Consider the following 71,889-nt stretch of genomic DNA (forward strand, 5'->3'; position numbering starts at 1 on the left):
CTGCACTTTTATACAATGAAATAACTTAATCTTTCAAGCATGAAAGCATTTTTAATGCATTCAAGAGTAAAAACCCTAAATTTATTTTTACTGATCAATATCATGCAATTGCAAAGGCATTAGCTAAGGTGTGCATTTGGCATTTGCTTAAAAACCTAGTTTTTTTTACTATTCAGCTTATTTTTGCTACTATTCATGGGTTTCATTACACTTTTTGGGACTATTCATAAGTCCTATTGTACTATTTCAGCCACCTTTTAATTTTATCTGTAATACTTTTAGCAAAAAGTTTTCAGTTTCAACTAAATAAGTTGTTCCCAAACGAACTCTAAGATTCTTTGTTCATTAAATGACATAAAGAGATAATGGCTAAATGTTACATGAATATGACATCTACTTTAGTGATGCAAAGTACTCAACTTAGTGAAAGTTTGAACAAAGACTTAAAAATTACTTGCTATTATATTTGGATTGTCCATTTATTTTTTTTACAGTATTTTGAAAGTAGTAAAAGTGACATTAGGAATAGGAGATTGAGTATAATGTTAGGGAAAAATTACGTTTCTTGAGTTGGAAGAATTCAATTTCAAGAAATAACCTGGCATGTTTACATTTTTTTTTTTTTAAGTAAATATTCAATTTCAAAAGATAACTTGGAATGTTTACATTTTTTTTTTCAATTTAAATTTTCAACTGCTGAATTAGAATTTAACCCAAATGACTATTTGATATGTTTACAAATTTTTTAAAAATTGAAAATAAACTTTTCAAAATTTACTTATTAAAATAAAAGTCTTAGTATATTTTCATCTTATATGATTTGAAATGTACGGTACGGTGTCAATTGCATGATGATTCATCTCTTTCTTTTTCTTCTTCTTCTTTTTTTTTTTTATTTTTTTATTTTTTTTTATTTTTTTTATTTTTAAAATTTTTTAATAAAATTTATAGATAAAATAAATTTTCAATTTTGACATCCACACCATATTGATTTTTTTAATTATTTGACCAAAACACTAATTGGTTTTGGTGTTGTAAGTAGAACTTGAATATCAAGTCTCTCTTATTTGATGATAAAATACTTTATTAATTGAGCTAATTTGAATTTACAATAATTGTTATTCACTATTTACTATTAGAAAAAGACATTAATGGAATCATTTTTAGTGTAAATGAGATTCAAACCCTAATTCTTTGGACAAAAATAAGAGACTGAGAAAATCAGTAATATTTTTACCTCATAAAACAAATGTAGAAACTCATATCTAGTTAAGTCCCTAATAAATATGCATTAAAATTACTTATGAAATTGAACCAATGTCCATGATAGCATAGTAAAATCTAGATATAGTTCTTCAATGTACAATAATTTAAATTTTTTTATAATTAATTTCAATCACATAATTGTATTGAGTGACACAACAAATTATATTCGTGTTATATATTTGTAATAATTTTTTTTTTTGCTAATAATATTATTTATAAAAAAATTATTTTATCCAAATAAAAAAAAAGTTCCCTAAAAAAAATATAAGCAGGACAGTCGTTGCTCCGTTTAACAAGTAACAACTAACAGCAGACCAGAGTCCAGAGGCTGAGAAAATCATAAAACCTTAAAAGAGATCGATCAATCCTCCTGGTATGTACTGCAGTACCTCATCTCTTTCTTCTCGGATTTGGGGTTTTGCATTTGCTTCTGTGATAGTGATTAGTGACTCACCCACACATCCATTTTTGTTCAATATTTAGATGCTTTCACCATTAGTACACTTTTTATTTTCGATGTTCTCTTTAAAGTTTGATTCTTTTTGTGGGGTTTTGTCTGGGTTCTAGATGGGTTATGAAAGTTATCAAATTTGTCTAAAAGTAATAGCATAGGGAAAGTGCCGCTTAAGTGTTTGATGAAATTCCCCAAAGAAAGTGTAAAGATAAAAACATGGTTGTGGGTGGGTTATTCTGGAGCTACAATATGAGGTTTTTGGCTGCATTGATTTTAGCTTTTGGCGTGATTTTTGGGCTAATGAGCTTTAGCTCAAATGGCACTTCTTGGTTTGCAAGAGCAAGGTGGAGGGTGAGGTTGTGGGTTCAAGACCCACCTTGTGTTTGTGTAAATTACTAATGAAAAATACTTGTACTTTTTCCTATTTGATTTGGTTTAGCAGTGAGAAAATGTTATAGGAGTTTCATTTGACCTAGCCTTATTTCCTTTTTTGTGTTATGGTTTCCTTATGAATTTGGTTTTGAGCCCTATATAAAGATGTAGATTTGGTATAGGTTTCTTTATTGTTGTATAAAATTCTCAAGTTCTTCTTTGGATGCTAATCATCCTCGAAGTGATTATTAGGAGGCCTTACCCTGTTGAGTTGGTCACTCTCATATTTTATTATTTTTAAAATTTATTCAAAATGAAGGGTTTGTGTCAGGGAACTAGTGGTGCAAATACTTGTTGTAGAACAAGGTAGGTTTTTAGGGCTCTTTTAATCTGATACCAAAAAAAAAAAAAAAAAAGGAGTTCTATGAACTGTCAGATTTTATTTGATAATGGCCTGTGTCAATAGGCTTCATCTTGCTTTTCATATGTCCTTTAGTTGTGTGTTTCTGTTTTATTTATGACAATAATTGTTGATGACTAAGAAACACGATTGTTTGGGTTAAATTTTTGGGCTGTTAGAAATATATACATTAATATGTGCTGCTGACCTTGCAGCTTGAACCTCTCCCCCCCTAACCCCCAAGCACTTCATGCATGGGGAGGTACCATCCCACTGACAAGGGTGGGGGGTATGATTGTTTGGGTTAAATATTGGGAAGCAAATTTAATTAAATGGAATTTTTACTCTTGTTTAATTAGTTTTGGAGTGGGTCTTTTGATTTTATACATTGCTTGGAACCTGAGGACCTGATAACATCCTGGTTTGCATTAGTGGCCCAAAATTCAAGCGGTTGATATATTGAGTTTGGTACCCATTATATGTCATATGGACTTAGGATAAACATGAAGAATAGCCTAATCCTCCATATCGCATATTGGTTTCATAACTGTAGGACTTGGCTCTTGGACCATGGTGATTGTTTTAGGCAGTTATTTCTGTAGTGTGATGATATGTAACCCTTAATTTTGGTTAGGACTGGGAAAACTTTGACCAGTTGGTAATTATGTGTAATGTGTATACAGAAACATATTCCGCCTAAAGTTTACTTAGAAAAAATGAAAATGAAAAATGGTAACATATTGCATTCCTAACTAGTTTCTGACCTGATTTGTCTAGATAACTTGATTTGGTAGCTTGCGTAGTTATGGAAGCGGAATGATTGATGCATACCCTGAAGTGGACTTTTTTGTGCCATTCTTGAATTTGTTTGAAAACCTGAGTCATGCATGAACATGAACATAAGCATGCTTGTAAATGTCATTGTTTAATTTCATTTTTCTGCAAATTTTTATATAATTGTAGGATTTTTCCATCCTGGACTAATGTTTGAAATTGTGTTTATTAGGCACTGCATTGGTTTCTTTCTCTTGTTGCCCATGCACAGTTATTTATCAGGAAATGTATATAGTTTATCTTGACACCTTTTTTTTTTTTTTTTAATTTAATTTTTTATTTTTGAGAAGAATCTTGACACCAATTGTAAATCTGCCATATTCATTTTCTCTTTTCCGTTTCTTTTGGAATTTAAGGAACATGCAACTTGCTTAATTGTATTTGATTCTATGACAAACTGATTAAATAAATAAAAAAAGAAAACAGAAAGTTAAAGAGCATTGACATGTATCTCAATTTTAATCTTCACATTTAAATTTTAATAGGTTTAGTCCAACTTCATGTCTAATTGTATTTGTACGGTCATAGAGAGGGGAAGTGGAAATTAGAAGAAAAATCTCTTTACTTTTGAATAAATGTATCAAAGTGATAATTCACTTGATGGAATCTATCAAATAAATTTGTGCAATTAATATCATTTGCCTAGATTAATTTGTAGTGTCCTTGTTAACATCCAACTCAAAATTATCAAATTAATGGGCAGTTTAGGTGGTGGGTGCTGTAATCCGTCACAATTAACCGATTTGTGCACATTAATTTGTAGATCCATCATCCATCCTGCCCTATCCCACTAGTTTAAAACGTGGGTGCACAATGCTCATTGCAAATTGATCTCATATTAGTGTGTTTATTACAAAACATTATAGATCAGGGTGGACATTGCAACTGATCATAGTATAGGTTCGAGATCTACTAGTGACATCATAATTTCTAGCTACAATTATCCCCTAATTTAATATTTATATGTTTTCTTTCATGTTTGTACTTGAGATTTTCTGTTTTTTTGATGAAATATCCTGATTATATATGTCATGCATGGATTTTAACATTCTCTTTTCCTATTCTTGTTCAGAAACTAAGATCGTGTAGCGGAAAGCATGGCCAAGCATCATCCAGATTTGATTATGTGCCGGAAGCAGCCAGGAATTGCTATTGGACGACTTTGTGAAAAATGTGATGGAAAGTGTGTAATATGTGATTCCTATGTGCGCCCTTGCACACTTGTTCGGGTTTGTGATGAATGCAACTATGGATCCTTTCAAGGTCGCTGTGTTATTTGTGGAGGAGTGGGTATTTCTGATGCCTACTATTGCAAAGAGTGTACACAGCAGGAGAAAGATAGGGATGGATGTCCAAAAATTGTCAATTTAGGGAGTGCCAAAACAGATCTATTCTATGAACGTAAGAAATATGGTTTTAAGAAAAGATGATGAGAATTGGATGGACATATGTGTACTGCTATTAAACTGCTTTTTATGTTCTCAGTTTGAGATGAAGAATCTTGATATTTCGGGATTATGAGCATAGTATAGACACATATGTAGGCTTTTACATTGCTTTTATTATGCTTAAGCATTGCTGAAGACGGCAGATTTGAAATGCTGGAGCTATTTTAAAGTATTGAGTTTGTTTTCGTAGATACTACTGAGTTTTCACTTGTTATTTACAAAAGCTTCTGTGAGAACTACTATGATTGTTTTCTGTTGTGTACATGAGCTGTCACATCTCAATTTATTGACATCTTGATGTTGAAATTAGATTCCAGATCAGAGTGGGTAGATCTTATAGGAAGTTTAACTTTTATTTGAGAGGTTAGACTAACCTAACCCTTAATTTGATTCTCTCTTTTTGATATTATTTTGTCCATTATGTTTTGTGCATTAATCTCAAGTTAGTGATCTGGTTTTATGTACTAGATTTAATGTCAAGTATCTTGGGGCAGTGGCCATATATGGTGTGATCTTTGTGTGAGTGAAAATGCAAGTACTTCAGAAACTATTAGGATGTGTATCTCAGTTAATCAAGTTGCTGTAGTAGTAAATTCTTCTTGAAAGGAACCTGCCATGTTTAATGGTGTGGTTTTCCTAAGCCATTACAATAGCTTGGAAGAGTAAGCTCCCTTAAGCTTGGTTGGGCTCATAATGGCTCCTTGATTGGGCAGGCCTAGGCCCCATACCTAGCACAAATGATGACATTTGATATTGCAATGCACTATCCTACGCTTGAAAATGTGCTTCATATGCACATGGATGTGGATGCTCCTTTGCCAGTAATTTGAGTACCTTGCCTAATGCTACCTCTTTCCAGACGAGAGTATTTCTTCCTTCTTCAATGCAGTGTACAAAAGCGGTTGTCTTAGATTTTGTTTGTGTAAAATAAATTACCAAATACATAGAATCACACAAAATCACCCTCAACACATCAGGTACTTCATCAATGTGCTAAGTTTTTACAAAATGATATAGTAACATCTAAAAATAAATGACCACTGTACAATATGCAAATCATTTCCCCCCTTATTTTATTCCTCTCTCTCTCTCTCTCATCCACAAAATTCTTTTCGGCTAGCAATGGAGGAAATAGGACTCTGCATCATGCAAGGCTACGGGGTTCCAACAATGTGACTGGGGAGATTATGGAGGTGGCGTTGGGGTGGGTGTGAGTTTGCAAATCAATTGGAAAGTTGGGTGTGAGTTTGCAAATTGATTTGGCTGTGATTGATGGGTTTTGTGGAAGGTTGTTGTGTCGAGAGTGGTGGCACTGGCCATTTGCGTGGGTTGTTGAGTGTTTTTTTGGGTGGTGGTTGGGCTTTGTGGTGCAGTGGCTATGGTGGTTGGGTTTTGTGTGAAAATTTCTAGGTATTTGAGCAGTGGTTGGGTTTTTGTGAGGGTGGTCGCTATTGGGTTTGGTGTTTTTATTTTTATTATTTTTAATTTTAATGGATAGAAGTTGCTGACTTGCTGCTGGATTTTGGAATTGGGTAGGTAAAAAAAATATTATTTTAATTAGCGGTATTGCAAAGGAAAAAAAAGAAAAAGAGATGTCGGATGTGTTTAAAAAGTTACCTATAAAAAAATGATTTGCTAAAAAGTGGGTAGTTAAAATAAATAATGAAATTTTTGGTGATGTAAAATAGATTTATTTATTTCTTTTGCACGTTGGGGGTTAAAGTTAAACACACTTATCCATTGGTATTGAACAGAGAAAAAAAAGTCTCTCATGCAACCCAAACCTCAATACACTTTAATGGCCAATTTGGAGGGAGGGAGAGTAGAGTTCCAACTAGATAAAATTACAATGCAGCATTACAGTGAGCTACTCATTTGATGATGAGATTAAATAGCACACCATTGTTTAACTATTCAAACTAGATTAAATTACAGACCATGTTCTCCACTCCAACCTGACACACTAACCAAGTTCTCTTCTTGCACCAAACTTCTGAAATTATCTAAAGCCATGTCTATCCAAAGTCTGAAATGAGCACTTTGAGTTAAAACTGAGATCCTTTACCTTCCTACTGGATTTTATAGGACTTGGAAGGCCTTTTGAGCTTGGATATCTGCTAGAAACCACTAGTCTTGCCAATCCTACCCCCACTTGGCACTTCAGTAGTAATAAAGGATATGAGTTTATTCTTATATGGTGAAGAGCTTTCAGAGCATGTATCAAAATTCATGGGCCTTATTTTTCACGAGCTCATTGATCTTGCCTTTTCCTTTGCAGATTTAGTTGCATTCATGTAAGCTGGAACAACAGGAGAGCTTGACAAAGAATTATGATCTCCCAAAGAGCATGGTCTCCTATAATGAATTGATACTCTGGGAACAAATGTTGGAGAATTCAATCCTTCCAACTTACTCTGTCCCTCAACATTTCTTAGCTTAAGTTGCCTTCTTTCATAGTCCTCTCTTTGTCTTCGATTTGAAGTCAAAGCCGAGTCCAAATCTTCAAGTTCTCTACTTAGGGTAATTTGTGTATTTACCCATTGATCCAACCAATGCCTTCATCTTCCACTTACTAAGTTTTGATCCATATCTGCTGACTACTGAAAATATTTTCAGTTGAAAACATCAGTAGTTGAACCAGAATTTGAGAAATATATAATCATAAGATCATAAAGCAAAAGGACCCTACCAGATGGATAAACCACTACTCCTTTATCCGTTCTCTCTTAAGCATGGTCTCTTTCCTACTCATAAACAATGCAACTGACTCTTCCTTTGACAAAACACTGTCATCCCACCTTCTTTGATTCCTTGTGTCTATCTGAAAATCATAACATTTTGCCATCCATAACTTAGAGACAAAGTAAGTTAAAATACTATAATGTAAAATGGTTAATTAGACAGGCAGAAGACTAATGTTCCTGAAAGAGATAAATGAGAAACAGGTTTTTATGGGAGTTGTGTTGTTCACAATAGAATAAGCCAATTCTTGCAGCATCACATACCCTTGTTATCTTGTCTTTCCAATTCTGCGATTGTTCACTTCCATCATAATTCTAAGTGCCTTCCACCATTCCAAATATTCTTGCGCAGCCTTGTGACTGAATAATTACAGTGGACTGGAAGAACTTTAGGGTAGTTATAGTTTGGCATCATACTGCTCTGCCTCACAATTCCCTTCTAAGTCCACAAAGTTTTCCTTGCCTGCAAAACTCTCACAAATATTTTCATAATTATACAATCTGTGAGAACTTAAAAAACAGGTCTAATTTGTGTCCCCCCCCCCCCCCTGCTATTATTAGAGTAAAAAGTAGACATAAATTTTCTGTCAATACCAAATTCCTGATATATGTTTTCTTCTATCCGGCAGAACTATATCATATACATAGTTTCCAACACATGTCAATTACCAGAGAAAAAATAAAATTTGAGAAAGGAGATATGAGATAGAGAGACCTTCTTTAAACTCACAAGGTAACCCTGAAAGGCAGACTGAATTCTAGTGGCAGCAAATTCATGGATTTCTCTCACACAGTGATGGTTGGACTGAGGGGCTTCACCTTGAACTCTAATGACTGAAAACTCTTCCACTTCATTTACACATTGATGGTTATGTTGAGGGGTGAACTGGACAACCGCAACAGCAATTAGAGCAGTCGTAACAGCTGCTTCAGCAGCAGCAGTGGTGGCATGGGCCACAGCAAGAGCATGCTTGATCTGCTCTTCCCCAGCCTCACCAAGAGTTCTTTCATTTAATGATGACGGTGAAGTGAGCGAGGCTAATCTTTTGATCTTAAGCCCTCCAAAAATCCTGATAATTGTTCTAGCAGTGAGGAACAGAATCAAAGACCAAAACTGAACAAGTAAGCAAATTAATTTACCATTTCTTGTTTAGAGTTTGTCTCTCTTATAATGAACCTCTGCACTATGTTGAACCAGCTCTTCTTCTTAGCCATTGGAGAACCAATAAATTACATTGGTCTAAGAAGGTTCTGATTGATTCTGCAACTTCGCTGGTAGGGTGGTTTCTGGTAGTACATACATGCATCAGTTCAGAAAAAGAAGTTAAAAACCAATACCAATACAGAATACTATTGATTAGTACTTATCAAAAAGAATACTATTGATTAGTAATGGAGCAGATTAGTCAGTGAACTTGATGACAATTGACTCGTAAACTTTTACTCCTTGTAAGATTTGAAAACTGGATTCTAAGAAGAATAAGGTAGAACCTCAACGCCACTTTGCAAAAGCAATTCTCTAGTTTCTCAAATTGCCAAAAAATTAATGCTTTGGAAATTGTACATTAGTACATCTTTGTAGAATGTGAATGATATTTAATAATTTCTTACCAATCTGCAATATCATCTATTAATGGTATTCAGCAAATCAAACAAGATTCACCACATCAAGAAATTTATTTTCTCTTCGACATGGATGCTAAGTCAGAGTGAAAGCCTTAAATTCTGGTCAAGAAGAGGACTAGTCTGCATAAAAGAGGAAGCTGTAGAATTGGCATGCTAACAAGCATTAGTGAGGATTTTCCTGGGATTTGATCAACCCAGCGTTTAGAAAATCACTAATGCCACTCAGCAATGTCTTCCTAACTGCTCAAATCCTTCGAACTAGGTGTTTTGCATTGCACAATAATGGCTGCAATCCTCAGAGCGACTAGTAGGTACAACTGCAGCTACCACACCTTTAATAAGTGCATGGATTGAGCTTTCACGAATTGTCGGAGAAAGTACTACGGATTTACTTTTAGCCAACCAACTTTAACAGTGCATCACAATTTGGTTCCTCATTTGATCTTTGCAAACAAAGCTTGCACCAAGCAAGCAACTCTTCCTTTTGTAGTAACTTCTACTAAGATCCAAAATTTGGTTCCCTGTTTGATTTTAAATTCAACAAATCGTTTCCAATTGTAGACAGGGGGTTTAAAGCTACATTTAGGGAATGATTCCCAGTCATTGCTTTGTGACAGATCATGACCACATGCCTGCCGTAATTAAGAGCTTGAGAAACATCGGCAGCCTTTCCTTCGAGCATGGCTCTATAAAACTGCATTCCAAATAGCCCAAGGAGTGGCTGCAATTACAACAATAATAGAATAAGAAAAATCAGTATCCAAAGAGCATCTCTCCACCCAAATAGGAGCCAATTAGTACCATAAAATGAGCTCCAGGGGGAGCACTTTAAGATAGATTTCTAACCAGTTAAAAAAATATATATTGCAGAGAATATGAATCAATAATGCATGCAATATAAGAAGTTAAAATGAAATAACTATTGCTATTCATTTATTTAATAATAAAAATTTTAACATTTAAATGAAATTCTGATATTTATGAAATACCTGCCATCTGCAGCACAGGTGAAATGAGAAACAGATTTTTTTTATGGGAGTTGTGTTGTTCAAAATAGAGTAAGCCAGTTCTTGCTGCATTACATACCCTTGTCATATTGTCTTTCCAATTCTGCGATTGTTCACTTCCAACATAATTCCAAGTGCCTTCCACCATTCCAAATATTCTTGTGCAGCCTTGTGACTGAATAATTACAATGGACTGCAAGAGCTTTAGGGTAGTTATGGTTTGGCATCTTACAGCTCTGCCTCATAATTCCTTTTCCCCGCAAAGCTTTCCTTGCCTGCAAAACTCTCCCACATATTTTCATCAAAATTATATAATCTGTGAGAACTTTAAAAAAATAGGTCTAATTTGTGTGTGTGTTTTTTTTTCTCCTGCTATTATTAGAGTTAAAAGTTGACATAAATTTGCTGTCAGTACCAAATTCTGATATATGTTTTCTTCTAACAGGTAGAACAATATCATATACATAGTTTCCATCAAGTATCAATTAGCGGATAATAAATAAAATTTGAGGAAGGAGATATGAGATAGAGAGACCTACTTTAAACACAAAAGGTAACCCCAAAAGGCAGACTGAATTCTAATGGCAGCAAATTCATGGATTCTCTCACACATTGATAGTTGGACTGAGGGGCTTCACCTTGAACTCTAATGACTGAACCTTCCACTTCATTTACACATTGATGGTTATATTGAGGGGTGCTGGTGAACCAGACAATCTCAGCAGCAACTAGAGCAGTTGTAACAGCTGCTTCAGCAGCAGCAATGTTGGCATGGGCCACAGCAAGAGCATGCTTGATCTGCTCTTCCTCAGCCTCACCTAGATTTCTTTCATTTAATGATGATGGTGCAGTGAGCGAGGCTAACCTTTTGATCTTAAGCCCTCCAAAAATCCATTTCCTTCTCCTATCCTGATAGTTGTTCTAGCAGTGAGAAACAGAATCAAAGACCAAAACTGCACAAATAAGCAAATTACTTTACCATTTCTTGTTTTGAGTTTGTCTCTCTTATAAAGAACCTCTTCACTATGTTGAACCAGCTCTTCTTCTTGGTCATTGGAGAACCAATAAATTACATTGGTCTAAGAAGGTTCTGATTGATTCTGCAACTTTGCTGGTAGGGTGGTTTCTGGTACTACATACATGCATCAGTTCAGAAAAAGAAGTTAAAAGACCAATACCAATACAGAATACTATTGATTAGTAATGGAGCAGATTAGCCAGTGAACTAAATGACAATTGACTTGTAAACTTTTACTCCATGTATAAGAATTGAAAACTGGATGCTAAGAAGAATAAGTTAGAGCCTCAAAACCATTTTGCAGAAGCAATTGTCTAGTTTCTCAAATTGCCAAGAAATTATTACTTTGGAAATAGTACATTAGTACATCTTTGTAGAATGTGAATAAAATTAAAGAATTTCTTACCAACCTGCAATATCATCTATTAGTGGTATTCAGCAAATCAAACAAGATTCACCACATCAAGAAATTCATTTTCTCTTCAACATGGATGCTAAGTCAGAGAGAAAGCCTTAAATTCTGGTCAAGAAGAGGACCAGGCCGCATAAAAGAGGAAGCTGTAGAATTGGCCAGCTAACAAGCGTTAGTGAGGATTTGCCTGGGATTTGATCAACCCAGAGTTTAGAAAATCATGAACGCTGCTCAGCAATGTCTTCCTTAACTGCTTAATCTCCGAACCTGGTGTTTTTCATTGCACAACAAAGGCTGCAAACCTCAGAGCTACTAGTAGGTACAACTGCAGCTACCACACCTTTAATAAGTGCATGGGTTGAACTTTCATGAATTATCTGAGAAAGTACAATGGATTTCTTTTTAGCCAACCAACTATAACAGTGTACCACAATTTGGTTCCTCATTTGATCTTTGCAAACAAAGCTTGCACCTGGCGAGCAACTCTCCCTTTTTGTACTAACTTCTACTAAGATCTGAAATTTGGTTCCCAATTTGATCTTAGATTCAACAAATCATTTGCAATTATAGATAGGAGGTTTAAAGCAACATTTAGGGAATGAGTCCCAGCCATTGCTTCTTGACAGATCATGATCTTGTGCTTGCAGTAATTAAGAGCTTGAGTAGCATCAATAGTCTTCCCTTGAGTAGCAGTAATTAAGAGCTTGGCTCTATAATACTGCATTTCCAAATAGCCCAAAGAGTGGCTGCTATTACAACAATAATAGAATAAGAAAGATCAGTATCCAAAGAGCATCTCTCCATCCAAATAGGAGCCAATTAGTACCGTAAAATGACCTCCCAAGGGAGCACTTTAGGACAGATTTCTAAACAGTTAAAAAAATGAATTGCAGAGAATATGAATCAATAATGCATGCAATACAAGAAGTTAAAAAGAAATAAATATTGCTTTTCATTTATTTAATAATAAATTTTTTACATTTAAATGAAATTTTGATATTTATGAAATACCTGCCATCTGGAGCGCAGGTGACAATGCTTTGATCAATCTATGCAAGGAACAATATTTGTTTTGAAATGACATTTTGTGCACATCTACTGATCATCATGTCGCAGAACACAATATGTAGCCTGCAATCATCAAATCACAGCTGATAGCCAACCCAATAACTCAAATAAATTATTATGTATAAGAGGCATTAATGAGGTGAAATTTCAAACACGATACAATACCTCTTTTAGGCATTTTATCATACAGCTGCGTGTCCGAGCATATATGGTTTGCATAATTTAACTATAAGAGATATTGATGAGGTAAAAAAATTGAACATATGGTAACCAAAATTTAACATACCTCCACGTTTTGAAATTCCAATAGAAGGTTTATTAGTTCCAAAGCTAGTCTCTGTTGCAACAATGCAAGAATTAGCTTGGGTTAGGTTTTGAATTATTGAAATCGTATTGTATTTTAAATGCAAACACAGAGTATTTTCTTGTATTCAGCTTTGGACATGTAAATACGTAATGAACAATGTTATGAAACCAATTAAATATCTAAACTTTTTTCCTCTTTGTTTATTGCTGCTCCTCCTTCTCTAATGAAGTGGTCAAGATCAACATAAGTTATGAAATAGTCTAGATCATTTATATCATACTAATATTAGGTGGGTACACCTTTTAAGGAAACAAAAATACTAATGGACTCAAAGTTATGAAATACCTGCCATTTGCAGCATAGGTGACAATGCTTTGATCAATCTATGCAAGGCACGCCAAATGTTTAAAAGGACATTCTGCACAAGCATAGTACTAAAAGGGCATCCTGCCATTCTCTGCACATTTTCTGATAACCTGCAATCATCAAATCACAGCTGATAGCCAAGCAAATAATTTAAACAAATTACAAAGTGTATGAGATATTGATGAGGTAATAAAATTTCAAACACTATAAAATATCTCTTTTAGGCATTTTATCGAATAGCTGCCTGCCCAAGCATAAAGTGTTCACATAATTCAAATAAATTACAAACTATTTGACTCTAAAATTTCAGAGTGCCAGAAGTTCAATTGTTAAAAGAGGAAAATAATTAAATTTAACTTACCTCCGTGTTTTGAAATTCCAATATAACGTTTAGCGGTTCAAAAGCTAGTCTCTGCTGCAACACTACAAGAATTAGCCTGGGTTAGGTTTGAATCATTAAAATTGTATTGTTCATATACAAACATAGAGGATTTTGTTGTATTCTGCTTTTGATGTCAACAATGTAATGAGAAATATTATGAAACCAAATAATGCTGTACCTGGAAGGAAGGAGTAACTATTATGAGTAAATATTGCTCTTTGTTTTACAATTTTTTTATTGCTGCTCCTCCTCCACCTCATAGACAGACCTCCTGTCAATCTGAACGCAAGGGACGTTGGCTATCTTGGACCACTCTCGCCCGCCTTTCTTGCAGTGTTGTTTCAGCAATGGACACTCCATAATATAAAGTTGCAGAAACGAGGGAGGTAGGCCCTTCTCTGGGAGGGATGCGAGTTTAGGGCAATTTACGATGTACAAATGTTCAAGGGCAGAGAGATTTTGAAAGCCCAAAGAAGATAGAATTACTATATTTGGAATGCTTTGAATCGTTAGCTTGGTAAGAGAGGAAGGAAGCGTCATCGTCAGCTTCCCATCTTGCTCATCTGGAAACGACTGCCAATCTGGAATTCCACCATCAATACCGAGTGATGTAAGAGAGGTTAGTCTGTGCAATCCCCACACAGTTACTTGCTTACAGATATTCTCCCGGCCAAATGAGAGTGATGTTAGACTGGTGGGGTAACCCTCTTCTGGAAAGTATATGACGCTTGGACAATTGCCGATATGAAGAGAATTGAGGTTCGGCATGCAATTGGGCCAGGCCTCCAGTTTCTCACAGTGGTAGATCGAAAGCTCTCTCAAGCTGGTGGGGAGTAACCCTCCATCTGGGAAGGAAACAAAACTAGGGCACTCACATATCCATATCTTATTGAGGTGGCAGAGTTTGTGTAGGCCCACCGGTAAGGATTTCAACTTTGCACAATTTCTGATTTCAAGATTTTCAAGAGACGCATTGTTGGGTAAGTTGTTCGCTATTGACTCCATCTTTGGACAGCTCCGTACATAAAGGTATTTAAGAGCTGTAGGTAACTCGTTTTTTGATGATAAGGATGTGAGCTCTATGCATGACCAAATCTGAAGGCGTTTAAGCGTGGTAGGTAGGTCGCCACTTGATGATAAGCATTTTAGAGATGGACAGCCCTCAATAACCAAGTCCTCAAGAAGAGAAGAAGAATTAGAAGAAGCCTCTCCCTCATCTGCCAAAAACTGCAAATTCTCACAATATCTTATATTTAGCTTTTTCAAATTTTGAGGCAACTGACCTCTTGAAATCAACGTCAAAGAATTACAACTACTAATGCTTGCCTTTTCCAAACATGTACAATTAGAGATTGACAAGGATTTCAAACCACTACAACCCTCAATATTTAGTGTCCTTAAAGTAGATGTCAAGCTGATGTTGACAAGGCTTGAGCAACCTCTTATATCCAGCGTTATAAGGGATTTGAATTCATCCTGCCACAAAGATGTTAGCTCCTTACAATTATCTATCTTTAGATTTTCCACCTTAGCTAACCCATGCATGAACTCCTCCGTCAAGCTTTTCACATATGGAATAGAAAGAATAGTTGACTTTGGAAAGCATAACTCATCTGTACTTCTGCTCACCACCCCTTTACATCCTAAAATTTCTAATGCATGTAGCTTTGGGAAGTTTGGAATTGAAACATCCAATTGCTCACATCCATTAACAGAAATTTTTTCCAATAATGGGACATGGTGAGGCAATTTTCCTTCCAATTTAGGGCATTCCTGAATAGAAAGCTCACGCAACCGAGGGAATTCTTCGTACTCAACTTTGCATGGAATCCAATCTTTCCATTCTTGCATATCCTTAAAGCAAAGTGTCTCTAAGGATTGGAAAGGCTTTGGGCAATCTTCCCCATAAAACTCAAGACCAATGATTTCCACTGCAGACAATCCTACGAGGGCAAGGTCTCTCAAGGATGGTAATTGTCCAATTGCAGGTAAGGATGTGCATTTCCTGCACCTCTCAATCCTTAGAAGCACCATATTAGAAAATGATGGATGTCCAAACCAAGTTGGGAATTTTGCACCAGCATAGCCATCAATTGAAATTTCTTTCACCGTTGTCGAAGGTTGTAGCATGTCAAGAATATCTAGACTGGCTCTTTGATCAAGCTCGGACTCCCATTTCATCACTAATACATTTAAATTCTTCTTACCAAGTAAGTTGGCCCGACTTGCATCCTCGACATCAAGCACGTTCTCCAAGTGTGAAATGCAAAGTGTTCCCTTAAGAGACTCCAAGTTCATCAAGTCTCCTATCTTAGATCCAGTATCTTTCCCCACAACAAAATTAGACAATGTTTGTAGGTTTTTTAATTCTTTTATTCCCACTGGCATCTCTTTGATTAAACGGGCCCCTTTAATATCAAGATGCCGAAGATCGACTAGATTCCCAATTTTCTCCGGTAACTTTATGAGATAGCGACAACCTTTCAATAGCAATGTTTGCAAATTGTATAAAGAACATGTTGATTCTGGTAAACTTCTAATCAAAGTTTGAGAAAGATTGAGGTATCTTAGATGTTTCAAATCACCGATTGAACTTGGTAACTCAAAAATTTGATATCCAGATAAAGATAATACCCTTAAACATCTAAACTGTGGCAACAGACAACTAAAAACATAATTTGTTAAGTAGCTTGGGTACTTTCTTTGTAGCGCTAGGAAGGTCCGTAAACGCATATCTTTTGTCAAGCCTTTAAATTTTGTGATGCCATCATATTCACAATGAGCGTAGGAGAAATGGCGTACCTTTGTAGAAATCTTGGGTTGCGTATTACCACCTGATTTGTCTTCCAACCAATAGCACAAATGTCCCGCTGCCCATTGAGCTAAATCATTGATTAAGTCGTGCATGACAAAGAGTGATTTATTCCTACTTGATTGTTGAAAAAGTGATCGCTTATATAAATCACGAAAATACTCAACACCAAGATCTTCCACTGGCTTATGCTTTTCTGATTCTTGAACCAAACCTTCCGCCATCCATAACAAGACTAGTTCTTGTTCCTCAAATTCATAATCTTTTGGGAATAGTGAACAATAGGCAAAACATCTCTTTAAATGTGAAGGGAGATATAGATAGCTCAATCTAAGGGTTGGAAGAACATCACTATTTTCTTCAGACATATCCCATATCTTGTTATTGAGCACATTTTTCCACTCATCACAGTGTATGGTACGTAATAGGCCTCCAAGAGCTTTTGCTGCCAAAGGCAATCCTTGACACCTTTCCAAAATTTTTGGACCAAATTCTTGAAGTTCTGGATTTGCACTAAAATCTGTTGTCCCCAATGTGTTTTGGATAAATACAATCAAGCAAGCATCATCTGACAACTTGTTCAACTTGTAAGCTTGAGTTGTGCCCATTATTGATGAAACACGATCATTCCGAGTTGTGATGATAATCTTACTCCCTGGAGCCCCAAATTCAAACGGACAACGTAGTCTAGTCCAATCATTATAGTTTTCATTCCATACATCATCCAAAACGAGCAAGAACTTTTGGTTTGATAATTTGTCCTTCAATTTGCGTTGTAGTAAATCTAAATTATTATCGTTGCAGGATTCAAAAGTGACAGATTGTAGAATTTCTCTTGTCACCTTTACAATATCAAAATCTTCAGAAACACAACCCCATGCTTTCACATCAAAATAATTGCTCACCTCATCATCATTGTAAACTAGTTGGGCAAGAGTTGTCTTACCCATTCCCCCCATACCATGTATGGGAATCACAGAGAGTGGAGGATTACTCGATTCACCACTCAACAACAAATTGACAATAGCCTTTTTATCTTCTACTCTGCCATGAGTATGACCTTCATTCACCAAAGAAGTCGTGGGCACCCTTGGTCTTGTTGCTCCAGTTCTTCTCAGGCCTGTATTTTCTCTCAATTCCAGATCATTCTTCTGTGTCACAATTTCTTGCAACCTTGAATTGATTTCTTTAATCTTGGACCGCATGTTGACATCGAACATGATAGAACTTGGATTCAAACCCACACAACAAGCAGGGATGAACTTTCGTACCTTACTTGTGCTGGGTTCTTCTGCATTCAACTTACGTCGCAAAGCTTCAGTAGCAAACTCGTCCAAGATGTCGTCCACATCATAAGCCAAGTCTTCCAGCTCATCCAGCCAGATCTTCACCAACTTGCTTGTCATCTGCTTATCCTCTGCATCATCCAGAACTGCACGGATTTTCAGCAACGTTGTCTTCCACTTCTTGAGGTCAGCATGAACTTGCTCTTGCTTAAAGATCATCAACAAATCAGAGGAGCTTAACTTGTCAAACAGCACCTCAAAGAAAACTGATAGAGCAGCCTCTACAATTACTGACATGATTCACTTGTGGGAAATGAAATGAAGTAAACAAAGAGACAATCCTCAGAAAATGGGTTAGGAGTGAAGAGATTAACTTTGTTATGTGAAAGTTCAAGAACTCTGGTATGGTTACATAAAGAGTAAAGGGCGTCAACCTTGACTGCTTTATTGATAGGAAGGAATCAAATACATAAAGGAAGATAAAGCAGACCACGCCAAAAATGAGGATGATTGCATTATTGGTAGCTTTATTAAGTGCTCAACACTTATGGAATCAGCTTTATATGTTGGTAGCATATTCTGAAAGATGATTTGGGCCCAACTCCCTCTGGTCCGGTCCACCAAGTGGGTCTTCTTCTACAAAGTTTGGGCCTCCTTTGTTTTCTTTTTGTTGCAGAGGGTTTGAGGTGTCAATGTTAGAAGGGTTTTGTTGGGGTGTTTGTGTGTACTGAAGAATCAATTAGTTCTATCTCCAGCACAATTCTGAAGAGGCTTACTTTGTTCTACTGCTTTATTAGTATTCACAAATAGTATTAGTGCTCAAGACTTTTGAAATGCAACCATGATTAATGCCACCTTTTGGAATCAGATAAACTGATAAAGTGATTAAGTTGATTAATATGTTGGTAGGAAGTTCTTCTAAAAAAATAGTCTGTAATACATAAACTTAGTGTATTATTGATAAATTTGATATGTGTTAATTCCATCACTAGCTTCGTTTATATATACACAAGGAAGCATCACTAAAAATGGCTAAACAAGACTAACCAACTAGTTTGATATAATTCTAAAATATTTGATTAGGTCCGTTAGATTAAATAATTGAATTCACCATTTTATAACATCTTAACTTTTGAGATAATAGATAATTTATTGAGGTCAAGCTTCATTATGTGCACAGTCTAGTGGAAATTATGGAATAGTAAAAAAATAAGGTAGTAAAAGGTTTGGTATAATGTTGAAATATTTGATTAGATTTGTTAGATTACATGATTGAATTCACCATTTTCTAGCATCTTAAACTTTAAGACAATCGAAAATTTATCAAGGTCAAGGCTCCATTAAGTGCAAAGTCTAGTGGAAATTATGGAATAGTAAAAAAATTAAGGGAATAAAAGGTTTGGTATAATGCCCTCCCTGAAAAGGAGGTGTCCAGCCACACCTTCTAGTACAGCAACCATGTTATGACTTTCACTCCAATCACTAACCCTGCCTCCAAATATTTCAATGGCTGTTTTGTTTCTCCATTTTCTAGTGTCCTAAACAACTGGCTTAAAATAGAATCGAAAAGTCACATCTATGGATAAAACCTTAATTTTAATGCCAGTTAGCATAGAATTTGCTCAATTATAGTTGTGATAGGAAAAGAGACTATCTGTGTGTCAATCAATTGTGTAGCATTACTGTAAGCTACTCATTTAATAATGAGATGAAATAGCATCCCATTATTAACTATTTAAACTCTATTAAATTACAGACTATGTTCTCCACTCCAACCTAACACACTAACCAAGATCTCTTCTTAAACCAAACATCTGAAATTATCTGAAGCCACCATGTCTATCCCAAATCTGCAATGAGCACTCTGAGTTAAAGCTGAGATCCTTTACCATCTGTCTGGATTTTATAGGACTTGGAAGGCCTTTCAAGTTAGGAGATCTTTGTTGGTAACCATTAGTCTTGCCAATCCTGCCACCACTTGGCACTTCAGTAGCAATAGAGGATATGAGAGACAACTTATTCTTATATGGTGAATAGCTTTCAGAGCATGTATCGAAATTCCTGAGCCGTGTTTTTGGTGAGCTCATTGATCTTGCTTTTGCCTTTGCAGATTCAGTTGCAGCCATGTAAGTTGGAACAGGAGAGCTTGACAAAGTATTATGGTCTCCCAATGAGCATTGCCTCCTATGATGAATTGATCTTTTGGGAACAAATATTGGAGAATCCAATCCCTCAAAATTATTCTGTCCCTTAACATTTCTTAGCTTAAGTTGTCTTCTTCCACAGTCATCTGTTTGTCTTGGATTTGAAGTCAAAACTGAGTCCAAATCTTCAAGTTCTCTACTTTTAGTAATTTGTGTGTCTACCCATTGGTCCAACCAGTATCTCCATCTTCCGTTTACCTTGTTTCGATCTGTTTCTGCCGACTTCTGAATAATTTTTCAGTTGAAAGTATCAGTAATTGAACCAAAACTTGCAAAATATATAATTAGAAGATTATAGAACAAAAGGAGCTTACCCGATGGCTAAACCAGTATTCCTTTATTCGTTCTCTCTTATTTATGGCCTCTTTCTTACTCATAAATAATGCATCTGCCTCTTCCTTTGACAATACACTATCATTCCACCTTCTTTGATTGTTTGTGTCTATCTGAAGATCATAACATTTTGCCACCCAAATGTTAAAGACAGAATAATTCTTATGCTATTAATTAGACCAGCAGAAGACTAATGTTATAGAAAGAGAGGAATGGGATACAGATTTTTCTTTTTCATCAGAGTTATGTTGTTCACATTAGAATGAGTCAGTTCTTTCTGCATTCCATACCCTTGTTATCTTGTCTTTCCAATTCTGCAATTCTTTATTTTCATCATAATTCCAAGTGCCTTCCAACGTTCCAAATCTTCTTGTGCTGGCCTGTGACTGAATATTTACAATAGACTGCAAGCACTTTAGGGTAGTTATAGCTTGGCGTCTTACAGCTCTGCCTCGAATAATAGCTTGGAGTTTCACAATTCCCCTCAATGCCCGTAAGGCTTTCCTTGCCTGCAAAACCCTCCCACATATGTTGATTAAAACTATGCAATCTGTGAGAACTAAAATGAAAAAAAAGGTCTAATTTGTGTCCATACCAAATTCCTGATATATGTTCTCTTTTATCAGGCATTACTTTATCACATACAAAGTGTCAGAAATTTGTAAATTTGCAGAGAATAAATAAAAGTTGAGAAAGGAGATATGAGATAGAGAGTGCTTGTTTAAACTCACAAGGTAACCCCGAAAGGCAGACTGAATTCTAGTAGCTGCAAATTCAAGGATTTCTCTCTCGCATTGATGGTTGGACTGAGTTGCTTCACCTTGAACTCTAATGTCTGAAAACTCTTTCAATTCATGTTCACATTGATAGTCAGATTGAAGGTTGCCAGTGAACTCAACAACCTCAACAGCAACTTGAGCGGCTGTAACAGCCACTTCATCAGCAGAAGTGGAGGCATGGGCCTTGATCTGCTCTTCTTCTGCCTCACCTATACTTCTTTCATTTAAGGATGATGGTGCAGTGAGTGAGGCTAACCTTTTGATCTTAAGCCCTCCAAAAATCCATTTCCTTCTTCTATCCTGATAATAGTTCTAGCAGTGAGAAACAGAATCAAAGACCAAAACTGAACAAAGAAGCAAGTCATTTTACCTTTGCTGGCTTTGAGTTTGTCTCTCTAATAAAGAACCTCTTCACTATATTGAACCAGCTCTTCTTCTTAGCCATTGGGGAACCAATAAATCACATTGGTCTAAGAAGGTTTTAATTGATTCTGCTACTGTGCTTGTACGGTCTCTGGTAGTACTTATATGCATCAGTTTCGAAAAAGAAGTTAAAATACCAATAACAATACAGAATACTATTGATTAGTAATGGAGCAGATTAGTCTGTGAACAAATTTAATTGACATGTAAACTTTTACTCCAAGTGAGATTTGAAACTGGATGCTAAGAAAAATATAAAAGTTTGAACCTTAATACCATTTTGCAGAAGCATTTGTCTAGTTTCTCAAATTGCCAAGAAATTAATGTTATGGCAATTGTACATTAGTACTTGGAAGAGTCAATAGAATACTTATTTGTAGAATGTGAATGAAATTTACAATAGTTTCTTACCAATCTGCAGAATCCTCTATTATATCGATAGTCAGCAAATCAAACAAGATTCACCACATCAAGAAATATAGTTTCCCTTCAACATGGATACTATTTTCATGAAATATAGAGAGAGTGAGAGAGCCTTGAATTCTGATCAATCATTGTTTATAATATCAAATTACGGAAAAGGAAATGCTGAGGAGAATTTTCTTGGAAAACAGATATCACAAACACCCAAAAGTTTGTAAACTTTATCAGTTGAAATGAATTAATTTTGGTATATGTGTGTTTCATGCTCATCCAATCATTCAAATTTTTCATGATGAATTTCTTCTGTTCAATATGTGGGCCTCTAATTAAGCAATGCTTGAAAAAGGCAGTGCCACTTTGTAGTCATGGAAGGAGCCTTCACATGAATAATGAGAAATTCTTTTCAGCTTCATGGGTCCTCACCTCTTTTTCCTATTTCCAATTATCTCAACTGTAACAGACATGTTCGTATGTATGTTGGGAGTGAAATCACATCACTGCCCTTCACTTATTGCTACTTTTGAGGATATGGCAAGCATTGCCAGCCCATCATGTGTGATGGGTATTCACTCTTGCTACATATCATCAAAGTTACTCATTTGGTGTGCCACATTCTTGATTTTTCTCATTATTTAATCTGCTATACTTGATTCATTTTTGTTGATCATTCTGATGTGAATACACAAACACAATAAAAGGTCATGTGAATGTCTGTAACCAATGTATGCTAGGATAAGCTAGCTGCCTAGTTGGTCCTTATCAGTACCAATTTGCTAACAGCTATACCTTTGATTTTGTTTGCAATAGGCAGTGAAATCAAATGAATAAGTGTTTATGTAAAGAAATATAGAATGCTCGTAATACCTTATGAGTAATGCTAGGGACACACAAATTTACACAATATTTTTTTACTACTAGTATTGAGTAACATGGAAAGCGTGATTGAAGCAACATATATTTCACACATATCCACTACTAAAACCGCTTTTATTAGCACTAATCACAACATGTCATCTCAGCAATTGTGAATAAAATCGTGAAAATTTTTGTGTCTTTAGACTTATTGATAACTTATAAGTACTAGAAGACTATTACACACACATAATGACATAAACACGGCTATAATTGGGGGAAGTAGGAGAGACACAATGTGCAAGAGCTGGAGAGAATGTGAGGAAGAAAACAAAGCAGCCTTGGGTTGCAATAACTGAAGACAGCTGTTAAAGGGCCCTAAGAGATGAGTAGTCATAATACATTCTCCACTTTTGAATAGGAATAAAGATAATCATAATACCCTCTCATGACTTTCTGGAACACACAAAAAAAAGTCTCTTTCTAAGAATTAAACTAAGCTTCTACCGTGTCTTGATCTTGATAATTAGTCTTATTGAGGATCAAAAACTTTGTCGTTGTCATTGCCATCTTCTTGATTTACTTAAATTTACTTCTACTAAGTAAATACCCCCCCCCCCCCCCCCCGCGGAAAAAAAAAGAAAAAAGAAAAAGCATGTTCTTTTGCTTACTATTCCAGAACATGTAATTAGTAGAGTACATCATGAACGTATTTAGCAATCAGGTAAATGCATGTAATTTGATATAATTAATCAATTTGGATAATTGGTTAATTAACTAAGGTCAATATATAATCCAACAGTTTAAAAATTGAAGACTAGCAGCTTACAATCCATACATAATTTAGAAGTGAAAATACGAGTATTTGTTGCGATTGAGAGCTGAGTTTATAACGGATACAAGAAGCATGTGAACAAAAAGAGCTAAGTTTTCTTTTCTCCTAATAAAAAATAATAAGAAAAATTCATAACCAATAGACAAAGAGTTTCTCCATTTGTACCATCTTCTATTTCAAAAATGCTCACCCGATTTTCGTTGGGTCTCAGGAAATACAATAGAAAGAGAAATTTCTATAAATTTTTTGAGCAATGCTTAACAAAGCACGCAACAAAATATTTATATAGGCATGGGCGAGAACAATTTTTGTTGTTGACATGTTCTTGTTAGCGAGGGTGTCCAGCCAATCCCTTGATGTTGGTGGGGTCCATTTCACAACTAGTTGATATATTATATACATTTAAAAAAAAAAAAAAAAGTTTAGGTGATATATCAGGGTTAAGGCAAGCTGCAAACTCCAAAGAGGATTTACATTGGACTTATAAATTGCCTACCAAGGAGTATTACTAGCAGCGAAACTCTACTAGCAAGATCAACCAAGTAGCATTCCTCGTCAATGTCGACACCACTCGAAGGCCATGGCTCACCCAAGTGGCAAGGAAGGGCGCAAATAGGCGCGGCGATTGTGCGGGGTAGAGTGATGATGCTCGCTTGGTATGTTGGCAAAGGGGGCCAAAGGCCCCAAACCCACATAATGTTTTGCATCTAAGGCCACAAGCACGCCCACATGGTCCATAGCGGCAATGCGGAGGCCATGAGGCTCGCGTGGGACATGAAGACAGCTTCGAGGTCCTGCCGACGCCCTGCCTCTCATGGCAAGCAGCCAAGGCCAAGGCATGCTACCAATGTCAAGACAGCCTCTCATGGCAAGCCGCCAAGGCCAAGGCATGCTGCCAAGGTCAACGCAGCCCCCCATAAGCATGCTGCTAAAGATAGGGCACGGAGCCAAGGCCAATGCAGTCTCCATGGGCAAGCAGCCAAGGCCAAGGCATGCAGCCGAGGCCAAGGTAGCTTCTCTTTGCAACAAACCTAGGCCTTTTGGGCGAAGCGTTCGAGCCTTACCAACTGAACCAATACATGTTAATATTATGGAAAATGACTCTTACACATATTAACACACAAAAACTTACACACACATGTTTTAAATTGAAATCACCACTATTTGATAAACACACCCCTAATATTATAACCACATCATAGTCACTATCACTCACTAAATTATTTAATTTCAATGCAAGCCAAGTGAGAGAATGCAAGATTATCTTTATTAGGATATTTAACGTGGCTCATATAGAGATTATCCTAATTTTTTTTATTAGTATATATTTAGATTTATTTTGTTTCATAATAATAAGAGTGATAGATAAAACTCATAATATTAAGAGTCTTTTTTTTTTGGTTTGATAAGCATAGTAGGAGTCTATTTGTGAACAGGTTTTTAGTGAAATTTTATTCATTGAACAATCACTTAAAAATAACCATCAATAAAACTCTTTTATGGAAGGACTTTATAAAGGAAACCACCGTTGAATTGAATGGGTTCCTAGTCTAACCTTACAAAGAAGCCCATTAAAGAGGTTTTCAAGGTGTAGGCCATAGACTAGAAGCATTTTTTTTTGGGTGAGAATCCTATAAGCATTTCTTCTAATAAAGTAATCTGCAGTGGGTTTTTCTCTATAAATTACTTGAATAACAATGGCAAAATGTATGCTTTATTTCTTTGACTGTTTTATATTTGTCACAAAAGTTACTACTAATTTTACCACAAAGGTTTATGTACGTTAAATATCTCTAGATTTTCCTCCGATTTAGGGCTACAACATGGCAAACATACATTTATAGGAATTAAAATAGCTCAATTGGTAAAGTTTTTTTATGGCTAAATAAGATATCTGAGATTCAATCCCTACCTACACCAAAATTTGATTGATATCTTAGTTTGATGATAAAAATTACAATCATCAAAAGCGAACGTTATAGGTTGAAACTCTATAAATAAAAAATAAAAAAATTATCGACTTAACACTAGATGCTTTTTTCAGGCACTTAAAATTTGGTGGGGATCTCAATTATGTTGAGAATAAGAAACAATTCAGCCCAATGAAATTCTATCTACTAACACCGAAGATGGCATCTATCATCTATGTGAAACTTCATCGACACAAAGGACACAACTTGTGGAAAGGTAAACACAAGAAAGAAAGAAAGAAAAGGTTTAATACTAGGCAAAGCTATAAAGACTAAGTGACAAATTTTCCCAAATTAAATGCGAGTCCTGTGGCTGATTTGTTCACTCAACTATCAAATACAACACCTTATAAAGGCATATAAAACAAGTCAAATAAAACACCTAAACTTGGTAGCCTGTGGGTATGACTTAAATTGCCAAAAGACAAGCTATTGGCTATTGCATGTATTGTTCTTTCACATATCAAATCACATGTAGCCATAGTTGTATAAACAACAATAACAACCTTGTCTCCTTCCTAAAAACTGTGGCATCTAGTTAATTACATGATTAAATTCATTATTTTCTAACCGTTAACCTTTTAGGATAATTGATAATTATGGTGGGCCAAGTGTATTAGTTTTTGTCATTCTATCATATTTAAAGCCATAATCTCTTTCATCTCTTTAATTAATATGCTCTTTTTTATTACTTTCATTAATGTTATTTTAAGCTTTTTCTCCCTTTTGTTCATTAGCTTGACTTTAAATCAATTGTACATTACTCTTGAAACCCATGCAATGAAGAAACAAAAACACACACGTGCGAAGGACACTTCAATTAGGTTCTCTGGCCTGAAGCTAAGGTTAGTGATGAATTTTGCATGTAGAAAGAATTTTTGTTTTGAAGGATATATAGGAAGCATCAAATTTGAAAAAAGAAATACAGATAACTATTTTTTTTTTTTCTCCTCTTCCTTCTCTTATTATGTCCTCACTTTGAACTTTCAAACAAAATTTTTGAAAAACAATAGACACAAAAACATGTGTATTAGGGTGATTGACATTAAGTTCATCTACAATGGAGATTAATTAAATTTTATTACAGAAGAGTGTAAAGATCTCATGCACTGTTCATACAAACTCACTCATACTGATCTGTTGAAAGATTTATTGGGAAAATGGTATGCATCCATGAGCAAAAGACCACATCTCTGGAAAAGAAAATAATAAAAAAAAAGAAAAAAGAAGAAAAAGAAAAAGAAAAAAGAAGAAGATAAACTGATAAACTATTTGGAAAAGTGTTTAGAGCCACAAGCAAGTCTACAAATGAGAAGTTGATGACACCCTCAGGAAGCTTCACCAAGGCAAGCTTTACTTCCCTTCTCTCAAGGTTTGAATCCCCCAACTACCAACCCCTATTCTATTCTTATTATTAATTCAGATTGAATTTGCAAATGGTTTTATTCGTTTGCCTCCCTGTTTGAGAAAATTGTCCATTTTTCCATTGATATGGCACATAAATTAAATTGCGCTAGAATTTATATTTCAGAACCACATTTTCTTCCCTTGTTTATTCTTATAAAAATCGACATGGCACTAAAAAAATGCTAGGGATTAAATTAACACAATTAAAAAGTTATTGATCAAATTAAAATATCGCGTAAAGAACAAAGACTAATTTTGTAATTTATCCTAAAATAAAATAATATAATAAATAGTATATCTCAAGCCTTCTTGCTCACTCAAGTGAACCTAGACTAATTTTGTAACTTATCCTAAAAATAAAATAATCTAATAAATAGTATATCTCAAGCCTTCTTGTTCACTTAAGTAAACCTCCACATTACCTTTTTTTTCATCCAACATTTATGGGTAAAACTATTTTTTTGACACAAACCTAAAAATATAAAAACTAAAATAAAATATTTTATAAGATATTAAACATTTGGAAGATGGAATAGAACTTATAAAAGTGTATAATTAAACCAAAAAAGAAACATTAATATTAGTAATTATAGCTTTTATATATAAAAAAGTAACGATAGTATTAAAAAGAGTAATATTGCACAAATCATAGTATGGCAGCTCATCAAAATGAGGAATTCTACTGATGTCAATATTGCAAAATAAGTTTTTGCTTATTGTTATTAATTATTTAAAAAAAATATATATAGTACTAGAAAAAAAACTATATATATAGAGTAATGGCTAAAATGCAAAACTCACCCTCTATGTTTCACTAGAATTCATTTAAGTCATTTAACTTTGTTTTCATTCATTTTAGTTCTTTAACTTTCTAGTTTATTCAATTAAAGCTTTTTTATTGACTTTTGTTATATGTTGTGGTTAATTTTTCAATTTTTAAAATTTTTCTTCAAGTTTTTTAAATTAAAAAAATTTAATTATTGGTTGAAAAATATTTTCTAGATTTTATTTTTCAAAAAATTTTAAGAAAAAGTTAATGGAAATGCCTTAATTAAATAAATCAAAAACTTAGAAGATTGAAATTAATGAAAACAAAATTAGAGAACTGAAATGAATTTTGGAGAAATTTAGAGGATAAATTTTACACTTTAACCTATAATATACTATTAGAAAATAATATTGCACCAATCATATATGACAGCTTATCAAAATAAGAAGTTCTATTGGTGTCAAATTTGCAAAATAAATTTTTGCTTATTGTTATTAATTTTTTTTATAAAAATATAGTACCAGGTAAAACTAATATTTTTTAGCATTGCCTCGACACACTGGATTGTTGCCAAAAAGCTAAGAGGGTGTTTGATACATGTGTTTGAAAATATATGTAGAAATACGTGTGAGTGAAAAAATATATGGAAATGTATGCAATGTTATTTAAAAACTGAAAATGTGTATTTGAGTGGGTATACCAAACATTTCCTAAAAGTGAGTGTTTTGAGCTTTTTGCAGCTCTTTCATTGTTTTCCATGCTTTTTAAAAAAAAAAAATTATTTCAATTCTCTATTATTTTATTGCGTTTGCAAGTTGGGTTTTCTGAAAGTTTGGTTCTTTGTACAATATGCATTTGTTTTGTGTGGAAATTTGGTTGTTTTTGTACAATACGTTTGGGCTGGTTGGAGTGCTTAGGTGCTGAGAGAAGTGGGTTTTAATTTTGAGGCATTGGGATAGGATGATTTGTGTGTGGGTGTTATATAAGTTGGCACGCGTGCTAGGTGTCTGTCAAAATGCTTGAATGGGTATTAACATGCCCGTCATGATCGCAAATCTAAATTATGGGTTTTTATCATCATAGTTGTGGTATAAAGAGCAAAGGTTATGATTCTGTAGAGTTTAGATTATAAGATAGTTGTGGTATAAAGAGCAAAGGTTATGATTCTGTAGGGTTTAGATTATAAGATAGTTGGAGTGGATTGGTAAAGTTCACCACCTTGAAGATGTTTGGATTATTGGCTTATTTTATGTAATGATTATTTTAGTATGTTAGGATATCCTAAATCTTTTAGAAAAAAAAAAATGCTTTTATTTTTATTTTTATGGTTTTATTGCTTCTATTGTCATTTTTGTAATTGTAATTGTTATTATTACTAACTCGTTTGTTTGGTTTTATTGGCAGTTTAATAACATTTCTAAAAGGGATGTTATCTTGGCTGGTATAACAAATCATTGACCTTGGCATGGTGAAGTAATTTATTAACCCCATTGAACTCGAGTCTGATCTAACAAATTATTGATCATCTTTTTTAAACATAGCCCAATATCATCCCATGGATGTGTTTCCCTAAGGAATATTTTGATAATGCAAACTTTAGGTGATGATTGATGTGAATTTGATCTGTGTTTGAAAGATACTTTTTTTTTTCAATTTTCTGAAGTTATGTAAAATGATTTCTCTCTTTCCTCTATATTTGCTCCTTGATATCCCCTTACTGTGATCACCCATTTGGAAGTACATCATAAATCTAGCATAGATTGAAATATGATACCCTTTCAAATGCTTATGATTTATTTCTGTTTTGAAATTTGAATTCGGATTCAGCTTGAATGCGTTTCTCTTAAATTTGTTCAACAAGCTGCACAGTCTCCTCTGTAAACTTATTTGAGTTATATAGGAATGTGTTATTGAATTTGTTAATTTTAATATAAATAAGGTTAATATGCAAAACTGACTCTCTAAGTTTCTTCATATTTCATTTTAGTCCTTTAACTTTGCTTTTGTTCATTTTAGTTCTTTAACTTTTAAGTTTATTCAATTAAAGCTTTTCCATCAACTTTTGTTATATGTTGTGATTAATTTTTCAATTTTTTATATTTTTCTTTAAAAATTTTAAATTAAAAATTTAAATTAATGATTGAAAAGTATTTTCCTTATTTTTTTTCAAAAAATTTTAACAAAATTTGATGGAAGGACCTTAATTGAATAAATTTGAAACTTAGAGGATAGAAATGAACAGACGCAAAGCTAGAGAATTGAAATGAAATTTGAAGAAACTTATAGGATCAGTTTTGCATTTTAGCCTATAAATAATTTTTGTTGGATTGTTTGAGCTTCTATCATTACTTTATAAATTTTGTCTTTTTTTTTTTTTTTTTGATATAAAAGCTATCATTATTATTCAAACACCAGAAACAATTACAGAGTCCTAGATGAGAGCTTATAGGGTCAATTTTGCATTTTAGCCTATAAATAATTAGCTTGTAACTTCATGCATATGCATGAATATATTTAAAGATATATAATAAGATGCATAATATAATTCTTATAAATATAATTTAAATACTATTCATAGTCATTTTTTTATTTTATTGAGTCTTTAAAAAATTTTGTAAGGATATTATTAGGTATAAAATGTAAATTGTTCATTTTTTTAAAAATTATTGTGAAGCAATTTTTTTTTTTTTTTTTACGATGCATTTATTCTAGACTTTTTGGATTTTGTACTTAATAATTCACTTGAATGAATGTTTATGATGTGATTTCACATTTGATTCTAAAATTAAGAAATAAATCTCTTTAAGAATAAATAATTTATGACACATGACGCAAAATTAGAACTATAATTTGAAATTTTAATTTGAGTTTCTCTCAGTTTCACCTACTATTAGATATATAGATTGTAATTGGATTGTTTGAGCTTCCATCATTACTTTATAAATTTGGTCTTTCTTTTATTTGTTTTTTTTTTTATATAAAAGCTGTCATTATTATTCAAACACCAAAAACAATTATAGAGTCCTAGATGAGAGCTTGTTTAATCCAACAAGGTGTCTATAAATTTGGTCTTATTATTTGTTTATATGTTGATTCAAACATTTCATCTTAGTTTTTTTTTTTTTTTGCTGAGACATTTTGTCTTAGTTTTAATTTGCAGTCTATTTAATTTTATGATTCATAACGTAACAACTAACCAGTTTAAGAAAGTTATATCTTGGATATTTCTAAACCATGTAGAACTTATACTTAACAAAACTTATGTCTTTAATTACCATGCATCCTTGGTGCGGTGGTCACTCTATAATTATAAGTGCTTGTGGGAGCAAGGGCCGAGTAAATCTCTAAGAGGGTACTTCACATACATTTACACTTAGGTTATAGTAGAATTTCTATAATTTTTATCTTGTATAATATTAACAGTCCTTTTTTTTTTTGGTTTGATAAGCATATTAGGAGTCTATTTGTGAATAGGTTTTTAGTGAAATTTTATTCATTGAACAATCACTTAAAAATAACCATCAACAAAACTCTTTTATGGAAGGACTTTATAAAGGAAACCACCGTTAAATTGAATGGGTTCCTAGTCTAACCTTACAAAGAAGCCCATTAAAGAGGTTTTCAAGGTGTAGGTCATAGACTAGAAGCATTTTTTTTTTTTTTTTGGGGTGAGAATCCTATAAGCATTTCTTCTAATAAAGTAATCTGCAGTGGGTTTTTCTCTATAAATTACTTGAATAACAATGGTAAAATGTATGCTTTATTTCTTTGGCTGTTTTTAAATTTGCCACAAAAGTTACTACTAATTTTACTACAAAGGTTTATGTACGTTAAATATCTCTATATTTTCCTCCGATTTAGGGCTACAACATGGCAAACATACATTTATAGGAATTAAAATAGCTCAATTGGTAAAGTTTTTTATGACTGAATAAGATATTTGAGATTCAATTCCTACCTACACCAAAATTCGATTGATGGCTTGGTTTGATAATAAAAATTACAATCATAAAAAACGAACGTCATAGGTAGAAACTCTATAAAAAAAAAAATTTATCAACTTAACACTAGATGCTTTTTTCAAGCACTTAAAAATTTGGTGGGGATCTCAATTATATTGAGAATAAGAAACAATTCAGCCCAATGAAATTCTATCTACTAACACTGAAGATGGCATCTATCATCTATGTGAAACTTCATCGACACAAAGGACACAACTTGTGGAAAGGAAAACACAAGAAAGAAAGAAAAAAAAAAGGTTTAATAATAGTACCTACTAGGCAAAGCTATAAAGACTAAGGGTACGTTTGGTACACTGAATGCGAATTACGATAAGAATTGTAATCTTTATTACTAGGAATAAAATATGTTGTAATGTAATAACTAAACCTATTCATTAGTTTGGTTGTGAGTTATAACATTAAAATGAAACTTAACATTTATTTTAGGAAATTTCTTACTCATACAATTATATCTCCTTAAAAATTTTTATTTTTAAATTTAAGAGAGATATGTGTTATTTTTATGATTTTTTATTTTTATAATTGTTAGATATATATGGAAAGTTTGTTTATTTGAAATATATTAAGTTTTGAAATTATTGCACTTACTAAGGAATAGCTAATACAACCTTTTAAAGAGGAATAGTTATTCCTCATTTTGAAGAATAGCTATTCATAAGGAATGATTATTTCTTGTAATAAAAACATAACCAAACTAAAGAATAACAAAACCATAGGAATAATTATTACATTACAACGCTTATTACAGTCTACCAAACATACCCTAAGTGACAAATCTTTCCAAATTAAATGCAAGTCCTGTGGCTGATTTGTTCACTCGACTATCAAATACAACACCTTATAAAGGCATATAAAACAAGTCAAATAAAACACCTAAACTTGGTAACCTGTGGGCATGACTTAAATTGCCAAAAGACAAGCTATTGGCTATTGCATGTGTTGTTCTTTCACATATCAAATCACATGTAGCCACAGTTGTATAAACAACAATAACAATCTTGTCTCCTTCCTAAAAACTTTAGCATCTAGTTAAGTAAATGATTAAATTCATTATTTTCTAATCGTTTAAACTTTTAAAATAATTGATAATTATGGTGGGCCAAGTGTATTAGTTTTTGTCATTCTATCATATTTAAAGCCATAATCTTTTTCATCTCTTTAATTAATATGCTCTTTTTTATTACTTTCATTAATGTTATTTTAAGCTTTTTCTCCCTTTTGTTCATTAGCTTGACTTTAAATCAACTGTACATTACTCTTGAAACCCATGCAATGAAGAAACAAAAGCACACACACGTGCGAAGGACACTTCAAATTAGGTTCTCTGGCCTGAAGCTAAGGTAAGTGATGAATTTTGCATGTGGAAAGAATTTTTGTTTTGAAGGATATATAGGAAGCATCAAATTTCAAAAAAGTAATACAGATAACTACTTATTTTTTTTCTCCTCTTCCCTCTCTTATTATGTCCTCACTTTGAACTTTCAAACAAAATTTTTGAAAAACAATAGACACAAAAACATATGGATTTAAGTGATTGACATTAAGTTCATCTACAATGGAGATGAATTAAATTTTCTTTCAGAAAAGTGTAAAGATCTCATGCACTGTTCATGCAAACTCACTGATACTGATCTGGTGAAAGATTTATTGGGAAAATGGTATGCATCCATGAGCAAAAGACCACATCTCTGAAAAAAAAAAAAATAAGAAAAAGAAAAAAAGAAGAAGATAAACTGATAAACTATTTGGAGAAGTGTTTAGAGCCACAAGCAAGTCTACAAATGAGAAGTTGATGACACCCTCAGGAAGCTTCACCAAGGCAAGCTTTACTACCCTTCTCTCAAGGTTTGAATCCTCCAACTACCAACCCCTATTCTATTCTTATTATTAAGCCAGATTGAATTGGAAAATGGTTTTATTCGTTTGCCTTCCTGTTTGAGAAAATTATCCATTCTTCCATTGATATGGCACTTAAATTAAATTTTGCTAGATTTTATAGTTCAGAACCACATTTTCTTCCCTCATTTATCCATATAAAAATTGACAAGGCACTAAAAAATATTAGGGATTAAATTAACAAAATTAAAAGATTACAGATCAAATTGAAATATCACGTAAATGACAAAGAATAATTTTGTAATTTATCCTAAAATAAAATAATCTAATAAATAGTATATCTCAAGCCTTCTTGCTCACTCAAGCAAACCTCCATATTACCTTTTTTCATCCAACATTTAAGGGTAAAAACTATTTTTTTGAAACAAACTTTAAAATATAAAAACTAAAATAAAATATTTTAAAAGATATTAAATATTTGGAAGATGGAATAGAACTTATAAAAGTGTATAATTAAACCAAAAAAGAAACACTAATATTAGTTGTAAGGTTTGAATTTGGATTTGACCCAATATAGGATTGGGTTTTAGCCCAATGAGTCCAAACAATGAATTTGTAGAGCGTGGGTGAAAGAATTTGTAGAGCGTGTGATCACCTATTTGTAAGTACATCATAAATCTAGTATAGATTAAAATATGATACCTTTTTATATGCTTATGATTTATTTCTGTTTTGAGTTCGGATTCAGCTTGAATGCGTTTTACTCTTAAATTTGTTCAACAAGCTACACAGTCTCCTCTATAAACTTATTTGAGTTATATAGGAATGTGTTCTTGAATTTGTTAATTTTAATATAAATAAAGCTAAATTGCAAAACTGACCCTCTAAGTTTCTTCATATTTCATTTTAGTCCTCTAACTTTGCTTTTGTTCATTTCAGTTCTTTAACTTTCAAGTTTATTCAATTAAGACTTTTCGATCAACTTTTGTTATATGTTGTGGTTAATTTTTAAATTTTTTAGATTTTTCTTCAACAATTTTAAATTAAAAAATTAAATTAATGATTGAAAAATATTTTCCAGATTTTTTTTTGTTTAAGATGGAAAGACCTTAATTGAATAAATTTGAAATTTAGAGGACAGAAATGAACGGGAGCAAAGCTAAAGGATTGAAATGAAATTTGAAGAAACTTATAAGGTCAGTTTTGCATTTTAGCCTATAAATAATTTTTGTTGGATTGTTTGAGCTTTCATCATTACTTTATAAATTTGGTCTTATTATTTGTTTATCTGTTGATTCAAACATTTCATCTTAGTTTAGTTTAGTTTTTTTTTTTTTTTTTTTTGCTGAGACATTTCATCTTAGTTTTAATTTGCAGTCTAATTTAATTTTATGATTCATCATGTAACAACTAACTAGTCTAAGAAAGTTATATCTTAGATATTTCTAAACCATGTAGAACTTTTACTTAACAAAACTTACGTCTTTAATCACCATGCACCTTAAATGTGGTGGTCACTCCACAATTATAAGTGCTTGTGGGGATAAGGGCCGAGCAAGTATCTAAAAGGAAGCTATACACATATACATTTAAATTAGGTTAAAGTAGAATTTCTATAATTTCTATCTTGTATAAAGAAATGAATAATAATATTAACATATAAGAATGTGTTTATATCATATTATATTATGTATTACCTAACAAAGCTTATGTCTTAGATGAGATGATTGAATTACAAATTTTCTAGTTCAAAATTTGATTTAACTTTGGTTTTGTTCCCTTTAAACATTTTCTAGGAGCTTAAAAATTGTGCTTTCCAGCGGGCAAGTCCATCACACTTGCCGCCATGAGCGAAGATGCATCATCATACCCTCCAATCAAGCCGACCAACTTCGATCTAATCCTCCTCGGCACAGGCCTACCAAAATCCATGATTGTCGTCGCCTCCGCCAACAGCAAAACCGTCCTCCACCTCGACCCCAACCCATTCTATGGCTCCAACTACACCTCCCTCTCCCTCCAAGACCTCTCCTCTTTCCTCATTTCCCATTCTACCCCTCCTCCCTCCCCCATCTGACGGCCACGATTTCATCCCCGCAGCTCCCATCGCCCATCCTCTCTTTTCCCACGTCAAAATTTTCCTCTTTTGCCCCCGACGCCCTCGGCGAAGAACATTCCAGAAAATTCAACGTCGACTTGTGGGGACCTAGGGTTTTGTTCTGCGTCGATAAATCAACAGATCTGATACTAAAATCTGGAGCTAACAAGTACATAGAGTTCAAGGGCATTGATGCAAGCTTCTATAAATTTTTGAGCAATGCTTAACAAAGCACACAACAAAATATTTATATAGGCATGGGCGAGCACGATTTTTGTTGTTGACATGTTATTGTTAGCGAGGGTGTCCAGCCAATCCCTTGATGTTGGTGGGGTCCATTTCACAACTAGTTGATATATTATATACATTTAAAAAAAAAAAAAAGGTTTAGGTGATAGGAGGCTACCCTATATCAGGGCTAAAGCAAGCCGCAAGCCTAAAAGAGGATTTACATTGGACTTATAGATTGCCTACCAAGGAGGATTACTAGCAGCGAAACAATACTAGCAAGATCAACCAGGTAGCATTCCTCGTCAATGTTGACACCGCCTAGAGGCCATAACTCACCCAAGGGGCAAGGAAGGGCGCAGACAAGTGCGGCGATTGTGCGGGGTAAAGTGATGATGCTCGCTTGGTACGTTGGCAAAGGAGGCCAAAGGCCCTAAACCCACATAATGTTTTGCATTCGAGGCCACAAGCACTCCCACGTGGTCCACAGCGGCAACGTGGAAGCCATGAGGCATGCGTGGGACATGAGAACAACTTCGAGGTCCTACCGACGCCTTGCCTCTCATGGCAAGCAGCCGAGGCCAAGGCACCCTGCCAATGCCAAGGCAGCCTCTCATGGCAAGCCGCCAAGGCCAAGGCACGTTGCCAAGGTCAAGGTAGCCTCCATAGGCATGCTGCTAAAGTTAGGGCACGCAACCAAGACCAATGCAGCCTCCATGGGCAAGCAGCCAAGGCCAAGGCACGCAACCAAGGCCAAGATAGCTTCTCATTGCAACGACCTTAGGCTTTTTGGGCGAAGCGTTCGAGCCTCACCAACTGAACCAATACATGTTAATATTATGGAAAATGACTCTTACACATATTAACACACACAAACTTACACACACATGTTTTAAACTGAAACACCACTATTTGATAAACACACCTCTAATATTATAACCACATCATAGTCACTATCACTCACTAAATTATTTATTTTAATGCAGGCCAAGTGAGAGAATGTAAGATTATCTTTATTAGGATATTTAACATGGCTCATATAGAGATTATCCTAATTTTTTTTCATTAGTATATATTTAAATTTATTTTGTTTCATAATAATAAGAGTGATAGATAAAACTCATAATATTAAGAGTCTTGTTTTTTTTTTTTTTTTGGTTTGATAAGCATATTAGGAGTTTATTTGTGAACAAGTTTTTAGTGAAATTTTATTCATTGAACAGTCACTTAAAAATAACCATCAATATAACTCTTTTATGGAAGGACTTTATAAAGGAAATCACCGTTAAATTAAATGGGTTCCTAGTCTAACCTTACAAAGAAGCCCATTAAAGAGGTTTTCAAGGTGTGGGCCATAGACTAGAAGCATTTTTTTTTTTTTTTTTTTGGGTGAGAATCCTATAAGCATTTCTTCTAATAAAGTAATATGCAGTTGGTTTTTCTCTATAAATTACTTGAATAACAATGGCAAAATGTATGCTTTATTTCTTTGACTGTTTTAATAAATTACTTGAATAACAATGGCAAAATGTATGCTTTATTTCTTTGACTATTTTAAATTTGTCACAAAAGTTACTACTAATTTTACCACAAAGGTTTATGTACGTTAAATATCTCTATATTTTCCTCTAATTTAGGGCCACAACATGGCAAACATACATTTAAAGGAATTAAAATAGCTCAATTGGTAAAGTTTTTTATGGTTGAATAAGATATCTGGGATTCAATCCCTACCTACACCAAAATTTAATTGATGTCTTGGTTTGATGATAAAAATTACAATCATCAAAATGGCAAAATGTATGCTTTATTTCTTTGACTATTTTAAATTTGTCACAAAAGTTACTACTAATTTTACCACAAAGGTTTATGTACGTTAAATATCTCTATATTTTCCTCTAATTTAGGGCCACAACATGGCAAACATACATTTAAAGGAATTAAAATAGCTCAATTGGTAAAGTTTTTTATGGTTGAATAAGATATCTGGGATTCAATCCCTACCTACACCAAAATTTAATTGATGTCTTGGTTTGATGATAAAAATTACAATCATCAAAATGGCAAAATGTATGCTTTATTTCTTTGACTATTTTAAATTTGTCACAAAAGTTACTACTAATTTTACCACAAAGGTTTATGTACGTTAAATATCTCTATATTTTCCTCCGATTTAGGGCTACAACATGACAAACATACATTTAAAGGAATTAAAATAGTTCAATTGGTAAAGTTTTTTATGGTTGAATAAGATATCTGAGATTCAATCCTTACCTACACCAAAATTTGATTGATGTCTTGGTTTGATGATAAAAATTACAATCATCAAAAGCGGACATCATAGGTTGAAACCCTATAAAAAAAAAATTACAACACTAGATGCTTTTTTCAGGCACTTAAAAATTTGGTGGGGATCTCAATTATGTTGAGAATAAGAAACAATTCAGCCCAATGAAATTCTATCTACTAACACGGAAGATGGCATCCATCATCTATGTGAAACTTCATCGACACAAAGGACACAACTTGTGGAAAGGTAAAACACAAGAAAGAAGGAAAGAAAAGGCTTAATAATAGTACCTACCAGGCAAAGCTATAAAGACTTAAGTGACAAATCTTTCCAAATTAAATGCAAGTCCTGTTGCTGATTGGTTCACTCAACTATCAAATAAAACACCTTATTAAGGCATATAAAACAAGTCAAATAAAACACCTAAACTTGGTAGCCTGTGGGCATGACTTAAATTGCCAAAAGACAAGTTATTGGCTATTGCATGTATTGTTCTTTCACGTATCAAATCACATGTAGCCACAGTTGTATAAACAACAATAACAATCTTGTCTCCTTCCTAAAAACTTTGGCATCTAGTTAATTAAATGATTAAATTCATTATTTTCTAATCGTTTAAGCTTTTAAGATAATTGATAATTATGATGGGCTATGTGTATTAGTTTTTGTCATTCTATCATATTTAAAGCCATAATCTCTTTCATCTCTTTAATTAATATGCTCTTTTTTTATTACTTTCATTAATGTTATTTTAAGCTTTTTCTCCCTTTTGTTCATTAGCTTGACTTTAAATCAACTGTACATTACTCTTGAAACCCCATGCAATGAAGAAACAAAAACACACACACACGTGCGAAGGACACTTCAAATTAGGTTCTCTGGCCTGAAGCTAAGGTTAGTGATGTATTTTGCATGTAGAAAGAATTTTTGTTTTGAAGGATATATAGGAAGCATCAAATTTCAAAAAAGAAATACAGATAACTTTTTTTTTTTTTCTCCTCTTCCTTCTCTTATTATGTCCTCACTTTGAACTTTTAAACAAAATTTTTGAAAAACAATAGACACAAAAACATATGGATTTAAGTGATTGACATTAAGTTTATCTACAATGGAGATTAATTAAATTTTATTACAGAAAAGTGTAAAGATCTCATGCACTGTTCATACAAACTCACTCATACTGATCTGGTGAAAGATTTATTGGGAAACTGGTATGCATCCATGAGCAAAAGACCACATCTCTGAAAAAAAAAAAAAAAAAAAAAAAAAAGAAAAAAGAATAAGAAAAGGAAAAAGATAAAAAATGAAGAAGATAAACTGATAAACTATTTGGAAAAGTGTTTAGAGCCACAAGCAAGTCTACAAATGAGAAGTCGATGACACCCTCAGGAAGCTTCACCAAGGCAAGCTTTACTACCCTTCTCTCAAGGTTTGAATCCTCCAACTACCAACCCCTATTCTATTCTTATTATTAAGTCAGAATGAATTTGAAAATGGTTTTATTCGTTTGCCTTCCTGTTTGAGAAAATTATCCATTCTTCCATTGATATGGCACATAAATTAAATTGTGCTAGATTTTATAGTTCAGAACCACATTTTCTTCCCTCGTTTATTCATATAAAAATTAACATGGCACTAAAAAATATTAGGGATTAAATTAACACTATTAAAAGGTTACAGATCAAATTAAAATATCACGTAAATGATAAAGACTAATTTTGTTATTTATCTTAAAATAAAATAATCTAATAAATAGTATATCTCATGCCTTCTTGCTCACTCAAGCAAACCTCCACATTACCTTTTTTTTCATCCAACATTTAAGGGTAAAAACTTTTTTTTTGACACAAACTTAAAAATATAAAAACTAAAATAATATATTTTAAAAGATATTAAACATTTGGAAGATGGAATAGAACTTATAAAAGTGTATAATAAAACCAAAAAAGAAACACTAATATTAGTAATTATAGCTTTTATATATAAAAAAACTAACGATAGTTTTAAAAAAAGTAATATTGCACAAATCATAGTATGGCAGCTCATCAAATTGAGAAATTCTACTGATGTCAATATTGCAAAATAAGTTTTTGCTTATTGTTATTAATTATTATTATTTTTTAAATATAGTACTAAAAAAAACTATATATAATAATTGCTAAAATGCAAAACTCACCCTCCATGTTTCACCAGAATTCATTTAAGTCATTTAACTTTGATTTCATTCATTTTAGTTCTTTAACTTTCTAATTCATTTAATTAAGACTTTTCCATTGACTTTTGTTATATGTTATGGTTAATTTTTCCATTTTTAAAATTTTTCTTCAAGTTTTTTAAATTAAAAAAAAGTAATTACTGATTGAAAAATATTTTCTAAATTTTGTTTTTCAAAATTTTTTTAAGAAAAGTTAACAGAAATGACTTATTTGAATAAATCTGAAATTTAGAAAACTGAAATGAATGCAAACAAAATTAGAGAAATGAAATGAATTTTGGAGAAATTTAGAGGATAGATTTTACACTTTAACCTATAATATAATATTAGAAAATAATATTGCACCAATCATATATGACAATTTAACAAAATGAGAAATTCGTTTCTCCAAAAAAAAAAGAGAAATTCTATTGGTGTCAAATTTGCAAAATAAATTTTTGCTTATTGTTATTAATTTTTTTTTTTTTTTTTATAAAAATATAGTACCAGGGAAAACTAATATTTTTTTAGCATTGCCTTGACACACCGGACTGTTGCCAGAAAGCTAAAAGTGAGCGTTTTGAGCTTTTTGCAGCTCTTTCATTGTTTTCCATGCTTTTTTTTTTTTTTTTTTTTTTCAATTCTCTATTATTTTATTGCGTTTGCGAGTTGGGTTTTCTGAAAGTTTGGGTTCTTTGTACAATATGCATTTGTTTTGTGTTTTCATTCTTGTGTGGAAATTTGGTTGTTTTTGTACAATAAGTTTGGGCTGGTTGGAGTGCTTAGGTGCTGAGAGAAGTGGGTTTTAATTTTGAGGCATTGGGATAGGATGATTAGTGTGTGGGTGTTATATAAGTTGGCACGCATGCTAGGTGTCTGTCAAAATGCTTGAATGGGTTAACATGCCCGTTATGATCGCAAATCTAAATTATGGGTTTTTGTCATCATAGTTGTGGTATAAAGAGCAAAGGTTATGATTTTGTAGAGTTTAGATTATAAGATAGTTGGAGTGGACTGGTAAAGTTCACCACCTTGAAGATGTTTGGATTATTGGCTTATTTTATGTAATGATTGTTTTAGTATGTTAGGATATCCTAAATCTTTTAGGAAAAAAAAATGCTTTTATTTTTATTTTTATTTTTATGGTTTTATTGCTTCTATTGTCATTATTGTAATTGTAATTGTTATTATTACTAACTCGTTTGTTTGGTTTTATCGGTAGTTTAATAACATTTCTAAAAGGGATGTTATCTTGGCTGGTATAACAAATCATTGACCTTGGCATGGTTAAGTAATTTATTGACCCCATTGAACTCGAGTCTGATCTAACAAATTATTGATCATTTAATTTAAGCATAGCCCAATATCATCCCATCGTTGTGTTTCCCTAAGGAATGATTCTTGATAATGCAAACTTTAGGTGATGATTGATGAGAATTTGATCTGTGTTTGAAAGATACTTTTTTTTTTTTTCAATTTTCTGAAGTTTTTTTTAAACTTATTTCTCTCTTTCCTCTATATTTGCTCCTTGATATCCCCTTACTGTGATCACCTATTTGTCAAGTACATCATAAATCTAGTATAGATTAAAATGTGATTCCTTAAATTTGTTCAACAAGCTGCACAGTCTCCTCTGTAAACTTATTTGAGTTATATAGGAATGTGTTCTTGAATTTGTTAATTTTAATATAAATAAGGCTAAAATGCAAAACTACCTTCTAAGTTTCTTCATATTTTATTTTAGTCATCTAACTTTGTTTTTGTTCATTTTAATTCTTTAATTTTCAATTTTATTTAATTAAAGTTTTTCCATCAACTTTTGTTATATATTGTGATTAATTTTTCAATTTTTATATTTTTCTTTAAAAATTTTAAATTAAAAAATTAAATTAATGATTGAAAAATATTTTCCAAATTTATTTTTCAAAAATTTTAACAAAATTTAATGGAAAGACCTTAATTGAATAAATTTGAAACATAGAGGACAGAAATGAACGAAAGTAAAAGGTAGATGATTGAAATGAAATTTGAAGAAATTTGTAGGATCAATTTTGCATTTTAGCCTATAAATAATTTTTGCTGGATTGTTTAAGCTTCCATCATTACTTTATAAATTTGGTCTTATTATTTGTTTATCTATTGATTCAAACATTTCATCTTAGTTTTTTTTTTTTTTTTTTGCTGAGACATTTCATCTTAGTTTTAATTTGCAGTCTATTTAATTTTATGATTCATCATGTAACAACTAACTAGTCTAAGAAAGTTATATCTTGGATATTTCTAAACTGTGTAGAACTTATACTTAACAAAACTTACGTCTTTAATCACCACACACCCTTGGTGCGGGGGTCATTCTATAATTATAAGTGCTTATGGGGGCAAGGGCCGAGCAAATCTCTAAGAGGGAATTTCATATACATATACGCTTAGGTTATAGTAGAATTTCTATAATTTTTATCTTGTTTAAAAAAATGAATAATAATATTAATATATAAGTATGTGTTTATATCATATTATGCATTACCTAACAAAGCTTATGTCTTAGATGAGATGATTGAATTATAAATTTTCTAGTTCAAAATTTGATTTCAGGTTACTGGAAAACTTTGAGCTTTATTTCTATGGTAAATTAACTCAAATAAATATAAGTTTCAGTTATTTCAACTGGTAAAGTCTATAATAGTTTAATAAAGTCTCCCAAAATTTTAAATTAAAATTAAAAACTGAAACTATGGATTGAGCTTATTTTTGCTGAAACTGAAAACACTATAGCAAAATATTTTTTAAATGTGTGAATAGTACTGTGAGACCCATTTTTAATGAAAAAATTACTGAAAAGTGGAATTTGTGGGTCCGTAAACAGTGCACGGATGCATGGTTTACCGTGAAAAAGTCAACATTTGCTGCTGAACAGTGATGAACAATAACTGATTACTCTGAAACGCGAGAAAACAAAAAAAAAAAAGACGCGTTTACTGTAGCGTGGGCCCCATGCCCAAAACGCAAACGTTGAAACGCACATAAACATCCAAACCAAACGCTCACTTTATGTCTATTTTCTTTGGGTTTTAACTTTGGTTTTGTTCCCACTAAACATTTTCTAGGAGCTCAAAAATTGTGCTTTACAGCGGGCATGTCCATCACGCTTGCCGCCATGAGCGAAGATGCATCATCATGCCCTCCAATCGCTCACCTTGAGCAAAATAAACAGGCTTAAATCGACGGATAAAAGTTACCTGTGCAACGGCAAAGAGACCCGTCTCCCCCATTGCCTCCGTCGAGTGATTGCCTAAGTCCTCGTAGTCCTCCGAGGAAATAATTGATGAAAGCTTCTCCAAGGCAAATTTGGAGTTTTCATGAAGGAGAGGAGGAGGCTTCTCTTGGCTAGTGGACGGCGCCTTCATTAAGCCCTTGACTGGGGTGACGGTCTTCGCACCCTCAGCCATCAACCCTACAACGGGTTCGAGAGAGACCTTTTGCTACTTATGGGGACGATCCGATTTGGACGACGATTTCCTCTTTATCAACGGAGCTGTCCCCTTTGGAACCACAACTTCGCCGGACTCCTTTTGCTTGGCGGCCTGTGATTTTATCAGCGCCCTCATTTTAGCGTCATCCATCTCTGTAAAACAGGACGGCTGAAATTATTTACATATAGTTGAAACCATTTATTCGAGGTAAAGGATGATGGACTTACGTCTGTGAATTCTGTCGTCGTATTTGATGGCTTCACGAGTGGGTTCAGGACCGTCACAATACCAATTGATTGTTTTCGGATTTACCAACTTCACCCAAGTCCTTTCTTCTGGCTTGGTCTTCTGAAAAATCTTCTCAAGGAAACTGAACTCCTCAATACTAACTTGTGGGCGCCGTCTACCTGCAGATAAAATAGACGGTTAAAGGAAAGAACCATAGCTGACGAATGTAAGAAATATTTGCAAATTTGGACGGATGCATACAAGATGAATGTAATACTCCCCAAGTTGTGTCAACGGACATATATTCCGTCTCTCCTGGACGACTCATCCATCCGTCACCCTCTAGGAAGAAGTAACGACTCTTCTAGTCTCTATTTGAGTCCGGTGTTTCAAAAATGACCTTTAACAATGGGCTCCTACTGGCAAAACTATAAATTCCCCTTAACCTATCAATCTCGTCAAGACGGTAGCAATGAAGGAATTCACACATCGTCAGCCTCTGAGCATCGTTTGTCATTGCACCATAGAGAATCTCTATGGCTATGAAGACCCTCCAGGCGTTTGGGGATATCTGGTTGACGGACAAACCCAGATATTTTAAAAGCTCTCTATGAAGTGTACTTAGCAGAAACCTAAGTCCCGCCTTCAGCATCTACTCATACACTCCGACACCTTCTACCCCATCGTAATAGCATTTCTTTGATACGTAGGGTAGACGGATTAGAATGTAGTCCAAAATTTGAAAGATAGCCCTAAAGGTGTTGAAATGTTTCTCTTTAATGACGGAAGTGAATTTATGAACCGTCCACTCTGGTAGCATGATGAACTCCCTAAGTCCATCGGCACCGATGATGGGTCCCAACGGTAGATCCTCGCCATCATTAGACGTTTCTTCTACTTCAACCATCTCCATATCCTCATTTGTTAAGGACGAGGAAGAGGCGGACGGACTCCTCTCTTCGCCGGGACTCTCTGGGTCTTTATGACCGGACGGGTATACTTCCTTGTATTCCGTCCCGTCACAAACCACTGACTGATTACTTGACACACTAGACATTGCCTACAATTGACGGTAAAACCTAAGATTGACGGATCTAAGAGTATTGACGGGTGTGTATATCTAGCTAAATATAATTGCAAATACAAGACTTGTAAATGAGAATAGCAATACTCACCGTTCTCTGAAGTAACTGAAGGTCGACGGTTGTATGGTTGGCGGGTATGGATGTATGACGGGTTGCTCTGACAAGGTTGACGGTGGCGCTCTGACAATGTGTTTTGGCTGAAAAATGTATAAATGAGGATGGAGAAGTGGTATATATATACTTGAAGTGCATGGAAGACGAAACGACACTTCGATCCGATAGAAAATCCAATTGAAAAGCGACACGTGGCATGCTCATAAATGCTTGACAACCTGTCATCAAATAGTCGCAATCCGTCTCTTCCTGGAGAACCGTCAACTTCAGTGATCTTAAGCCACCGTCCTAAATTTTCTTTGACCGTCAATCCCGAATAATATCAAACTGTCACCCTAAGGGTCCGTCCATATAAGTCATGACGGACCCATAGGGTGAAAGGGGGCAGCTGAAGGGGCAAAATTTAGCATGATGGACTTTCACCTTTTTGGGCCTGACGGATCTAAGCCTATGGGCCGGCAACAATCGAGCCCAGGGCCTGGAGCGATTCCAGATTCTTGCGGCACATGTAGAGTTTCCAAGGAAGTAAGAAACCTAGCGCAAAGAGCATTCCGGAAGATACGCGCGTTAATGGAAAATCCACTCTACAAAGAAATGTCTTGTCCATCACGTTTGGGATTACTCAAGAGGATTCTTATAAGGAAAAGACTTCTACATCAAGGAGGAGAGGTCAACCTATTACTATAAAAGCCCCAATACCCTCACAAATCAAGGTACGCATAATTTACCCTTTCTAGCATTCTAGAGTTGAGAATAATTCTAATTTGACCGTCGGAGGGTATTTGACCGACACTACACCGGTGCCCTCAGCGAGATCACTTCTTTCTTCTTGCAGGTTGTTCGTTTGAGCGAGCGTGGACCGTGTAGCTCACTGGTGATTTTACGGCATCATCAATGGGTTTTTGTCATCATAGTTGTGGTATAAAGAGCAAAGGTTATGATTCTGTAGAGTTTAGATTATAAGATAGTTGGAGTGGATTGGTAAAGTTCACCACCTTGAAGATGTTTGGATTATTGGCTTATTTTATGTAATGATTGTTTTAGTATGTTAGGATATCCTAAATCTTTAAGAAAAAAAAAGTTTTTAATTTTAATTTTATGGTTTTATTGCTTCTATTGTCGTTATTGTAATTGTAATTGTTATTATTACTAACTCGTTTGTTTGGTTTTATTGGTAGTTTAATAACATTTCTAAAAGGGATGTTATCTTGGCTGGTATAACAAATCATTGACCTTGGCATCTTTAAGTAATTTATTGACCCCATTGAACTCGAGTCTGATCTAACAAATTATTGATCATTTAATTTAAGCATAGCCCAATATCATCCCATCGTTGTGTTTCCCTAAGGAATGATTCTTGACAACGCAAACTTTAGGTGATGATTGATGAGAATTTGATCTGTGTTTGAAAGATAGCTTTTTTTTCTTTTTTTTTTTTCTTTTTTAAAATTTTCTGAAGTTTTTTTTAAATGATTTCTCTCTTTCCTCTATATTTGCTCCTTGATATCCCCTTTCTGTGATCACCTATTTGTTAAGTACATCATAAATCTAGTACAGATTAAAATATGATTCCTTTTCATATGCTTATGATTTATTTCTGTTTTGAATTCGGATTCAGCTTGAAAGCGTTCTACTCTTAAATTTGTTCAACAAGCTGCACAGTCTCCTCTGTAAACTTATTTGAGTTATATATGAACGTGTTCTTGAATTTGTTAATTTTAATATAAATAAGGTTAAAATGTAAAACTGACCTTTTAAGTTTCTTCATATTTTATTTTAACCCTCTAATTTTGTTTTTGTTTATTTTAGTTCTTTAATTTTCAAGTTTATTCAACTAAGACTTTTCCATCAGCTTTTATTATATGTTGTGGTTAATTTTATAATTTTTTATATTTTTCTTCATAAATTTTAAATTAAAAAATTAAACTAATGATTGAAAAATATTTTGCAGATTTTTTTTTTCAAAAAATTTTAACAAAATTTATGGAAAGACTTTAATTGAATAAATTTGAAACTTAGAGGACAGAAATGAACGGAAGCAAAGCTAGAGAATTGAAATGAAATTTGAAGAAACTTATAGGATCAGTTTTGCATTTTAACCTATAAGTAATTTTTGTTGGATTGTTTGAGCTTCTATCATTACTTTATAAATTTGGTCTTATTATTTGTTTATCTGTCGATTCAAACATTTCATCTTAGTTTTTATTTATTTATTTTTTTTATGCTGAGACATTTCATCTTAGTTTTAATTTGCAGTCTATTTAATTTTATGATTCATCGTGTAACAACTAACTAGTCTAAGGAAGTTATATCTTGGATATTTCTAAACCATGTAGAACTTATACTTAACAAAACTTACGTCTTTAATTACCATGCACCCTTGGTGCAGTGGTCATTCTATAATTATAAGTGCTTGTGGGAATAAGGCCGAACAAGTCTCTAAGAAGGAACTTCATATACATATTAACTTAGGTTATAGTAGAATTTCTATAATTTTTATCTTGTATAAAAAAATGAATAATAATATTAATATATAAGTATGTGTTTATATCATATTATATTATGCATTACCTAGCAAAACTTATGTCTTAGATGAGATGATTGAATTATAAATTTTCTAGTTCAAAATTTGATTTCAGGTTACTGGAAAACTTTGAGCTTTATTTCTATAGTAATTAACTCAAGTAAATATAAGTTCCAATTATTTAAAAAATTTTAAATTAAAATCTTGAATTTCTTTCTTTATGTCTATTTTCTTTGGGTTTTAACTTTGGTTTTGTTCCCTCTAAACATTTTCTAGGAGCTCAAAAATTGCGCTTTCCAGCGGGCGAGTCCATCACACTCGTCGCCATGACCGAAGATGCTTCATCATACCCTCCAATCGAGCCGACCAACTTCGATCTAATCCTCCTCGGCATAGGCCTACCAGAATCCGTGATCGCCGCTGCCGCCTCTGCCAACGGCAAAACCGTCCTCCACCTCGACCCCAACCCATTCTACGGCTCCAACTACACCTCCCTTTCCCTCCAAGACCTCTCCTCTTTCCTCATTTCCCATTCTGCCCCTCCTCCCTCCCCACCCTCCGCCCCATCCGACGACCACGATTTCACCCTCGCGGCTCTCGCCGCCCGCCCCCTCTTCTCCCATGTCGAAATTTCCTCTTTTGCCCCCGACGTCCTCAGCGAAGAACATTCTAGAAAACTCAACGTCGACTTATGCGGACCTAGGGTTTTGTTCTGCGCCGATAAATCTGTGGATCTGATACTGAAATCTGGAGCCAACCAGTACATAGTGTTCAAGGGCGTTGACGCGAGCTTCGTGTATAGCGAGAATGGGAAATTGACGAGCATGCCGGACTCTCAGGCCGCGATATTCAAGGATAAGAGAGTATAGGATGTCAAGGGAGAGACCATAACTGCCACATTAAATGCATGGCAGCTGCTTTTCTGGCAGCATTAATGTGGAGAGGACTGGCAAACAGTGTTACCTTGGCTACTACAGCTCACAGAAAGATGGGGGAGATGTCCGATGGGACGAGGACTCAAGTGAAGGTCCAGATGATCAACAGGTGTAAGGATCTGATGACTTCAAGGGTGCTATATAAGAGAAGGGAGTCCCCATGAAGAAGGGGGGACGGAAGAAAAAGAAGAACTTAGAACAGAAGAAGGAGAGAAAGACCATAGCCTTTGATCAGGAATAGAGGTGCACCCCATACGTCTCCTCGGACCGAATATCCAATGGACATGAAGGAGATTTTCTTATGTTCGATTGTTGTATGGCCCAAAGTTAACTGACACTCACTTTGTTAGGGTCTAGTTCTGTAACCCACTCTCTACAAATTCATTGTCTAGGGCTCCTTGGGCCAAAACCCCATACCTGTTGGGCTTGGGCCCCGAAACGCGACCCTACATTAGTAATTATAGCTTTTATGTATAAAAAATAACGATAGTATTAAAAAGAGTAATATTGTGCAAATCATAGTATGGCAGCTCATCAAAATGAGAAATTCTACTGATGTCAATATTGTAAAATAAGTTTTTGCTTATTGTTATTAATTATTATTATTTTTTTAAAATATAGTACTAGAAAAAAAAAACTATACATATAATAATGGCTAAAATGCAAAACCCACCCTCTATGTTTCACCAGAATTCATTTAAGTTATTTAACTTTGCTTTCATTCATTTTAGTTCTTTAACTTTCTAGTTTATTCAATTAAGGCTTTTCCATCAACTTTTGTTATATGTTGTGGTTAATTTTTTAATTTTTAAAATTTTTCTTCAAGATTTTTAAATTTAAAAAAAAATTAGTTACTGATTGAAAAATATTTTCTAGATTTTGTTTTTCAAAAAAATTTTAAGAAAAGTTAACAGAAATGACTTAATTGAATAAATCTGAAACTTAAAAAAACTGAAATGAATGAAAACAAAATTAGAGAAATGAAATGAATTTTGGAGAAATTTAGAGGATAAATTTTACACTTTAACCTATAATATAATATTAGAAAATAATATTGCACCAATCATATATGACGGCTAAACAAAATGAGAAATTCGTTTCTCAAAAAAAAAAAAAAAAAAAAACAAAATGAGAAATTCTATTGGTGTCAAATTTGCAAAATAAATTTTTGCTTATTGTTATTAATTTTTTTATTTATAAAAATATAGTACCAGGGAAAACTAATATTTTTTTAGCATTGCCTCGACACACCGGACTGTCGCCAGAAAGCTAAAGTGAGCGTTTTGAGCTTTTTGCAGCTCTTTCATTGTTTTCCATGCTTTTTTTTTTTTTTTAATTTTTTATTTATAAATTTCAGTTCTCTATTATTTTATTGCGTTTGCGAGTTGGGTTTTCTGAAAGTTTGGGTTCTTTGTACAATATGCATTTGTTTTGTGTTTTCATTTTTGTGTGGAAATTTGGTTGTTTTTGTACAATAAGTTTGGGCTGGTTGGAGTGCTTAGGTGCTGAGAGAAGTGGGTTTTAATTTTGAGGCATTGGGATAGGATGATTAGTGTGTGGGTGTTATATAAGTTGGCACGCATGCTAGGTGTCTGTCAAAATGCTTGAATGGGTATTAACATGCCTGTCATGATCGCAAATTTGAATTACAGATTTTTGTCATCATAGTTGTGGTAAGCAAAGGTTATGATTCTGTAGAGTTTAGATTATAAGATAGTTGAGGTGGATTGGTAAAGTTCACCATCTTGGAGATGTTTGGATTGTTGACTTATTTTATGTAATGATTGTTTTAGTATGTTAGGATATCCTAAATTTTTTAGAAAAAAAAATGTTTTTATTTTTATGGTTTTATTGCTTCTATTGTCATTATTGTAATTGTAATTGTTATTATTACTAACTCGTTTGTTTGGTTTTATTGGTAGTTTAATAACATTTCTAAAAGGGATGTTATCTTGGCTGGTATAACAAATCATTGACCTTGGCATCTTTAAGTAATTTATTGACCCCATTGAACTCGAGTCTGATCTAACAAATTATTGATCATTTAATTTAAGCATAGCCCAATATCATCCCATCGTTGTGTTTCCCTAAGGAATGATTCTTGACAACGCAAACTTTAGGTGATGATTGATGAGAATTTGATCTGTGTTTGAAAGATACTTTTTTTTTTTTTTTTTTAAATTTTCTAAAGTTTTTTTAAATGATTTCTCTCTTTCCTCTATATTTGCTCCTTGATATCCCCTTTCTGTTTTGAATTCGGATTCAGCTTGAAAGCGTTCTACTCTTAAATTTGTTCAACAAGCTGCACAGTCTCCTCTGTAAACTTATTTGAGTTATATAGGAACTGTTCTTGAATTTGTTAATTTTAATATAAATAAGGTTAAAATGCAAAACTGACTTTCTAAGTTTCTTCATATTTTATTTTAGTTCTCTAACTTTGTTTTTGTTCATTTTAGTTCTTTAATTTTCAATTTTATTCAATTAATGTTTTTCCATCAACTTTTGTTATATGTTGTGGTTAATTTTTCAATTTTTTATATTTTTCTTTAAAAATTTTAAATTAAATTAATGATTGAAAAATATTTTCGAGATTTTTTTTCAAAAATTTTTAACAAAATTTAATGAAAAGACCTTGATTGAATAAATTTGAAATATAGATGACAGAAATGAATGGAAGCAAAGTTAAATGATTGAAATGAAATTTGAAAAAACTTATAGGATTAGTTTTACATTTTAGCCTATAAATAATTTTTGTTGGATTGCTTGAGCTTCCATCATTACTTTATAAATTTGGTCTTATTATTTGTTTATCTGTTGATTCAAACGTTTCAATTTAGTTAGTTTTTTTTTTTTTGGCTGAGACATTTCATCTTAGTTTTAATTTGCAGTCTTTATAATTTTATGATTCATCATGTAACAACTAAACAGTCTAAGAAAGTTATATTTTGGATATTTCTAAACCATGTAAAACTTATACTTAACAAAACTTACGTCTTTAATCACCATACACCTTTGGTGTGGTGGTTATTCCACAATTATAAGTGCTTGTGGAGGCAAAGGTCAAGCAAGTCTTTAAAAGAAAACTTCACACACATATACACTTAGATTAAATTATAGTAGAATTTTTATAATTTCCATCTTGTATAAAAAAAATGAATAATAATATTAATATATAAGTATGTGTTTATATCATATTATATTATGCATTACCTAGCAAAACTTATGTCTTAGATGAGATGATTGAATTATAAATTTTCTAGTTCAAAATTTGATTTCAGTTTACTGGAAAACTTTGAGCTTTATTTCTATAGTAATTAACTCAAGTAAATATAAGTTCCAATTATTTAAAAAATTTTAAATTAAAATCTTGAATTTCTTTCTTTTATGTCTATTTTCTTTGGGTATTAACTTTGGCTTTGTTCCCTCTAAACATTTTCTAGGAGCTCAAAAATTGTGCTTTCCAGCGGGCAAGTCCATCACACTCGCCGCCATGAGCGAAGATGCTTCATCATACCCTCCGATCGAGCCGACCAACTTCGATCTAATCCTCCTCGGCACAGGCCTACCGGAATCCGTGATCGCCGCCGCCGCCTCCGCCAACGGCAAAACCGTCCTCCACCTCGACCCCAATCCATTCTACGGCTCCAACTACACTTCCCTCTCCCTCCAAGACCTCTCCTCTTTCCTCATTTCCCATTCTGCCCCTCCTCCCTCCCCACCCTCCGCCCCATCCGACGGCCACGATTTCACCCTCGCGGCTCTCGCCGCCCGCCCCCTCTTCTCCCACGTCGAAATTTCCTCTTTTGCCCCCGACGTCCTCGGCGAAGAACATTCCAGAAAATTCAACGTCGACTTGTGCGGACCTAGGGTTTTGTTCTGCGCCGATAAATCCGTGGATCTGATACTGAAATCTGGAGCCAACCAGTACATAGAGTTCAAGGGCGTTGACGCGAGCTTCGTGTATAGCGAGAATGGGAAATTGACTAGCGTGCCGGACTCTCGGGCCGCGATATTCAAGGATAAGAGCTTGGGGCTGACGGAGAAGAACCAGCTGATGAGGTTCTTCAAGCTGGTTCAGCAGCACTTGGACGGTGAAGGCGGCGGTGAGAATGAGAGCGGGAATTCAAGGATTTCAGAGCAGGATTTGGAGAGTCCTTTCGTCGAGTTCTTGAACAAAATGCGGTTGCCTCCAAAGATAAAATCGTACATTATCTGCTACTGCTAGTGAGAGCTTTTTTTTTGTTGTGATTTCAAGTGCATACTATTTGTTGAATATATTATTTCTGCTAAATTATGCATATGTTAGAAAGTTACATGAATACCATATCTAATATGTTTTGAAAGATTAAAGTATTGTCTAGTGAGTAAGAAAAAGGGACTAGTAAACAATCACAAATATGTCAATTCCATTCAGTTGCTTAGGTAAAAGAAAAAGAAAAAGGCAAGTTTTGGGTCGTTTTCATGTCGCTTTTTTTTTTAATTTTTATTTAAAATTACATTTGTGCTTGAGAGTTGAGGAATACAAAAATTTTGTGTTTTGGGATTCTACATTTGTGCTTGATTTGTACTGAATAAGAGTTTAAATTTTAAACTGAACTTGGAGGAGGCTACTGTGTTATGCAAACTACGAAGGTATTGAAGTATTACGTGCCTTTCTCTTTTTACCAAAGAATTTGTTATTTAAGCAATTGAGTATGAGAAAACTAACAAATTGTTGAATGTATCGTAAGTGTTAATTACGCCATGTAAAACTCAAATGTGCTTGATATGATATAGTAGTTTTTTCCAATCTGTGTGACTGAAGCCTGGTTGGGCGATAGCTTCTAAATGCTGTAATGTGGTGTTTGGACCTGATTCCTATTAGGATGGTCACATTTATATATTTTTTCCTGTAACTTTTTGGTATTTGTTTCCACGCTTAATACTTTGTGTGGTTCTGGTTCAGTACTGAGAACTTCTACATCTTTTCCTCTTCCAGGATTATTCTGTATGCTATAGCAATGGCCGATTGTGATCAGGACAACGTGGAGGTTTGTGAAGATGTACTTAAGACAAAAGATGGTATAGATCGCTTAGCTCTCTACAACGCATCGGTTGGCAGGTAGTTTATTTCTTCTTTGTTTTGTATCGACTTTATGTAGTACTGTTTTCTTGTTGCTACCCACCTACTACTGGTGTAATGTTGATGATACCGCTACTGGTAACTGTGTTGCTTGAGACTTTGTTAAAGAGAAATGGCGTGAATAGGTTCATCAGGTGAATGTAATCTTTGTCTGGATAATGGATGGTTTTGGGGCTTTACTGTCTTGACTGTATCACTAGAGCATTATGTTTCTTGCTTGCATCCTTGAATCAAGAATGTTTGGTTGGTTTTTATTTTAAGAAGCAAGGTACCACAAGTATGTGCTTTTATGGTTCTTGTCCCTCTCAGGTTTCCAAATGCACTTGGGGCTTTTTTGTATCCAGTTTATGGTCACGGGGAACTACCACAGGCTTTTTGCCGTCGTGCTGCTGTCAAAGGTTGCATTCATGTAAGTTCTAGTTAAGGGATTCACAGTTTAGCTTTCTAAGAGCATCATTATTTGATAATTCCTTACCATTTTTACATCCTGCTGAATACTTGTTAATGTCTTGTGCATTTTGTTTATGAGGAAATAGGTATATGCATGTTCATATTTGTCTAATCTTATTTCAAATGTACTTAACTGTTTGTATTATGCATTTTATAACAGAGAACTTGACATATTTGCATGATGCCTTTAAGAATTGGGAGTGAGTCAATTATTTGCTTTGATTTGGATTGAAATTGTGTGGCTAATAATTGAAAAACCTGGAAACAGATTTCGTAGGAAGGGATGAAACCCAAGAAATAGTTAGAAAGGAAAACTTTATTATTATTATTATTTTTAACTTTGAATAAGATTTTTATTGATAATTACCATATAGATAATGTTGGCAGTACATTTTGGGTCAGGATATTTACCTGGTTGCAGAGATTTGATTTTTGAACTTACCTCTTCTTGTTCTTGTTAACATTCAACTTTTGTCCATCAGAGAGAGTGAAAGAACCTTCTTTTTTTGCTTTATCATGCTGCGATACTTATCTGCATCTGAAACTTCTAATATGCAGGTTCTGCGAATGCCAGTAATTGCCGTACTTATGGACAAGGTGCATAGGTGTTTTTTATTCTTTATTTTTTTAAATTGTGTTTATTATAAAAGCTTATTATGGCTATCTGTATTAAATATATCTTCTCATTGCTTGAAAATTTTGCAGTGTACTGGGCATTATAAAGGAGTTAGATTATCTTCAGGTCAAGACTTATTCAGCCATCAGCTAATCCTGGATCCATCCTTCATAGTTCAGTTGCCATTAGCTTCATCTCCACCAGGTCTGGGAAGTCTTAAAAGGAAAGTGGCACGGGGAATATGCATTACAAAGAGTTCCTTAAGGCCTGAAACATCAAATTTTCTGGTGGTATATCCTCCTAGATGTAAGATCAAGTTCTAGTGCTATTACTGTTCTTTGTTGAATGAAATAAGGAAGAGAGAGAAAGAGGGACTGACTTTTTTTTCCTTCCTCTAGCTTTGTTCCCTGAACAGGTTACGTCAATTCGAGCTCTCCAAATAGGTAGCGATTTAGCTGTTTGTCCTTTGGGCATGTAAGTTATGAGTTTTTGAAGATAATTGCTAATCTGTCTTCTGTTTTTAATGTTTTACCAATGAGTATATCATAATGATGGAATCTTTGGGAGGTTGTGCATTTCAATCAGGAAGCATTATGTCTGTGCCCAATATAACAATATAGGTCTGTTGCAGTAGGAAGCATGTATAATTTGTGTTGGATCCACAAAATTTTGTCCTCAGTTGTTTAAGTCAAGGGTGCAATGTTGCCACACACAAAAAAATTAAGAATGAAATGACATTCCTTTCTTGAGGTTTTCATAAAGGCAACAATTAAGTCAATCCCCTCTATGCTCTGACTTCTCTAACGGAATATTTCATTTTTTTAAAGATTCCTACTCAAATTAAGAAAAACTATTAATTTGAGTAAAAATATTTTTTTTTAAATTTAATATTCTGTTAGAGAAGTCACAGAGTGAGAGAGCATGGATTTATTTATTGCCTTTATACAAACCCTAGGGAGATTTGGTTTTATTTACCCTAAATTAAATTTTGATGCGATCCTGATTTTGCAAGTGAGCGTTGAATGAAGGTTGCTCCTAATAAGAGAATGTTTATAAGAATATATCATGGTCCTGTTGTTTGAATTAGTTGTGATGTCCAACATCCTGCTTCCTGCTCCCCCCCCAACCACCCAGCTTCCCCAATAAAAGAAAAAAATGATATAAAAGGAGAAGCCATATTCTTTTTTCTCAGAATGTGATTGTGTGACACAAATATGTAATTAGAAGAATGCTGTTTTTTACACTGTTATGATTTAAGGAGTGTTGCATTTGGCCTTTGGTTATGATGTGGGATACATGGTGATAATTGTGGAGAGATGTGTACTATAATGTGGCTGAATAATTGATTATGGATATTGACTCCTTTTTCTCCCTGCTCATGTGACTAGCATTAATATATGGATTCCCTTAGTGAAATGTGTGTTAATATTGTTCCCTTCTCTTTTTTCAGGTTTGTAATATACTTTTCCACATTGTGTCACGATGCCAACCAAGGTGAAAAGTTACTAAATGCTGCCATGGATTCTCTTCTCACACTACCTGAGCCTGAACATCCTGAAAGTAGTACAACAGTTCACAGTGAAAATTCAGCAGAAGAAAAGCCCACCATACTTTGGAAGGCGATGTATATTCAGGAGCTTACCATGGTGTGCTTCTCAGCCGAAGTTTTATACTTTAGATTCTATTTTATAGATTATGATGTTATAGTTTTTTTTTGATAGATAACGAAAAATTTTATTAAAAAAGTAGCCAACCCGAGTACATTGGGGATGTACTATGGGGGCAAAAATCAAGAAACAAAATTACAATGATCAAATAAAACTGGAATGGAAGAACAAGTAAAATGCGATAAAGCCACACTCCAAGCAAGGAGAGTGTGACAGAAAAAAGATTTAATCTCTAGCAAGGACCGTTCACATCCCTCAAAACATCTAGCATTCCTTTCACTCCAAATGCACCACATCAAACAATGCGGCACTAGTCTCCAAAGGCCTATATTGCGGTGACGTCCAAACTTACCTTGCCAAGATTCAAACACCTCAATTACCTTATGTGGCATAACCCAGTGAATTCCAAACAAACAAAACACCAAGGACCATAACTCAAAAGCTATGGGGCAATGAAGAAGAAGATGATCCACCGACTCCCCACACCTCTTACACATATAACACCAATCAAGAACAATAATACGCCTTTTGCGAAGATTATCTGTTGTAAGGATTTTACCTAAGGAAGCAGACCATGAGAAAAAAGCTACCCTTGTAGGAACCTTCGATTGCCACACCATTCTCCAAGGGAAAGAAGTAAGAGTAGGAGGGCAGAGAGAAAGATAGAATCCTCTAACCTCAAAAACTCTACTCCTAGTTGTTTTCCAACAAACTTTGTCAGGGCCAACCCCCCTCGCAGTCGAAGAGTAGACAATGCCCATAAACCGATCAAAAGATTCTTGCTCCCAATCCTGAGGTGGATGACGAAATCTAACATCCCAATGAATCCTCCCACCAGACCAACCCATCACCTCTGCCACCGAAGCATCTCTTGCCCTACTAAGATAGTAAAGTTCTGGAAAAGCCTCTTTGAGGGTACAATCCCCACACCACACATGTTTCCAAAACTTCACTCTAGTACCATCCCCCACCTCATACCGTAGGAGTTTAGAAAAGATCAACCAGCCACTTCTAATATACCTCCAAAGGCTAACACCATATGCACTTGTCACCTTTTTTGTGCACCAACCACCCCAAACATTCCCATATTTCGCCTCTATAACCTTCCTCCATAAAGCATCTGTCTCTATACCATACCTCCATAACCACTTGCCTAACAAGGCAGAGTTAAAATTTCTCAAACGTCTTATACCTAGCCCCCCAACCTGCACAGGCCTACAAACCTCAGCCCATTTCACCAGGTTTAATTTAGAATCACCACCAATACCACTCCAAAGAAAATCTCTTTGTAATTTCTCAATGCGATTAGCCACCTTCCTTGGAATAGGAAGAATGGAAAGAAAATAAGTAGGTAAGGAGGAAAGAGTACTTTTAATAAGAGTTACCTTACCCCCTTTAGATAGATAAAGCCTCTTCCAACCTACTAGTCTCCGCTCCATCTTCTCTAAAATAGGATTCCATACTGAGAGCTCCTTGAATTTTGCACCTAAAGGAAGGCCCAGATATTTAAAAGGAAGGGAAGAATGCGTACACCCTAATAATCCCACTAGATCATCTAGATTGTGCACATCTCCAACTGGAATCATCTCTGATTTCCCCAAATTAATTCTTAAACCTGAAACCTCCTCAAATCTAGTCAATATCTCCCTTAAAATAACTAACTGATTAGGGACAGCATCACAGAAAATAAGGGTGTCATCTGCGAATAAGAGGTGAGTCACCATCATCGAAATACCAGCCGTATTACCTACATAAAATCCCGACAACTGTCCAGTATTTACAGCCACATCCAACATATGGCTCAAAGCCTCCATGACAACATCAAATAGCAACGGGGATAAAGGATCCCCTTGCCGAATCCCCCTAGAGCTGCCAAAGAAATCTGAAGGACTACCATTAATCAGAATGGAAAATTTAACTGTAGAAATGCAATACATTATCCATTTTCTCCACTTCTCTGAAAACCCACAACGTTGGAGCATATACATCAGGAAACCCCAATTCACATGGTCATATGCCTTCTCCACATCCAACTTACACAACACCCCTGGAATCCCTGTCTTCAGTCTACTATCAATACATTCAGCAGCAATTAGGACGGAATCCAAAATTTGTCGACCTTTCACAAAGGCATTCTGTGAATCTGAAATAAGCCCATGTGCAACCCTTCGAAACCGATTAGCCAACACCTTAGAAATAATCTTGTAAATCCCACCAACTAAACTAATTGGCCGAAAATCCTTAACCTCCATAGCATCAACCTTTTTAGGAATAAGTGCAAGAAATGAGGCATTAAGACTCTTTTCAAACACAGCTTGAGTATGGAAATTTTGGAACACATCCATAATCTCTTTCTTCAAAACACTCCAGCAAGACTGGAAAAAAGCCATGGAAAAACCATCCGGACCAGGAGCCTTATCACCATTGAACCCATTAATCACTCCAAACACCTCATCCTCATCAAAAGGCCTATCTAACCAAATAGCATCTTCCTCCGAGATTCTAGAGAATTCCACATCATCTAGGACAGGTCTATGGGTCACATTTTCAGAATAAAGCTGCCTATAAAAACGAGAGATACACTCTGCTATGGCCTCCGGATCTGAAGACAATTCTCCATCTACCATAAGCCTATCAATGGAGTTAAATCTCCTGTGAGAATTGGCTACACGATGAAAGAACTTAGTATTCCTGTCACCTTCTCTAATACAAAGAACTCTAGATTTCTGTTTCCAACAAATTTCTTCCAAAAGAGAAGCTTTCTCTAACTCCCCTCGGATCCTTTCCAACTCCAACTTTTCCTCTTCTGTTAGACCACGACTATCCTCAATAGTCTCTAGAACACTAAGATCCTTCCACAATTGTTTCCCCCGTTCTTCTACATTACCAAAAACCTCTACATTCCATTTTTTCAAATCATGTTTCAGAAGTTTTAGTTTGTTAGCCAACACAAAACTCGGAGCCCCCTGCAAATGATAAGATTCCCACCAAGATCGCACCCTTTCCACAAAACCCTCATCCTTAAGCCACATATTTTCAAATCGAAACGGCCTCCTGCCCCTATGAAAGGATCCACCTTCCAAGACAATCGGAAAATGATCTGATAAGAGCCTCGACATTCTTCGCTGGCAAACAGTAGGGAACTTATCCTCCCAATCTGGAGAGAATAAGAATCTGTCCAGCCTAGCCTTCGATGCAACTTCACGAGAATTAGACCAAGTAAAAGTTCCCCCTTCCAACGGGATATCAATCAGACCTTGCTCTGAAATAAACTCAGAAAACACACGCATAGCAGCAGTAAACGCAGTAGCACCAGCACGTTCGGAAGGGAATCTTACCACATTAAAATCACCTCCCACACACCATGGCACATTCCACCAACTGCTCAACCCAGATAATTCCTCCCATAAAAACCTTCTGTCACCCGCTAGATTAGGACCATAAACTCCAGTAAATGCCCATACAAACTGATCTACCACACTTTTAAACTTACAAGAAACTGAAAAACGTCCCACTGCTTCCTCCACTTTGTCCACAACTCGTGTGTCCCACATCAGTAACACCCCTCCAGAAGCTCCACAAGAACCTAAATATGACCAATCAACATGTTGGCCACCCCACAGACTTCGAATCACAACTCTGGTTATCAATTCCATTTTAGTTTTTTGAAGACATACAATATCTGGCCTCCAACTCCTAATCAAATTTCTGACCCGAAGCCTTTTATCCTGCTCATTCAACCCTCTAACATTCCAAGAAATAATCTTCACATTCATTGATACAACACCACAGCCCGCTCACTACTAATACTCCTTCTCTTAGCTGACCCATACTCAACATTCAAAGAAGTCATTAAGTTTTTCAATTCTCGATGACCCTTTTGCCCCGATTTAACCACCTTCTTCTGACTATCTACCTCATGCCGTTTTTTATCCTTTTTCCTGGCCTCTAAGGCTAACAACAGACCCGTAATTTGCTCCTCAAAGCCTTCCAATGAAGTCCCCACAGATTTCCTAAACGCCTTAATTCGATTGGTTACCCACTGTGATAACTGTTTGCTATCAACTTTCTCCTCACACCCACACTCCTTCACTGTATTGTGTTCATCCTCCAAAGGAATTTCAGTGGCCAAAGGTACCACAACTAGAGGCTCCCCATCTCTCTCCCAAGTCATCGACCTTACATCAACTTCCCACAGCTCATCCTCTAACCCAGTAACAACAGACAAAGAATCTAACACACCATCACACTCATCTGCCCAACTAACAATTTGGCCCTCAGTGGCAATAGAGTTATTACCTGGTACAACTTCTCCTTCAATGATTGAGCACTCCGACCCGCTATCTAGAGACCCACTATCTGGAGACCGATAAAGCGACAGTGGAATCACTATTTGCCTACCATCACGCAATTCCAGCATCCAATCTTTAGAATTACCCCATGACTTATCCAAATCTCCAACCAACTCCCTAATCGTAGGACGAGAATTATGGGTCCCCTCCTCGGAGAAGACTTTTGGAGAATCAATTTCAACAATTTCCGAAGCAACCTTTCCTTCACACCCCACTTGTGACTCAACCGGAGAAGACCGGTACTCCACCGCTGTCAAAACCGGCAAAACAGGAAGCTGGGCCTGGCTGATCGACATCTCCTGAGCATCAGCGTCGCTATTGTTGAGTTCCGCTGGCACCGATATGGACATCTCTGCTACCGTTGTAGACATTTCAGTTGCCGTTGACCCAAAAACAGAGCTCTCATGTTCCGTAAGAGACTTTCCAGGTATGTCTGGCTTTGGGGCTGAAGGACACTCATGTTCCGTAAGAGACTTTCCAGGTATGTCTGGCTTTGGGGCTGAAGGACCCAAAAACAGAGCTCTGATGTTATAGTTGTACAGAGTATGTGCATTTGTTTTGTCCCCCCCTTCCGTCTCCCAAAAGAAGTAGAAAAACCCCTAACCCTAATCAGGTTGAACCTCTCTTTTTGAGGACCCTTGTGGGATTGATGCTGTAATTTACATATATGCCTGCATTAGGCCTGGGGGATTATCACTGATAGATAAAGAGATCACTTTTTCTTTTCCTAATTACATGAGGATCAAAAATAGATATATAATGGGAGCACTTTCTTTTCTCTTCAATAAAATATTTCAGTTACTTATAGAAATAATAATAATAATAACATGAGGATCAAAATGAATAAGGTAAACATGCAGATAGGATAGCCAATGTGCTCTAGCTCAAATAGCACTTCCTCCTTGCACATGTATGAGATGGAGGATGAGGTTGTGGATGCAAGACTCACTGAGTGCTTTTTTGTAATAAATAAAAATGAAAATTAAACACGAGGAGACTGGAGAGGTAACCTAATGGATAGGACTTAAAAGCCGTAATGGATAAGACTTCAGAGCTCATGCATGTAGACCTTATTGCTGAAGCCTGCAGTAAATGTGATTTGTGTATGTGTAGCATTATGGTTGACATGTGTTGCAATCTGATAAGCATTTTATGTTGATTCCAGGACCACTTTGAATCTATCAGCTCCACTCCCATGCCAGATGGAAATCTTAATTACAATAATATTTTGCTTGCAACTTTGAAGGTATTTTATCTTTAATTTGACCTTCATAAAGTTCCATGTGTCTTTTTACCATGTATGAGTTGTGGTACTTCTCAACATTACTACATCTTACTTCATAGCATAAACTAGTCTGTTTTGGGACATCCCCATGCAATGAAAGTTCGGGAGGATATTTGAAACAAAATAATTGTATGACTATCTTTCATTGATTTTATTTTTGTTAATGGTCTCTCTCTCTCTCTCTTTTTCCCTTGTCTTGCCATAAGTTTAATCTATTGAGGCATTATGCTTATTTTCATATGTTGACTTACTGACTAGAATTTGGTGGTGGTTCTGGTACTTTGGCAGCTATTTCAGAAGATGTATCCCCTTGAAGAAGTCTTTCCAGAGACAGCCTCGCCTGAGAATCCTGAGGATGATAATGAGTTCAGTCTAGAGAGCTAACGATGCTTTGCTGGACTAGATGACACTATCCGTCTTACCACGGCTACGAATCATCTGCAACCTATTTTGCCCACCAATGCTTTGGCCGCAGGAAATTGCCAAACTGTGGATGGTTTGAAGTGCTGCTTATTGTACTTGTAAAAGAGAACTTCACAATCAACAATCTACTTCCTCAAATGTTTTCGCAAATTTCTGTAGTATCGTTTAAAAAAAGAAGAAAAAGAAACAAATGCAGATCTAGTTTTTTTCATTTCCGAAATTGTTGTACCATTATTCAACTCTACCTGAACTGCCCAACAGTGGCTGCCGTGGCACCTGTATTAAAGTGTAAAAGATCATACATGCATACATACAAATTCTTGTAGGATGTCAGAGTTTTGTAATTTTTTTTTATCCGAGGACCCATGATAGATTTGCTGGTGTGATTTGATTACATTTCATATATGTAAGTCATTGTTATTGTTTGATAGTAAGTCTTATGCAAACCAAATTGAGTGGGACTCCATGTTATGGTTATACTGGGCAGTGGTTGTGTTATGACTCTAAAATTAGGAGAACGGCACATTTTTATTATTATTATAATAATTAAAAAAAAGAAGATAATTCCTGCTTCAGTTAAGATCGTTCGATCCATTTCACCTGGTTCAACTATCTTAATTTTGTTTCTGTTTTGCCACATTCAAGAGTAACTGGCCACTTTTAATAGACAATTCTTGCTTCGGTTCATTTTCACCTAGTTCAGCCATCTTAATACATGTTTCTGTTTAGGCACATACAATTCTAATTTTTATAGATGAGTATATTAGATTTTCTAGCAAGTAGTCTTAAAATATAGTCACCAAGAAAAATAATAATTAAATATTTTTTAAAAAAATGATAGATTCTCATGCAATCAAATAATATTCATGTGTCACTAGAGGTAAAACGCATTTTGTCCATCGGATTGGAAGCTATTCAATTATATTATTTGATTTAATTTGGATTTTGTGTGTGATTTCATGTTTCAATTTAGTTGGAATGTTTCTAAAATTTCCTTCAAAAAATTTGGAATGCCATAATTAGTATATAAAATCAATCATAGATTATTTTTAAGATTTAAAAGAATGTCAAATTTTATTTTAATAAATGATCCATTAAAAATGTATTAAGAAACAATTATTTTATGTTTATATATATATATATATATATATATTTTTTTTTGTATTTTGTTAACATTAATAATTTTAGTTCCTCACTCGTTGTCATTTTAATCCCAATCTAGCGTGTTAATATTTTTTAAGGAGAAAGTACATGAAAAAAATATTGCATGGGAGCTCTTTAAAATAAGAGAAAGTAAATCGAAAAAAAGAAAAGAAAAAAAGACAATTGATTTGGTAGATTATTAATAAGTAATATAAAAATAAGGAAAATGGTAGAGATATAGATTTTTTTTACAAAAATTGTTATAAACCGCTGATCTAGTGATGGATTATTGGAAAATAAGTATATGATGTACAAATTATTGATGTGGTGAGTAATTGTTAATAAATAAAAAAATGATATTATTAGTAAGTCCAAATGAGAACCAATAAAAAGTTAGTTATAATAACAATTTATAAAAATATTGTAAAATAGTTTATAGCGACGTAAATTTAGACTAGACCTTACTCTTACAATAAATGAAGAGTAAAGTTTAAAACTCTGTTTGGGTAAGCGGATTTGCGTCTGCGTTTCATGCAAGTTGCGTTTTTGGCTTTTTTATTTTTTATTTTATTTTTAAGTCTAGCATCTCTTACACTGTTCATGAAATATGAACAGTTGAAACAGGCAAATGCAAAGTAATTTTATTAATGAACAATAACTGAATTTTTTTTTTTATTGTTTTCAATTTTCAGCAAAATAAGCTATATCCAAATGCGCACTAATACTACAAATTTTTTCACAATTTTGCTACATGACTACTCTCACTATTTTATTTCCACCGTTCAAGACATGTCGTGTAACAAAGTTGTTGAAAAATTACTTTGCACAAAGTGTTATAGTTGAATTGGCATCTCCTCATAGTACCATAAATAATGTAGTTTGGGGATCTAAAGGGGAAAAAGTTCAAATTGTGAGATTAGTAGGATATTGTAATTATTTCTAAAAAAAAAAAAAAAAAAAAAAAAAGTTGTCGAAAAATTTGTGCTACTGGACCAACTCATAAATCAGACCAACACAACATCATGGTTCATGGCTATAAAAAACAGAATAAACACAAATTTTACAGCCACCCACAAAAAAAAAAAAAAAGTTACAAATTTACCAAGGTCAGACTGAGACAGTCCCTTCAGAAACCAGAAACCCCATTGTCAATGTCAATCTCTCCCTCTCTGGTAAATCTAAAACAGAATAAACACAAATTTTACAGCCACCCACAAGAAAAAAAGGCTACAAATTTACCAAGGTCAAACAGTCCCTTCAGAAACCACAAACCTCATTGTCAATGTCAATCTCTCTCTCTCTGGTAAATCTTCTTAGCTAAGGCCATTAATCTCTAAAACTTCATAGCCAAGGCCATTCGCCCTTTGCTTCTTTGCTTGTACTTCAAAAACCTTGTTCTCGAAGTATATCTGTCTTTTGTTTTCTCAGTTCTCTCTCTTTCTCTTCTATAAAAATGAGAAGAAGAGGGGCTTAAGGATAAGGGTCTTCTTTGTTTTCTCTGTTGGGTTTTGTGCATTTGGGTGTAATGGGTAATTGGAAAAATCGAAGAATTTTCCGTCAACGACGAGCTCCAAGGTCGCCTGTTTACGACACTGTACCTCCTCCAGGTTACTCTTTTTTTCTTTCTTTTTCAAGATTTTGGTCCTTTTTGTGAACTGGGTTTTAGTTTTTTTAGTATTTTTCTTGATGGGTTTTGATCTGAAATCTTAGTTACAGTAGTTTTTTTTTTTTTTACTAGTTTCTTGAGTTTGTTTGTTGTTGTTGTTCTGTTTGGTTGCTAAGAAAATGCTGAAATAGTTAAGAAATTGAATTTTAATAAATTTTATGTCTTTGGAATGTTTAGCTATGAGAGAAGGAATTAAAGAAAGTGATAAATGAAAAAGAAAGGAATAGGAATTGTCTTCTATTATTTTGAATAGATACATAGCGTAGTTTTACACAGCCAAATCTATATCAAAATTGTAGAATGTTTATTGTGAATTGGACATTACCTATATTAACAATTATGGCATTTGCATTCAGTAATCTTTAGAAGAATGTAGCCAGAAAGTTTATTCTCATCTCAAAATTATATCTTTTGCAGATTTAATTTAATGCCACTGAAAATTATATGCTTTAATACACATTTCCATTTATATATAGATTCCTTGGAGCATTTGTGTATTTATGGACTTTCATTTTCTTCAACTGCTGATAAGATTTCTGACTAATTAAAGTTATATTCTGGTCTTGTTGGGAGGACCGTTGGAGGTTGGACTTACCTTATCATTGTATAGTAATTTAGTCATGTTGTCACCTTGTACATTACTTACTAAGATTAGGATATTGTCCACGTATTACTTGCTGCTAATTGTAATTAATCCTTGATTTTCAGATGGAATAAATTCCATGGATCTTCTAGTTTTGGGTCACGCAATTTTGTCCTTAAAATAGGTTTAACTAGCTGGTTGAAAACCATAAATCACTTCCAATTTGTGTCCTCTTTTGTCTGTTGCTAAGTATTCATCAACAAAAGCAATAATTTTTGTGCTATAACAGATGCACCCTTGATAATAGAATGGACAGTAGACACTGACCTTAATCATATTTTTTATGCATGCTGGTGTGCCTACTGAGTTAAGCAGTTAATAGAATTGAAGGAATTTTAGGACTTGTAACCATGAGAATTAAACTCAAAAGGCTTTGGGATTTGGGTAGGGTTGGCTATAAGGAAGATAACCACATTTAACCAAGCACTAATAGGTAAGTGGTTATGGGGGTCTGATGGGGAGGGTAGCTATTCTTGGAGACGTGTAGTTGCTGCTCAATGTGGGGAATTGGGAGCTGGTTGGTCTACTTTGGATTTGCATAAGCCACATGGGTGTAGTCTTTGGAAAGGAGTTAGAGCGGGCTAGGACAAGTTATCCACTTTGAATTAGTACAAAGTTGGGAATCTTGGGGGATAAGGAAGCTTCAGTGTCCTCTCCATGGTTCTGTAGAGGGGAGGACAAGATTTCTTTTTGGAATCTCATGTTCATCCATAATTTCAATGATTAAAGGGTGTACAAATTTCGAATCTCTTATGGATTCATTATATTCTCGTATTTCTCCTTCTAGAAGGGCTGATCGCATGAGATAGGTGATGCAAGACAGAAGCTTTAATGGGCTTTGATACTAATTTTGATGTAGGGTCTTTAAAAAGTTCAACACTAAGTTAAGGTTCTCGATAATATCATGGAGAATTCTTCAGTAGGGTTTGATGGATGTTTGGTGTCAAGATAGTGAATAGAGAGAAACTTTCTGCTAGATGGTTGTGTGATTCTCATGATATTCAAGCATATGTTGAACATTGTTCATCGATTTCAATGCTACATTTCTTTTCCTTAAAATAAATTTATTTACTGATGAAGAAAGTTGTTCTAGTTCATGGGGTTTCTTGTTCTCCTTTTTTCATATATGTGCTCAACTCATTTTATTTAGTTAGTGGATTCTTATCAGAAACAATAATGGATCTTAGTGAGCTAATAAATTGTTTTTTTTCCCCCTATAGAATGGAAAGATGGCGTGCCTTTATGGGAAAAGAAATTCTGCAGTTTGGTTGGAACAATACCATGGGGGAAGATAGTAGATACCAAGAATATTATGTTCTGCCATAAAAATATTCTCAGTTGGGATGATTCTGCTGGCGAAGAAGCACTTCAAAATGCAGAGAAACGTTTTTGGGCAAAGATGAATAACTTCCCCTGTGAAATCTCTCCGCCTGATCCAGATATTTATACTGATGAAATAGATTGGAATACTAAAATTGATCATGAACTGATTAAGGAGTTGGATGAAGTGTACTTTTCTTCTGATGAGGGAGAAGAGAATTCAAATTTGGGGTATAAAAACAATAGGATAAAAAATTCAATGTCTGTTCCTTCAGAGGGGCATTATATGAACCAAGAAAACAATCCTTGGGAATGTAAAAATATGCAGGGTAGTGGAGCTCTGAAAAATGAAGCACAAGGATGGGAATGTAACAATATGCAGAATTGTGGAACTCTGAATATTAATGCAAAAGGATGGAAACAGTGGGAAGATAATAAAATGATTTAAAAATTTTGAATGATGATAACAATCCTTGGGGGCGCAGCTTCACTCAAGGCAATGGAGGTATGGTGGACAATGGATGGGGAAATTGAGTAAGGTTATAGTTTAAGGCTACAACTAATTTTATAGCGATTTAGCTGTTTGTCCTTTGGGTATGTAAGTTATGAGTTTTTGAAGATAATTGCTAATCTGTCTTCTGTTTTTAATGTTTTACCAATGAGTATATCATAATGATGGAATCTTTGGGAGGTTGTGCATTTTCAATCAGGAAGCATTATGTCTGTGCCCAATATAACAATATAGGTCTGTTGCAGTAGGAAGCATGTATAATTTGTGTAGGATCCACAAAATTTTGTCCTCAGTTGTTTAAGTCAAGGGTGCAATGTTGCCACAAAAAAAAAGAATGAAATGATATTCCTTTCTTGAGGTTTTCATAAAGGCAACAATTAAGTCAATCCCCTCTACACTCTAACTTCTCTAACGGAATATTTCATTTTTTTAAAGATTCCTACTCAAATTAAGAAAAAAAAAAATAATTTGAGTAAAAGTATTTTTTTTAAATTTTATATTCCATTAGAGAAGTCACGGAGTGAGAGAGCATGGATTTATTTATTGCCTTTATACAAACCCCTAGGGAGATTTGGTTTAATTTACCCTAATGCGATCCTGATTTTGCAAGTGAGCATTGAATGAAGGTTGCTCCTAATAAGAGAATGTTTATAAGAATATATCATGGTCCTGTTGTTGAATTAGTTGTGATGTCCAACATCCTGCTTCCTGCTTCCCCCCCAACCCCCTGGCTTCCCCAATAAAAGAAAAAATGATATGAAAGGAGAAGCCATATTCTTTTTTCTCAGAATGTGATTGTGTGACAAATATTTAATTAGAAGAATGCCTTTTTTTTACACTGTTATGATTTAAGTAGTGTTGCATTTGGCCTTTGGTTATGATGTGGGATACATGGTGCTAATTGTGGAGAGATGTGTACTATAATGTGGCTGAATAATTGATTATGGTTATTGACTCCTTTTTCTCCATGCTCATGTGACTCTAGCATGAATATATGGATTCCCTTAGTGAAATGTGTGTTGACATTGTTCCCTTCTCTTTTTTTAGGTTTGTAATATACTTTTCCACATTGTGTCATGATGCCAACCAAGGTCAAAAGTTACTAAATGCTGCCATGGATTCTCTTCTCACACTACCTGAGTCTGCACATCCTGAAAGTAGTACAACAGTTCACAGTGAAAATTCAGCAGAAGAAAAGCCCACCGTGCTTTGGAAGGCATTGTATATTCAGTAGCTTACCATGGTGTGCTTCTCAGCAGAAGTTTTATACTTTTAGATTCTGTTTTATAGATTATGATGTTATAGTTGTACAGAGTATGTGCATTTGATTTGTCCACCCCTTCCAAAAGAAGTAGAAAAACCCCTAACCCTAATCAGGTTGAACCTCTCTTTTTGAGGACCCTTGTGGGATTGATGCTGTAATTTACATACATGCCTGCATTAGGCCTGGGGGATTATCACTGATAGATAAAGAGATCACTTTTTCTTTTCCTAATTACATGAGGATCAAAAATAGATATATAATGGGAGCACTGTCTTTTTCTCTTCATTAATATATTTCAGTTACTTATAGAAATAATAATAATAACATGAGGATCAAAATGAATAAGGTAAAGATGCAGATAGGATAGCCAATGTGCTCTAGCTCAAATAGCACTTCCTCCTTGCACATGTATGAGATGGAGGATGAGGTTGTGGATTCAAGACTCTCTGAGTGCTTTTGTAATGAATAATAATGAAAATTAAACACGAGGAGACTGGAGAGGTAACCTAATGGATAGGACTTAAAAGCCCTAATGGATGAGACTTCAGAGCTCATGCATGTAGACCTTATTGCTGAAACCAGTAAATGTGATTTGTGTATGTGTAGCATTATGGTTGACATGTGTTGCAATCTGATAAGCACTTTATGTTGATTCCAGGACCACTTTGAATCTATCAGCTCCACTCCCATGCCAGATGGAAATCTTAATTACAATAATATTTTGCTTGCAACTTTGAAGGTATTTTATCTTTAATTTGACCTTCATAAAGTTCCTGTTTCTTTTTACCATGTATGAGTTGTGGTACTTCTCAACATTACTACATCTTACTTCATAGCATAAACTAGTCTGTTTTGGGACATCCCCCATGCAATGAAAGTTCGGAAGGATATATGAAACAAAATAATTGTATAATCGGATGACTATCTTTCATTGATTTTATATTTGTTAATGGTCTCTCTCTTTCTCTTAGTTGTCTTGCCATAAGTTTAATCTATTGAGGCATTATGCTTATTTTCATATGTTGACGTACTGACTGGAATTTGGTGGTGTTTCTGGTACTTTGGCAGCTATTTCAGAAGATGTATCCCCTTGAAGAAGTCTTTCCAGAGACAGCCTCGCCTGAGAATCCTGAGGATGATAATGAGTTCAGTCTAGAGAGCTAACGATGCTTTGCTGGACTTGATGACATTATCCATCTTACCACGGCTACGAATCATCCACAACCTATTTTGCCCACCAATGCTTTGGCTGCAGGAAATTGCTAAACTGTGGATGGTTTGAAGTGCTGCTTATTGTACTTAAAAGAGAGAATTCACAATCAACAATCTACTTCCTCAAATGTTTTCGCAAATTTCTGCAGTATCATTTAAAAAAAGAAAAGAAAAAGAAACAAATGCAGATCTAGTTTTTTGTCATTTCAGAAATTGTTATACCATTATTCAACTCTACCTAAACTGCCCAACGGTGGCTTCCGTGGCACCTGTATTAAAGTGTAAAAGATCATACATGCATACATACAAATTCTTGTAGGATGTCACAGAGTTTTGTAATTTATTTTTTATTTTTTATCTGAGGACCCATGGTAGATTGGCTGGTGTGTTTTGATTACTTTTCATATATGTAAGTCATTGTTATTATTTGATAGTAAGTCTTCTGCAAACCAAACTGAGTAGGGCTCCATGTTATGGTTATACTGGGCAGTGGTTGTGCGAAGACACTAAAATGAGGCGAACGGCACCTTTATTTATTTATTTTATTTAAAAAGATAATTCCTGCTTCAGTTAAACTTGTTTGATCCATTTCACCTGGTTCAACTATCTTAACTTTGTTTCTGTTTTGGCACATTCAAGAGTAACTGGCCACTTTTAATAGACAATTTTTGCTTCGGTTCAATTTCACCTAGTTCAGCCATATTAATACATGTTTCTGTTTAGGCACATACAATTCTAATTTTTATAGATGAGTATATTAGATTTTCTAGCAAGTGTTCTTAAAATTTAGTCACCAAGAAAAATAATAATTAAATATTCAAAAAAAAATGTAGATTCTCATGCAATCAAATAATATTCATGTATAATTAGAGGTAAAACGGACGACTCATAACTGTGCCAAAGGAAAAGTTCTCGTTAGGGTTAGGGTTAGGGTAGTTGCCTCTCCATATCGTAGCATAGTTGTTTCCCTCTTTCACGGAGGAAGGTGCGTTCCCTCTAGTAACACTATTACTAGGAGGGCTAGTGGGTTTTCTTGTGTGGGGTCTGGGATACAATTCTAGGGCTGGTATGGAGGATCTCACAAAGAGTTGGACAAAACTTTCGCTTTCAGAAAAAGAAGGAGATAAACTAGATCTGTCTAAGAGGAAGAAAACTCAGGGTTTTGTGTTAGTAGCCAAGTTTTATACTTGTCGCTCAGTGAACCTGGAGGCAGTAGCAAAAACATTTAGGCCACTGTGGCGTACCAAACACAAATTCGAAGTAAGTGATGCTGGGGATAACAGGTTGCTGTTCGCATTTGAGACGGTTGAAGATGTTGAAAAGGTGCTGCTGGGAGAGCCGTGGTCCTTTGATCGACATATAGTGGTTTTCCAACGCTATGATATGTCAACTCCCAT

The 71,889-nt window shown here is 34.4% G+C and overlaps 5 protein-coding genes across 12 annotated transcripts in view; 3 read left to right on the forward strand and 2 right to left on the reverse strand.

The window, feature by feature from the left end:
- The first annotated feature begins 1,523 nt into the window (after nt 1–1,523).
- On the forward strand, nt 1,524–5,090 carry LOC115984182 (PHD finger-like domain-containing protein 5B). 2 transcript variants are annotated; one of them, XM_031107129.1, is made up of 3 exons: nt 1,524–1,639; nt 3,499–3,553; nt 4,399–5,090. In XM_031107129.1, exon 3 carries the CDS (start codon nt 4,424–4,426, stop codon nt 4,754–4,756), a length of 333 nt encoding a protein of 110 aa, XP_030962989.1. In that variant the 5' UTR covers nt 1,524–1,639; nt 3,499–3,553; nt 4,399–4,423; the 3' UTR covers nt 4,757–5,090. The 2 variants fall into 2 exon arrangements, with proteins under 2 accessions (XP_030962989.1, XP_030962988.1); XM_031107128.1 differs by lacking the exon at nt 3,499–3,553 and having other exon boundaries at nt 1,525–1,639.
- Nucleotides 5,091–6,491: 1,401 nt separating this feature from the next.
- On the reverse strand, nt 6,492–18,688 carry LOC115984177 (putative disease resistance RPP13-like protein 1). 6 transcript variants are annotated; one of them, XM_031107109.1, is made up of 15 exons: nt 13,880–18,686; nt 13,681–13,742; nt 13,299–13,429; nt 12,933–12,983; nt 12,590–12,709; nt 11,573–12,327; nt 11,128–11,280; nt 10,688–11,057; nt 10,228–10,423; nt 9,127–9,862; nt 8,656–8,802; nt 8,246–8,585; nt 7,780–7,978; nt 7,464–7,595; nt 6,492–7,374 (listed from the first exon to the last, which is right to left on the reverse strand). In XM_031107109.1, exon 1 carries the CDS (start codon nt 18,094–18,096, stop codon nt 13,936–13,938), a length of 4,161 nt encoding a protein of 1,386 aa, XP_030962969.1. In that variant the 5' UTR covers nt 18,097–18,686; the 3' UTR covers nt 6,492–7,374; nt 7,464–7,595; nt 7,780–7,978; nt 8,246–8,585; nt 8,656–8,802; nt 9,127–9,862; nt 10,228–10,423; nt 10,688–11,057; nt 11,128–11,280; nt 11,573–12,327; nt 12,590–12,709; nt 12,933–12,983; nt 13,299–13,429; nt 13,681–13,742; nt 13,880–13,935. The 6 variants fall into 6 exon arrangements, with proteins under 6 accessions (XP_030962969.1, XP_030962971.1, XP_030962967.1 ...); XM_031107111.1 differs by having other exon boundaries at nt 6,492–7,371; nt 8,231–8,585; XM_031107107.1 differs by having other exon boundaries at nt 8,231–8,585.
- Nucleotides 18,689–19,454: 766 nt separating this feature from the next.
- LOC115984181 (protein IQ-DOMAIN 14-like) lies at nt 19,455–22,331 on the reverse strand. Of its 2 annotated transcripts, XM_031107126.1 has the most exons (6): nt 21,950–22,331; nt 21,486–21,629; nt 21,068–21,415; nt 20,627–20,845; nt 20,318–20,449; nt 19,455–20,228 (listed from the first exon to the last, which is right to left on the reverse strand). In XM_031107126.1, exons 2-6 carry the CDS (start codon nt 21,558–21,560, stop codon nt 19,620–19,622), a joined length of 1,383 nt encoding a protein of 460 aa, XP_030962986.1. In that variant the 5' UTR covers nt 21,561–21,629; nt 21,950–22,331; the 3' UTR covers nt 19,455–19,619. The 2 variants fall into 2 exon arrangements, with proteins under 2 accessions (XP_030962986.1, XP_030962987.1); XM_031107127.1 differs by having other exon boundaries at nt 21,486–22,331.
- A 29,885-nt stretch (nt 22,332–52,216) lies between these two features.
- On the forward strand, nt 52,217–63,117 carry LOC115987229 (rab escort protein 1-like). The gene is made up of 9 exons (XM_031110735.1): nt 52,217–53,021; nt 53,797–53,919; nt 54,250–54,349; nt 54,949–54,987; nt 55,096–55,312; nt 55,405–55,480; nt 56,457–56,652; nt 62,191–62,271; nt 62,599–63,117. The coding sequence occupies exons 1-9, from the start codon at nt 52,309–52,311 to the stop codon at nt 62,692–62,694; spliced, it is 1,641 nt and encodes a 546-aa protein (XP_030966595.1). The 5' UTR covers nt 52,217–52,308; the 3' UTR covers nt 62,695–63,117.
- An 8,443-nt stretch (nt 63,118–71,560) lies between these two features.
- LOC115984618 overlaps nt 71,561–71,889 on the forward strand; it is a 1,472-nt gene continuing 1,143 nt past the window's right edge. Inside the window, exon 1 of the mRNA XM_031107640.1 lies at nt 71,561–71,889. This exon is cut by the window's right edge and continues 709 nt beyond it. Within this exon, the coding sequence (XP_030963500.1) occupies nt 71,561–71,889 (329 nt within the window).

This window comes from Quercus lobata, chromosome 4 (genome assembly GCF_001633185.2).
Source record: "Quercus lobata isolate SW786 chromosome 4, ValleyOak3.0 Primary Assembly, whole genome shotgun sequence".
NCBI classification, from domain to species: Eukaryota; Viridiplantae; Streptophyta; class Magnoliopsida; order Fagales; family Fagaceae; genus Quercus; species Quercus lobata.

What these genes read in the sequence shown, in the direction of transcription:
- LOC115984177 (XM_031107110.1), bottom strand. Translation starts at nt 18,096, where the DNA reads ATGTCAGTAATTGTAGAGGCTGCTCTATCAGTTTTCTTTGAGGTGCTG.
- LOC115984181 (XM_031107126.1), bottom strand. Translation starts at nt 21,560, where the DNA reads ATGGCTAAGAAGAAGAGCTGGTTCAATATAGTGAAGAGGTTCTTTATT. An exon ending in CTGCCTTTCGGGGTTACCTT is followed by an intron (nt 20,846 to 21,067) that starts GTGAGTTTAAAC and finishes AGGGTTTTGCAG; the next exon opens with GCAAGGAAAGCCTTACGGGC. An exon ending in GGAAAGACAAGATAACAAGG is followed by an intron (nt 20,450 to 20,626) that starts GTATGGAATGCA and finishes TATGATCTTCAG; the next exon opens with ATAGACACAAACAATCAAAG.
- LOC115987229 (XM_031110735.1), top strand. Translation starts at nt 52,309, where the DNA reads ATGAGCGAAGATGCTTCATCATACCCTCCGATCGAGCCGACCAACTTC. An exon ending in TTGCCTCCAAAGATAAAATC is followed by an intron (nt 53,022 to 53,796) that starts GTACATTATCTG and finishes TTCCTCTTCCAG; the next exon opens with GATTATTCTGTATGCTATAG. An exon ending in GGTGGTATATCCTCCTAGAT is followed by an intron (nt 55,313 to 55,404) that starts GTAAGATCAAGT and finishes TCCTTCCTCTAG; the next exon opens with CTTTGTTCCCTGAACAGGTT.
- LOC115984182 (XM_031107129.1), top strand. Translation starts at nt 4,424, where the DNA reads ATGGCCAAGCATCATCCAGATTTGATTATGTGCCGGAAGCAGCCAGGA.